Source organism: Mesocricetus auratus, unplaced genomic scaffold (assembly GCF_017639785.1).
Source record: "Mesocricetus auratus isolate SY011 unplaced genomic scaffold, BCM_Maur_2.0 Super-Scaffold_100004, whole genome shotgun sequence".
Classification (NCBI taxonomy): Eukaryota; Metazoa; Chordata; class Mammalia; order Rodentia; family Cricetidae; genus Mesocricetus; species Mesocricetus auratus.
This window is the reverse complement of record NW_024429189.1, coordinates 70,148,241-70,220,329: the sequence shown is the minus strand read 5'-3', so window position 1 is coordinate 70,220,329 and position 72,089 is coordinate 70,148,241. Positions and strand designations below refer to the sequence as shown.

The window sequence follows — 72,089 nt, the reverse complement described above, 5'->3', positions numbered from 1 at the left end:
ACTCGGGATAAAAATATGATATAGATGAGCCAGGTACAGTGGTGTTTGCATGTAGTACCAGCTACTGAGGATGGAAATGCAGGAAGATCACCAGAGTATATACATTAGAGACAAAACTGGGCAACAAGATGAGAGTAAAAGCGAGAACTTAGCCAGGTGTAATAGCACACAGCACTTGGGAGATGGCAGCAAGAGGATCATGACTTGAAGGCCAACCTGGGCTCTATAGTACCATCCTGTTTTATATTCAAAAAGAAAAAATAATTTAAAAATAAATTGAATAAGAACATCTTAGTTTTTAATCTGGTCTGTGTTCAGAACCCAAAATAGTTGCTTTAGCTTCAACCCCATTTGCGCCTGTCTTCTACATGAATAACTGCCCATGGGCCTCCAATCAGTCAAAGGTTAATAGCTGATGACAGAGTTCATTGTCTCACCAAAACCAGATATGTGGATATCCACCAAATAAGCAAGCAATCCTCTAGTACACAAGTGAGGACAGGAGGCTTGGAGCACATAGTGTATGTACTGGGCAGAACATCAGTTGGTGATCACCAAGCCAAGCTAGGGCTGCCATTTTGAGCCCTGCAGAGCCAGGATCACTTTATTAATGAGCCATGTAGCAGCTGGATCCTGAAGCCATCCTTCTGATGTCTTCCCCTGAAGAACTTTAGCTTCAAGTTTATTGTAAAGGAAAAATGCCAGAAAATGTGCTTCAGAATCATGAAGCAGGCAGAATTCAAGAGTAAATTTGAGACTGAGTGGCATTGATATAGTAGCTGGCATAAGAGAGAAAAGTGAAATGTTATTCATTTGGAGTAGGATATAATGGTAAGACCATCCATTAATAATAATGAACTAAGCCTCTAAAACTGTAAGCAAGCCCCCAGTTCAATGCTTTCTTTCATACGAATTGCCTTGATCATGCTGTCTGTGGTGGACTGAATGTAACTGGCCCCCATAATCATAGGTAGTAGTACTATTAGGAGATATGGCTTTGTTGGAGTGAGTATGACCTTGTCGGAGGAAGTGTATCACTATGGGGGCGGGCTTTGAGGTTTCCTATGCTCAGGATACCACCCAGTGTCTCAGTTGACTTCCTGCTGTCTTCTGGTCAAGATGTAGCACTCTCAGCTGCATCTGTCTGCCTGTATGCTGTCATGCTCCCCATCATGTTGATAATGGACTGAACCTCTGAAACTGTAAGCAAGCCACCCCAGTTAAATGTTTTCTTCATAAGAGTTGCTATGGCCATGGTGTCTCTTCACAGCAATAGGGCACTAACTAAGACATCATCTTCAAAGCTCCCTCTGATGTGGCATTTCTGCCATGATGGACCTGGGATCATAGGCCAAATAACACTTTTTTCCCTTATATTGGTTTGGTCAGAGTATTTTATTATAGCAACAGGAAGAGAATAAAGTAACCTATTGGGGGCAAAGCAAATCAGTATCATTAATTTCAATACAGTGTGACCTGACATTTGTCAAATGATAAATAAAATGTGAATGCTGACATTCTTCATTCAGCACCTGTGAATATTTATGTGCCTGGCTAACAGCCCTTACCTTCAGTCAGCTTAAACAGTAAGTGGTATTTGTGCTCCTAGAGATAACCTAGCAAGTTCTATAATCAGAGCATGTGTGCAACTGAGAAGATTTTATAGAGGAAGTGACATTTGAGGCAGATTTTTAAATTACTGGTTGCAATAACCCTCATCCCTTCCTTTATTCTTATGTCTCTAATTTTAGTAATCAAGTATACCAGTTTGCTTTCCAAGACCTTAGTACCTATTCAATAACTTAAATTCCAGGGGAAAATGTTTCATGCCTTGCCAATTACAATGAAAATATTCTTGGTCAAATCAGGGGCCTAAAGAAAGGTAGCTTCGTTTAGGAATGAACACTTGTTCTTTGTCTAATTGAAATGTTCTTTTATTTTCTCCACACTTGTACCTTTTATCCAACCTCTAAACTATTTGGGGTATCTTGTGTGTGCAAATATGTTTTTAGGAATTGCTATTCCTCTTGTTTTCTTATCAAGGGTCAGTCTGATAAAGTTTTGTTCTTTGAGACTTATTCACCAAACAGGTCAGGGTGTCCTCCTCCTCTGGATGCTTGGGTTACAGTAACAACCCAGCTTACATTTGTTCCCAGGCAGTCATAACCACTCTGTCTTTGCATCTCAGCAAATTTGTGTAAGCAAATAAAAATTAAGGTTTGGGGGATTTTGGCTGGTTTTGTTCGTTGGTTTTTACATTTATTTATTTATTTATTTATTTATTTATTTATTTATTTATTTGGGGGTGGGTACATGAAAGCCTTGGCACTTGTATGGGGGAAAGGGACAAAGTAAGGATAAAGTTAGCGAGTCTTCTCCTTCCACCATATAGGTTCCAGGGATGAAACTCAGGTCTTTAGGCTTGGTGCCGATTGACTTTGTCTGCTGCAACACAGTCTCTTAAGTTTTAATCTTAGCCTGCACCATCTTTAATGCTAAATGCTGTGTTGGGGTTGTATCAGAATGAACTTTTGCAATGTGGAATGCAAGTTTATGCACTTGGCTCAAGTTACTTAGTTACATCTTACAAAATGACTGGACTTCGTCACAAAGTTCAGTATGCTGTACATGGGTAGTAAGTAATAAGACTGTATTTTGTCTTATTAAACACTAATCTAAATATCATGATTCATTCCAAGTATTTATGGTTTGCTACAACTTCAGAAGTTTGCTACAACTGAGAAGAGATCAAAGAGATCTTAAGTTGCATGGATATGCCTGTTTCTGGGAGTAAGCTGTAGTCCTTTCAGACGCTGCAGCTTAAGCCTTTTTTTTTTCAGCGACAGCCTAAGTCATCATTACTGTGTGCTGCAGATTCATGAACCTATGAACTAGGAAAAATGGAAACTCGGTATTGGGGATAAGGAGAAGCACAGCTTTTGGGTACTGCTTTTCTCATTTCCCAAGAGAATCATCAAAACTTTAGAAAATGTTGAGTAGGATAGTTTTCTAATAGTCGTAAGTGTAGAAAAACTGATAAATGTTAATTTTTTAAATACCATTTAGGGGAATTACAGGATATTTTTTTTGTCTTCTTAAGCAGTTGGTTCACTATAATTTTTCTAGCTGTCTAGTTGCTTAGTTTTCCTTAAGCAGAAGCAGATCACAACCAGTAACATAGATATTACCTACTACCAGCATGTCACAAAAGAAAATAACTTGTTCAAGATGACACAGCTTACTGCTGTGCCCAAAGTCTGAACCCCCATATCCACCAAGAGACCACACACCATGCAAAAGCAAAGAGTCTTTTTAATAACGAGTCCTCCTTCATCTGACACAGTGAGTGGAGTAGGAGGGGCTCCAAGCAGCAGTAGGGAAGGGCATATATTGGGGGTAAAACAAGGGGGGTGTCTGGGAGTCTGCTAGTTGCATAGTAACAGTCTCAGGATTGGTGCACCTCCATACTGGGGGAACCTGTCCTGAGTTGATTGGTCAGCTGCAGCTGCAGAAAGGTTACTATGCCTAGAGGCCCTCCCAGGGCCTTTGCTATCTGCTTCATTCCCCTGTTATCAGTAAAGCACATCCAAAACCCGCCGGCAAACTTCTGATTGGTTCCTTATCACTTGGAGGGTATCTGGCAGTTTCTTTCCAGTAATCAGGACAAGGTTGGGCAAGATCCAGGGGCTCAGCACATCCTGCTGAGTCAGGGGCCTACATCTTGCTGGTTTTTTCCTACAGCCTGTCATGACTGTGAAAGCAGAGGACTGGATGAGGGTCTATGTCCTTCATGACAACATCAGGATTTGAGGCCATAGCCTGGCCCTAGAACCTCAAAACGTATTCCTCTTTTTAAAGCATAACACTGTTACAAAATTCTGGGGTTTAGACTAGCAGGTGAACAAGATTTTTTATGAGTAGGGCTATACTTCTCTCTTGATAAGGTGGTAGGTAACAGCACGTTGAATTTCTGTGGCAATCTCTAGATTCTATATTCATAAATGATGTGTTTCTTTAGCATTCTCATAATTGAAAGGCAGATAGCTGGTATGGGTTAATAATTGTTAAGTGGTTTGGAGAGATAGCTCTGGGTAAGAGCACTTTCTTATCCTACACAGGACGCTGGTTTGGTTCCTTGAGCCCACATGATAGCTCTAACCATCTATAATGCCAGTTCCAGGGAACCTAATTTCCTCCTCTGGCATTTAAGGTACATATGTGTAGCACATAATACATACATACATACATACATACATACGTACATACACGCATATAGGCAAAACACTCATAATTTTTAAAAATTTTTGAAGTTTAGGGTTGGGGATGGAGAGATGGTCCAGTGGTTAAGAGCTGCCCTTTCAGAGGACTCAAGTTCAATTCCCAGGACCCACGTGGCAGCTCATGCCTGTCTGTAGCTCCAGTTCCAGGGGATCCAACTCCCTCACACAGGTGTACATGCAGGCAAAACACCAATGTACATAAAAATAAAATAAAGGTTAGGGTCAAACAAAAAAACGCCATCTGTTTTTATTTAGGAGATAAGTTGCTGGGCAATGGCCAAAGAGATTTTTTTCAGTTTTGCTCAGGAAAAACATGTCACAGAAAAAGAAATACAACATTTAAAAACTAAGCTGGGCATTGTGTGTACCTCTTTAATCTCAGCACTTGGAAGGCAGAGGTAGAGATCTCTGTAAGTTTGAGACAAACCTGGTCTACATAGTGAGTTCCAGGACAGCTAGGGCTACACAGTAAGACCCAGTGTCAATGATGATGATGATGACAGCACAACAAACATCTTTGTGGTTGAAAGTATACACTTGAATGTAAATATCAGGCTTTCATAGATAGAAATTCATCTCCACTTTCTCAAATTGTTTGCAAGTTTCTTGATAGATTTTCATATAAGTGCAAGGTGTAAGTGCAAGGCTCATTCTTGGCAGTGTTCCAGGCTACTTAGATTGCTCTGACTCCCCCACCCCAGGACCCATGTTGTCAGACTGACCTTCAACAAACAGTCCTTTCCTAAGGACTGGGCGACTTCTGTTGGAGCAATTGTGTGAAACACTATTTGCTAACGTGAACCAAAACTATGCACCCAGATTTTTTGAGGCTGGTTTCTCTTTACTGTTGGATTGATATGTGGATATTTAAAGTGGTAACATCAGTTTGTATCTTCCTGGGAGGCTAGAAAATATTATTTAAAAAATCTGTAATATTATTTTAAAACTTTCACAGCAGACTCCTTCTATCTGTAGCAGTTTTGTTTTGTTTTTAATAAATGAAAATGTTTGCTTTCTTTGGCCAAAGGATGACTTTTTAGTCCGAGGCTTCTACCCTAATGCTCAGATATCCTGCAGACTTGTGTATGCAGGTACTCAGATATGCACATGCAAAGGTCAGAGGTCAACATCAAGCAGCTCCCTTTGCTGTTCTTTTTGAGACAGTCACTGCTCCTTGCTGTTTCAGCTGGAGGGTTTGACCAATGAACTCCAGGGGATCTGATGTCTCCCCGCCCCCTCCCAAGCCCCCAGTGCTGGGGGTTGCAGCCTTGCACCACACACCCCCAGATTTCACTTGAGTGCTGTGATCTGAAGGCAGGTCCTCATGCTTGCCCAGCAAGTTTACCCACGGAGCCATTTCCTCAGCGCCTACCTTTAAAGAGGAGGTTGCAGATTATAAAGGAGAAAGAAGGAAAGTGAGATCCCCAAAATGGATAAATGCAGCCGGGCGGTGGTGGTGCAAGCCTTTAATCCCAGCACTCGGGAGGCAGAGGGAGGTGGATCTCTGTGAGTTCGAGGCCAGGCTGGACGACAGCCTCCAAAACAATACAGAGAAACCCTGTCTCGTAAAACCAAAAAAAAAAAAAAAAAAAGAAACAAAATGGATAAATGCTCATGAAAAATATAAACAATTGAGCAGGCACATGGATAAGGACTAAGAGCAATGTGGTTCGGTCAGCAATGGATTAGAGGCAGCACTAGCTATCAAAAAGCGAAAGTTCACTTCCATTCTTTTCCCTCTGCCGAAGGAAACTCTTCTGTAGTTGTGGGTGGTCATTGGCATTTGCCTAAAGTTAGCAAACAGGTAACAGGATTTTTAAAGTTTCTAAACTTCTTTGCTGGTTGCATTTTATTTTACCTTTGCAAAAAATATCTTCAAATCACAAGTAATAAAGATTTTAGAATAAATGTGGGCTGGAGAGATGCTCAGTAGTGGAGAATGCATCCTACTCTTTCTGAAGACCTGAGTTCAGTTCCTGTCACCCACACTGGGCATTTTGCAGCCACCTGTGACTCCAGTTCAGGGGATCGGATGCTCTGTTCTGGCCCCAAAGGTTACCTGCGCTCAGAGACATAAACATATACACAGAGATAAAGACATATACATATAAATTAAAATATTTTTAAATAAAAACATAATGTGTTGGAAACTACGATACTTATCTGCACTTCATCCATTGGGAGATGGAGAGCTCACTTTTCTGAATCAGAAACAAGTTGAAGATTTGACAGGGATATTCCAATGCCTTCGTTCTCTTTGTGGGTTCCTCTACTCCACAGTCCTCAAGCAGCCAGCATCAGTGTTCCGTAGTAGTTGCTCTTCTCATTGCTGCAACAAAACACCTGACGAAGCCCCCTAGGACTAGAATGCTTTGTTTTGGCTCATGGTTTTAAGGCTATGGTGAGAAGGCACAGTCACAGGAGCAGGGAGCAGTTGCTCACATGGCATCTGTTGTCAGGAAGCAGAATGCTGGATGCTCAGCTTCCTTCTCTGTGTTCAGCCCAGGACCCCAGCCTGTAGAGTGGTTCTACCCACAAATGGGGCCACATTCACGCGAGGGTATTCATTACACTATGACACCAAGGCTGCCATCTCTTAGGATTAACTATCCATTCCTTTTTTCCACATGGTGGGTGTGGTCAGATCAACCCAAAGCCATCCTTGCTTGACAGACAGTCTCAGTAAAGAGGACTGGATTAGCAGATTAAGTTGTCTACTTTGAGTCTTAAGGAAAACTTAGCCTTTTGATGTAAACTTTTGTGTTTTTCTTGGTGGAGAGTTGAGGTGAGGGTGTAGATCTAGAGGATAGAGGCAACCAGAGACCTCTTTCACTTTTTGGTTTAGTAGTCTGGTGCCAAGTGTGTAGCAAGCAGCTTTCTAGGGAAGAAAAATGCTGACAATAGAATTTGCAAATAGCAAAGTGAGCAATTCTCTTCATTGGGCATTTTACACTGGTCACCCTCACAGGCTGCATCCCTGGTTTTTTAGAATTCATGTTCAGAACTCAGCTGAACTAGGGTTCTATCTGCTGAGTGACTGTGGCTCCTGGCAGGATTATCTGCTGGTGTTTGCCTTCGTGGCAAGGATGTCAGCTCATTAGTGCCTTTATATGAAGCAGGAAAGATCGATAGACTTCTCCTCATCAATGAAGAGAGTACTCTTCCAAAGTACACAATGAAGAAAATTTCCTCAGATGTTGTCATCTTCAAGTTTAAGCTGTAGCGTTTAGTTGACTTGCCATGTTTCCTTTTTAATATTTTATTTTATTCATTCATTTTACATATCAACCATATTTCCCCTCCCTCCCTTTCCCCCCCAACCCATCCCCACTCACTGCTCAAAAAGGGTACAGCCTCCCATAGGGAGTCAACAAAGCCTGGCACATTAAGGTGAGGCAGGACTAAACCTTCACCCCCATGTGGAATAGGCTTCAAAATGCCAGCTCACGCACTAGAAATAGGTTCTGGTTCCACTGCTATTATTTTCACAAACAGACTAGGCGACACATGCAGAGGGCCTGGTTCAGTCCCATACAGGCTCCCCAGCTGTCAGTCTTGAGTCCATGGGCTCCTACAAACTCAGCTGTCTCAGTGAGTTTCCCTGTCATGATCTTGCTCATATAGCCTCTCCTCCCTCTCTTCAACTAGACTCCAGGAGTTTGGCCTGGTGTTCAGACAGCCTCACCATTTTCTTAAGTCCAGAAATCAACTTTTCAAGCCCTCCATTGGCTCATTCCCATAGTATAAATGTCTGACTTCAAGCTTCCAACATGACATTATTGAATGTATAACTGGACAAATAAATTGAGAAATCAGCACACAAGCAAAGATCCAACAGATACAAAACTGCTCAAGAACACAGGTAAATGATTAAAATATGAACTTTGAGTATTTATTTTTGTGTGCTTTGCTTAATCCTAAATTCATATCATTTCACTTTTAGTAATAAATTTGTCTAACCACCAGCTTGTCCATGGTGCTAGGGAAAAGAGAACACAGCATTTGCTTCTGTGTAGTTCTCTTTTACAAAGGGCTTCAGAACCTCACCTCTGGAGGTGAGTAAGTCTGAGGTGAGACATGGCTACCTTTCAAAACAAAAACCAAACTCCTCAGGGAGTCTTGTTGGACAACCACATTTAGGAACAGAGTTCGTCTAGCCACATCGGATCACCATGGTGCACTGAGAGGATTTGAGGGAGGAGCCCTATTCATGGTAGGCTCTTTCTTCTTCTGGTCTTGTTTGCACATATTAGCTCCTTTGGGGCACCATGGTATAGAGAATGGAAAGAGGCTGACATTGAAAAGGGTTCTTTATAGCACACCCTGAGACTCAGCTGCCTATTTCTATTACAGTCGGCACAGGGTGTGTTTGTTAACACCACTATTATCCAACAGAAGTTAAAACAAAAAAATCAATCCAATTTCAGTTCCTAACCAGAAGTTAGGGGCAGAGGCCACCAAGCAAGCAGAACCGAATGTGAAGGGCTTCGGGCTACTTAGCTGGAACTGTGAGATTGTTGGCTGAGGCTGGTTAATGACTCATGGGGAAAGTTTTCTCTATCAGCAGCCCACATTTTTATGACATTGTTTAATAATGCTCAAGGGCAAAGCATGATTGGCTTTTGTGTTGGTGCGGTGCTTGTTCAACGAATGAAAAGAATGGTGGCTCCCTTATTTGTTTAAAATCAATACATGGCCACCTAAAGTCAGAAGACATGAAATAAGGATAACGTTTGTCTTTGTTTTTTCAAGAAAGTATTTTTATTATGAAAATATTCGAAGAAAGTTACTTAGAGACTACCCTTTAGATAGTTTTCAGTTTTGCTTAAAAAAAATCCTGTTGCATATGGTTGGCCTTGATGACACAAGCCTTTGATCCAAGCATTTGAGAGGGAGGCAGGGAGATGTCTTTTAATTTGAGACAACTGTTCTACATAGAGAGTTCTAGGACAGCCAGGGCTAACTACATGGATCCTGTCTCAAAAAAGAAATATTCTTGGATGTTTTCAGAAATGTTCCTGCTACACTAGACCTATATTCAACACATAACATCCTGAGTCTGTCTCCTTACCATAATATAGAAACTGTGGTTCCATGGGAGAGTTAGGGCTAGATGATAGCCTGAGGGTGTATTCATGGTCTGGGCAAACGATTCAGTTAGTTATGCGAAGACTTGATTTCAATTTTCTAGCACTCATGTAAAAAAGCTGGACATAACTGTACACACACCTGTGATTCAAGAGCTGGGACATGGAGACCAGAGGGTTCTGAGGGCTCATTGGAGTCATTGGAGCTGAACTGAGCTCCAAGTTCAATAAGAGACTATCTCAAAAAGTATGGTGAAAAGTAACACAGGAGGACAGCCAATGTTGAGCTTTGGCCACAAGTGCACACCCACTCACTCTACACATTTGCAAACAAAAGCGGGGAGAAGTATATGCTAAATAGTAGCAAAGAAAGAAACTTCTTAGTCTCACAGGTACCCAGATGTGTGACTGAGCTGGCAATTTTGGAATTGCTTTTGTGGTTCCTTCACTACATTCTGGCTAGTGAAGTCACTAATGAAACTTAATCATCCTAACTGGACTGAAAGCTTTAAATTCATTTTAAATACCTGAAAAGTCCATTATGAAATACATATGTAAGGGGAAACAGTACAGGTTGCTGGAGGAGCAGAGAGGCTACCGCTGTGACATCAGATGAAAGGACAACACAACCCTAAATTGTGTTACTCTTGATTAATTTGACAGTTATCTTTTATTTTATTTATTTGACATTTGCTTTATTTACTTATATAAATGTTAATTAGCATTTCTCAGGGAAAAATAAAGGGACTAATAGTTAGAGAAGCACATGAAAAGAATATATGGGGAACTGCTAGGGATCTAGCTGTCTGCCCAAGTGATTGCTATGGCCTATAATAAGCCTTAGGCACTCAGGTGCCCCTGAGCTCTGCTGCAGTTACAAGTCACAATCAGATGTGATTAGAGCATGACTTGAGGTTTTTGGGGTTTCATTTACTTTCCTTTTGTAGTGAATTTCCATTTAAAAGCATCTCTAACTCAATGACTTCAGGATCTAAAAGGGAGAATGTCTAATGACGACTCTTGGGCATAAAAAAAGGGGTAGGAAGAAAAAGCCGGCTATTGATTTTATGAAGTTGCCACTGTGTTCATGCTTAGGCAGTTGAATCTATTTCTTTTTATTTCAACTTCTTCAGTTTAGAAATACTGTAATAATCTGCACACTGACGCTGTCATGGAACAGGTATGGTGATCCTTGTATCATCCCTAGTATCTTATATTTGGCCTGTCCCATCAACAAGTACAAGTTACAATGTTCGCCATCTGAGTCCTTCATTACATGACCTTGTACAAATGATCTTGTCTCAGGAAACTTCCAGGGTGGACACTGCCCTTTGACTGCCTGTAGATGACAGGATAGAACAAGAACAGATCTTGTTGTTTTTCCTTGTGACAGGGTCTCATGGAGCTCTCCAGTCTGGCTTCAGACTTGCTACAAAATTGACCCTGGTCTTCTGATTCTCTGGCCTCTTTCTCCCAAGTCCTGTGATTGCAGCCGTACACCACCATGCCAAGTTAGTTCTCCTTGAGAGCCCGAAGGCCAGTGCTGTCTCCTGAGTTTCTCAATGAATTGGCATCAAGTTTCAACCCATCTGCTCAGACTGTCCCTGTACTGGGCTGCTGTGTCTAAGGCCAAGAAGAAATGTAAGATAGTGCTAACAGGGGCTTGCAATCTTCCTTTAGTGTGTGGATTTGGTCCTTTTCAACCACATACCATGCATTCTAGTGTGCTTTCTGTTGTTATGATAAACACCATGACCAAAAGCAACTTGGGAAAGGAAAGGTATTCTTTACAGTTTACTGTCCATCATGAGGAACTCAAGGCAAGAACAGAAGCAGACTTGCTTCTTGAGTTCTTTGTAAATTTTGGAGATCAGCCCTTTGTCAGATGTGGAGTTAGTGAATACCTTCTCCCATTCTGTGGGTCTGTGGGTTGCCTTTTTGCCTTGCTGACTGTGCCCTTTGCCTTACAGAAGCTTCTCAGTTTCAGGAGGCCCCATTTGTTAATTGTCGATCAGTGCCTGTGCTACTGGTGTTATGTTCAGAAAGCGGTCTCCTGTACCAATTCGTTCAAGGGTACCTCCCACTTTCTCTTCTAACAGGTTCAGTGTGGCAAGATTTGTGTTGATGTCTTTAATCCATTTGGACTTAATTTTGGGCATGGTGATAGACATGGATCTATCTGCAGTCTTCTATATGTCAGCTTCCAGTTATGACAGCACCATTTGTTGAAGATGATTTCTTTTTTCCATTGTATAATTTTAGCTTCTTTGTTGAAAATCTGGTGTTCATAGGTGTGTGGGTTAGGATCAGAGTGTTCAATTTAATTCCATTGGTCTACCTGTCTATTTTTGTGCTAATACTAAGCTGTTTTCAGGACTATAGCTCTATAATAGAGCTTGAAGTCAGGGATGGTGATGCCTCCCAATTTTGCTTTGTTGAACAGGGTTGTTTTTGGCTATCCTGGGTCTTTTGTATTTTCATATAAAGTTGAGAAGTGTTCTTTCAAGGTCTGTGAAGAATTGTGCTGGAATTTTGATGGGGGTTGCATTGAGGCTGTAGATTGCTTTTGGCAAAATTGCCATTTTTACTACATTGATCCTACCTCTCCAAGAGCATGGGAGATTTTTCCATTTTCTGGTGTCTTCTTTAATTTCTTTCTTTGAAGACTCAAAGTTCTTGCAATATAGGTCTTTCACTTGTTTGGTTAGTGTTACCCCAAGGTATGAGAATTCTCAATAGAGGAGTCTAAAATGGCTGAGAGACACTAAAGAAAGTATTCAACATCCTTAGCCATTAGGGAAATGCAAATCAAAACAACTCTGAGATATCATCTTACTCCAGTCAGAATGGCTAAAATCAAAAACACCAATGACAGTTTATGCTGGAGAGGATGTAGAGAAGGGAACACTCCTCCACTGCTGGTGGGAGTGCCAACTTGTACAGCCACTTTGGAAATCAGTATGGAGATTCCTCAGGAAAATAGGAATCAGGTTACCACAAGACCCAGCAATTCCACTCTTAAGCACATACCCAAAAGATGCACATTCATACAACAAGGATGTCTGTTCCACTATACTCTTAGCAGCATTATTTGTTATAGTCAGAACTTGGAAGCAACCTAGATGTCCCACAACTGAAGAGTGGATAGAGATAATGTGGTACACAATGGAGTACTACTTGGGGGGGGGGACAATGGAATCTTGAAATTTACAGGCAAATGGATGGCACTAGAAGAAACCACCCTGAGTGAGGTAACCCAGTCACAAAAAGACAAACATGGTGTGTACTCACTCATACATGGATTTTAGACATGGATCAGGGGAGCGCCAGCCTACAATCCCACTGCCAGAGAATCTGGGAAACAGGGAGGATCCCAAGAGAGATATGTAGGATACCCCAGAGAAGGGGAATGAGGCAAGATTTCCTGAGGGAAATGGAAACATGGAGGGAGGGGAGAGGGAGCTGGGAAAAAGAGAGGGGGAGAACAGGAGGGGACAGGAGGACATGGGGGAGCCGGAAGGTTGAGTTTGGAGAAGAATAGAGGAGAGCAGGATGAGAGATACCATAGTAGAGGGAGTCATTATAGGTTTGACGAAAAAGTTGACACTAGTGGGATTTCCAGAGATCTACAAGGATCACATCAACTGGCAAACTAAGCAATAGTGGAGAGACTACCTTAAATGTCCCTCCCTGATAATGAGTTTGACGACTACCTTATATACCATCCTAGAACCTTCATCCAGTGACTGATGGAAGCAGAGGCAGCTAAATACTGAACTGAACTCCAGGAACCCAGTGACAGAGAGGGAGGAGTGATGAGCAAAGGGCTCAGGACTGGGCAGGTGAAACCAAGATAAACAGCTGACCTGACAAGGGGGAGATCTTGGACCCCAGACTGATGGCTGAGAGGCCAACATGGGACTGATCCCAACCCCCTGAATGTGGTGTCAATGAGGAGGCCTCAGCAATCTCTGGAGCCTTGGGTAGTAGATCAATATTTACCATGGCGTATGAATGAACTTTGGGAGCCCATTTCACATGGAGAGATGCTCTCTCAGCCTGGACTTTTAGGGGAGGACCTAGGCCCTGCCCTGGATGAAATGATAGACTCTGGAGATCCCAAATGGAGGGCCTTACCCTCCCTGGGGAATGGTGTAGGGGTTGGGTGGGGGACTGTGGGATTGGTGAAGGGGCTAGAGAGGAGGGCAGGGAGAGGGAGCTGGGATTGACATGTGAAGCAAGCTTGTTTCTAATTTAAATAAAAAATATATTAGAAAAAAAGTGACTTGAATGGAACTAGTTAAAAAAAGAACTGAAGCAGAATCCATGGAGAAGAGCTGTCCACTGACCTCATGTCTTGCTCAGCCTGCTTTCTTTCTTTCCTTCTTTCTTTCTTTCTTTCTTTTTTCTTTTTTCTTTTCTTTTCTTTTCTTTTTTTTTTTTTTTTTTGGTTTTATGAGACAGGGTTTCTCTGTATTGTTTTGGAGGCTGTCGGACCATCCCGGCCTCGAACTCACAGAGATCCGCCTGCCTCTGCCTCCCGAGTGCTGGGATTAAAGGCTCAGCCTGCTTTCTTATACCTTCCAGGACTACCTGTCTAAGGATGGTACTGTCCTGCAGTAACTGGGTCCTCCCACATCAATCAATAAACAAGATACACCCTACACATATACATATATTCATAGGTAGGATAATGAAGGAGGTGCCCACTTCCCAGATGACTGTAGTTTGTATCAAGTTGACGAAAATTAGCCAGCACGCCATGCTATGATAGAACTCTGGAGTTTCTCCCGTTAGCTAGCTCCTTTCTACTTCAGATAAACTTCAGATTTCTTTGGTCCAAGGGTAAAACCCTTCATGACCTGGCTTTGACTCCTCTTATGCCTCTTGTCTGCACTCACATTAGCCCATCCATTGTTTGCACCTATGCCCCAGCCCCAGGACTTCTACCTTTAGGTCCAGGCCAATTATGACCCCTTTTGGCTTCCAGGTTTTGTTTTTCAGGCATCTTCCTGGTGAGGCCAGACTCTCCTCTGCTCCTATAACTAATTGCCTTTCTCACTTTTCTTTAGAGCACTTCTAGCTATATTTAAGCATAACTCCTGTGTGTGTGTGTGTGTGTGTGTGTGTGTGTGTGTGTGTGTGTGTGTGTTACCCCTGTGGATGCACACTTTCATGTGTGCACATATCATACAGGTGCATGTTTGTGGATGTGGAGGTCAGAGGTCAATGTCAGATGACTTCCTAAGTTGCTTTCATTATTTTTTTTAGGCCACCTTATTTATTTAAACAGGGTCTTACTGAACCTGGAACTTACCCATTTGGTGGCTGACTGACCAGTGAACTCAGTAGTCTAACTGTCTCCACCTCCAGTGGAGTAGCACTGTGACTACAGATATGTGTTGTCATGCCTGGCTTGTATATGGGTGCTGGGATTCAGACCCAGGTCCTTATGCTTGCATGCCGAGCTCTTTCTAACTGAGTCATTTTCCCACCCTGATAACCTCTTTTCTGTGCCACTTTGTGAGCTTCCTGAGAGTGCATCATGGTTGTTCATTCAGCTCCTCTACCACCCAGTGAGGTGCCCAGAGTGTGGCAGCTCTTGACCTGGGGTTTAAGTGAAACCAAAGACATTACTCAGTATTAAAATTAATGGCCAAGAACTGGGGTGGGCATTGTCTTTAAACCCCACTGCAAAAGAAAGCAGAACATTAGGAGTGCCGGCTGGTCCATGAGAGAGGAGACAGGCAAGAAAATAGGCTTCTTGTTTCCTGTGAAGACTGAGTGCTAGGAATCTGACCAGGAGTGACTCAGCTGTGGTCAACACTTTGAAAAAGGACAGCAGACAGGAAGTGTTCAAAAGAAAAAGCTAGCATCAAACAAACAGCAAGGGAATGCAGTCTTCAGAGAGAAACCATGGCCTGCCAATACATCTGACTCCAGCATGAATAAATCCATATAAAGAGGAAATTCTATGAAAAAAGGATCTGTTTTTTTAGTCTCAGAAGTTAGGAGGGATGATTCATAAGTTTTGGATTCTAAAACAAAGTCAGAAAACCACCGATATAGTGGCAAACAATACACAGTTTATGGGGTACTTTTAACTCAAGGAGCATGGTGTTTCAGTCAGTATAGTAGTATATGGGTTGGTAGCATCAAAGAAAAAGTAATATCTGCAATTCCTTCTAAGTTACCAACAGTACATGTCAGTGCCTACCAGCAGCCTGGGCTGTATCAGGTAGCACTGCCTTGCTGTGTTGTTGACTTAGAGGTGTGCTAGGTTGCATAAGAGCAGCAACAACCAGAGTTTATATGGTGTTGTGCCCAGCAGCTCCACCCTGATGCCAAAGGATTAGGGATGAAAAAAACCAAGGCTGCAGAACTGAATGACACTGAGCATTGTTTTTACAAAACTCCTCAATGGTAATGTGAGAATGGCGAAAAAAAAAGTGTCATTCAGGATGTGCTCCTCATTGTCATGGACTAAGAATCCAGACATCATTACAACTTCTTATCATTACCCTTCTGAAGGGCCTAGCAAGTCACTTTCCAAGCAGAGTTGTGTTTGATTTGCAGATTCTTGATGGGGCTGGTTTCACAATGAGCAAGGATGCTATTCTTCCTCTGCCAAGATCCTGCTCTGCTGGGACCAGGCTCAGTGAAAGGTGTTTGCTTCTAGGAGATCCAGGTTGGCAGTCAGAACAGTGACTTCTCTGAGAACCCCTTGGAAATCACTCTTTTTTCCCAATATCTTCTGGATCATTCTCCCTTCCTGGTCTGGTAGATTCCCTCATCCAGTATTATTTGAGTATGTCCCACCTCAGTACACAGATCGGTCAGTCGGGTGACAAAGACATCCCAAACTGATCCTGTTACTTTTGAACACAAGCCATCCCAGTCTGTACCATTTTTCCAAAGAACTTGTGTGTCTCCATGGTTCTGTTGTGTTCTGGATACTAGGAGGAGATATGCTAAGAGGGGAGAGGGCAACTGAAGCCTTGGTTGTGACTCATGGCGGATACTGTTCTCTGGTTGATAAACTGAGTCTCACACAGCTCTTTTGCCTTCTAAGTATGCAAATGTCAAGAGCTTAATCCTGGAATATTCTAATTACCCTGCCTATTTAGTGGTTACATGTACATAGTCCAATTCCAGCTACATATGACACAGGTCATTACTCAGTGTCTGTGCCTTTTTCCTCATCTAAAATGAGGTCATAACTATAATATCTGCTTCCTGGAGCTATTGAGGGCATTAAAGGAATCAATGCAGGTAAAGTGCTTAAGTGTTAAATAGTATTGTTTTTAAGCATCTTTGGCATCCACAAGTTCTCAGAATGTCAAACTTACAGTTAGATGAAGAGCCTAGAGACACAGCTAGAAGAGGCTCGGTTGATCAGCTTCTCATTTTTTTTTTTTTTTGGTTTTTACGAGACAGGGTTTCTCTGTATTGTTTTGGAGGCTATCGGTCCAGCCCAGCCTCGAACTCACAGAGATCTGCCTGCCTCTGCCTCCCGAGTGCTGGGACTAAAGGCGTGCGCCACCACCGCCCGGCAGCTTCTCATTTTTGAAGACAAGAAAACTTAAGTACATTGAAGAGAAGTCTTTTCTCAAAGTCGTTTGGCTGATAGGAATGGAGGAAAACTATCTCACAGAGGCAACTTACCACCTGAGGCAACTTTTCAGAGGTGCATGGTTGTTGGGCAATGAAGAGATGGCTTCTATAGACAAACTTCTGTACTTCTAAGTTAGTCCAGCTTGCTTATGCTTTATCAGTGGATATAAATTGAAGTATTTTAAGAATATAATATGTCAGTCATGGTGGCTTGCATCTACAGTATCAGCACTTGAGAAACTGAGACATGAGAATCACTGAGAGATCAAGACCAGCATGGGCTACATGGTAAGTTCTAGTCCAGTCTGAAATACATAGTGACCAGTCTGGGCTACAGAATTAGATCCTTTCTCAAAATAAGACAAAGAAAAGCAAAATAAAACTCTATTACCAAATATGAAAGGATTCAGTAGACTGAGGTACAAGGATCATGAGTTCAGACAGATCCAGAGAGACTCTATCTCACAAACAACAGTAACTCTATATTACTGTGGTAATTTGAATATAATTGACCCCCTATACACTCATAGGCACTATTAGGAGGTGTGGTTCTATTGTAATAAATATGGACTTGTTGGAGGAAGTGTGTCACTGCGGGGGGGGGGGGAGGCTTTGAGATCTCCTATGTAGAACTCTCAGCTCCTTCACCAGCACCATGTCTGCCTGCCCACTGCCATATCCCATCATGATGATAATGAACTAAACCTCTGAAACTGTAAGCCACACAATTAAAAGTTTCCTTTATATGAGTTGCTGTAGTTGTGCTGTCTCTCCACAGCAATAGAAACAGCAGTTGGTACCAGGGACTGGGATGTTGCTGTGATAGGCTGGGCCATGTTTTTGTTTAGAAGAATAGGGACTGTAGGACTGTGGATTAGGAAAGCAGTTGAATGCCTTAAGGAAGGCACAATGGGTACCCTACTAGGAACATGAAAGACAGTGAAGGTGAGGGTTATTTGAACTGTGGGGGCCTGGCTTTCAGAGAAGAAAGCTAGTATGTGGTGAAGAATGTGGCTGCTCTCTGCCCTTATCCAAAAAGTTTGCCTGAGGCTAAAGTGCAGCGTTTGAAATTAATTCCATTGACAGAGGAATTATCAAAATAGCCTGTTACCAACTCTGTTATGTGGTTATTAGTGGTAACTCTAATGAAGATTTATAATAAAAAGGAGTAAGCCAAGAAAGTAAAAATGCAAAATGTACAGTTTGAAAAGAAAGGGAGCATCAGGGAGTGAAATGGAGCTAAATCCTGTGTTCAAGGATATAAACATATTAAGAAATGGAATAAAGGGAGTGTGACCTCAGGGCAAGAATTTCCCTAGCTAAAATTCCACCTTGTGAAATGGGATTTAAAAAAAACTCAGAGCCAACTATGGTGGTGCACACTTTTAATCCCAGCACTCCAGAGACAGAGGCAGGCAGATCTCTGAATTTGAGGCCAGGTTAGGCAGTAAAGGAAACTGCCAAAAACAAAAAGCTGATCAAGATGTAATTGAAAGATCTCTAAGTTCAAGGCAAGTTCAGTCTAAAGATCCAGTTTCAGGACAACCAAGCTTAGACAGTGAAGGAAACCATTGATAACTGAAAGTTAGTGAAGATGTAATTGAACAAGGGAGCCATGTTACAGCCCCAGCATGCAGCAGAATTTGGCAGTTTTGGTCATGTGGTTCTGGCTTTAGAGTCAAGGAGAGAAGAAAGGGGCCATGATATTTGTCCACAATTAAGAAAACCCACCGAGGCCAGGCATGTATCAGGGGTGCCCCTGAATGGAGACCCAGAGAACCCATTGTATGAAGGAGAACCCTGGATTGCCTTGGAGGCCTCAAGGTGTTAGAGATGCTAAAGAAAGACGTTAGCAGGGAGTGGAACCAGATCAAGAGAAAGAAGTATTTTGCAGTCAACAAAACGAAAAGGAGTTGGAGATCTGAAAAGTGTTTTGACATCAGACATGGAGATGCAGTGTTTGGAGTTTACCCAGCTGGTTTTCAGTCTTTGTTTGGTCCTGTATTTCCTAACTATGTTCTTTCCCCTACATTTTGTAATGGTGATGTGCATCCTGTGTTTCATATGTTGGAATTATGTGACTTTTTTATTTTGGGGATTACATTTAAGAGATTACATATGTCTCAGAAGAGACTTTGAACTTTAAAACATTTTTGAATTTGAGAGAAAGAGAAGAAATCAGTGTTAACTCAACGAATGAATAAAATTAGCAATGATTTACTGTGATGTTCATTTTTATAAAAAATCACTTTTATAATTCTAAAAAGAAAAAACATTGTTGAGACTGTGATAGACTGTGGGAACTGTGAAAGTTGGACTAAATGCATTTTGCATTATGATATTGTTACAATATCTTAGGGGACCAGGGAGTGGAATGTGGTAGTTTGAATTTAATTGGCCCCCATAGGCTCATTAAGAGATGTGGCTTTGTTGCAATATGTATGGCCTTATTGGAGGAAGTATGTCATAATAAGGATGGGCTTCGGGATCTCCTATGCTCAAACTCTGCCCAGTGTCACAGTCCACACCCTGTTGCCTGTGGATCAAGATGTAGAACTCTCAGTTCCTTCTCTAGCCCCATGTCTGCCTGCCCACTGTCATGTCCCATCATGATGATAATGGACTAAACCTCTGAAACTGTAAGCCACCCAATTAAATGCTTTCTTTTATAAGAACTTCTGTTGTGTATTGTGGAATATTTGTTTAACTCTGCAAAGATGTGTTGTGTTGCATTTGTTCATGTAAAAATATATTGTGTTTATTTAATTATGTAAAGATATGCTACTGTTTTACCTTGCCTGCCTAAGGCATCTCATTGGTCTAATAAAAAGTGGAACAGTAAGGGAATAGGTATAGGCAGAACTTACAGGTAGGGAGATGTCAGGGCCAGCAAGCCAGACACGGAGGAATCAGGAATGTAGGATGTACAGACTGAAAGAAAGGTTAAAAGCCCCAGGCATAACATGAGTAGAAATGATTGACTTAAAAGAGCTAGTGGAACAAGCCTAATCTAAGGCTGAGCATTCATGGTTAATCAGAGGTCTCTCTGTCTTTATTTGGAAACTGGTTGGCTGCCCAAAGTAATGTCCATAATGTCTCTTCACAGCAATAGAAACCCTAGCTAAGGCAACTACCATATTGTAAGTCCATGAATTCCAAAGTAAATAAGAATCACAAGGGATAAAATTTTAGATAGCCAATGGCCAGCACTGCCATGCTACCTCCTCTCCTTCTGAAATGCCCTTGAGTCCATTAAATGTACCTTAATCTCCATGTAAAGAAGGGTGGTGGAGGTGGGAAGTGTCATTGTATGAACTATCAGGACAGGGATGAAGGAATTAAAATCACCCTTAGGATAAAATCCATCCACAGGACCAAATTTAGGCAAAGAATAGCTGGACTTTTTTCTGAGTAATTGTTTATCTTACTGATTAGGTAGTTCCCAGGACAACTGCCCATCCCCACCCTCCTGGGAAAGTCTGCAGAATGTATCTTTTTCTTTAGTTTGTCCTATCAAAAGTTTCTTCTGGGCTGGCAAGGTGTCTCAGTGGTTAATGGTGCTTGCTACCAAGTTTGATCACTTGAGTTTAATCCCTGAAACAACATAGTGGAAGAAGCAAAGTAATGCAAGTTTCTTCTAAGACACATACACACACACACACACACACACCACACATACACCACACACATACACCACACACACACACCACACACACACACCACACACACACCACACACCATACACACACACACACACCACACACATACACACACACACACACACACCACACATACACCACACACATACACCACACACACACACCACACACACACACCACACACACACCACACACCATACACATACACACACACCACACATACACCACACACATACACCACACACACACACCACACACACACACACACACACACACACACCACACACACACAAACAAACACACACTTTCTTTTAGAGAGTCTCCTTTTTCCCTTGACAGTATCTTCTGCTTCTTGGTTCTCAGGGACTGGAAGTTACAAGAATTTTTATCAATTAGTTACCCTTTCTACATTACTGAGCCTAGAAAGACTGGGAAATAAATGGTGCTTTCTTCCAACTGGTCTGTCTGCCCCTTTCCTTTGAATTAGGATGTGGCTTTAAGCATGAGTCACCTAAGAAAGCATTCGGAGATGTGAGTGAGTTAAAGCATCAGGGGCTTTCCCTCCACGTTTTAGACAGAGAGGAATCTACCGCTATAAAAAGTTGTGTGAAAAATACCACCATCAAGAATGAAGGGCGAGTCTAGTGTCAAGACCATTTTAGTGTTAGGTAAGTCCACTGAGGGAATTCCCTCCCTTAAAAAATAAAATGAAACAAATTGCTAGAAACCACTGCTCTTGCTGTTCTTCCCACATTCAGGTCTCCGGGGCCTTGAGAGCAGGGTACAGTCAGAGGTTGACCCAGAAGACAACCACCCTTGTGTCAGACGGTGGTGAGAATGTGCCACTTGGGACTTGGTGTCTTTATAAAGAGGGAAATAAAAAAAGTCTATGATTGACATGAGCCAAGGCACAAGAATGCAAGGTGACAAAATAAGGCCTGGGGAAGTACACTGCTATTTCAGTATTGAAAGGTGGTACCCCAGATTTCTCAGAGTGCGAGTGGCCCAGCTTTGAAGTTGTCTGCCACATGCACGAGACAACCCAACTATCCAGGCTGTTTTAGAGTATGACCTGTGACTCCCACCTAAAGGACAGAGCCAGCATTGTCTCTTGGTTGTCCAAATCCCAGGTACCTGTTTAACGAAAGCAATCAACCAGGCTTATGGCCTGGGCTAGGACCTGATTATTAAATTGAGTAGGCCTGAAGTCCTTGCTTAGTTGTCTGATTTCTTGAGGCCCATTGAATGGAAAACTTGGCAACAAAAGCCAAAAAGAAAGTCCAAGTTCCCACTCAGCCTCTCCTAGGGGTAGCTTTTGGTCATGAGTTACATCTACACATTGCCAGAGTCATCATCTGGTTGGTGCAAGTTACACAGCATTATCCACAAAGGGAAAGCTAGCCTACACCCCACTGTTGTCTGCCTGAGATCTGTGGCTCCTTTATTGTCTTTGCTGTTAAACACAGTTTCCTTTTATTTTCTTCTCACCATGGAAACCACAATAAATAAAGAGAAGTGTGATTTTTCAAAAGATCTCTAGCTGCAGATGTGCGTGTCTTGTGAGATCAGTCAGTAAACATGTGCCTACCCCATGCCCAAGATAAGGTATCACTCCTGGGGATAAAGAAGGAGAAGGGGGAGAAAAATGGAAACAATGATCAAGTAAAATAGGGTTTTTGTGTAACATCTTCAGGCTCCTTCAGGTTCCAGTTTCTAATACATGGTAGTGTTTGTTCAGGCTTTGTAGTATGTGCACTATATAATTTTTTTTCTGGAAAATTGAGTTAAATCCAATTGAAGTCTGTGTTGTTGATGTTTGATTGGGCTGTTGGCTCCCCTTCATCTAATTTCTTTAGGGATATTGTTTACTATTATGTTGGCATGGTTTCACACAGACTCATTCCAATGGAATCCAGCTAAGTGGTCCTAATGCTCTTGTCCCAGCTGTGGACATGTGTTTTGATTTATATAGTGCTTGAGTGGACCATGGTGTGCTTCATTCCTACGGAAGATGTAGTTTTCAGCAGAAGACTTGAACTAGCATCATACCACCTACAAAGTTACTCCTTTTGAACAGAAGGCTTCCCACTTAATCCCCAAGTATAAATCCTTAGATATTAGGATCCCATCTCAAGTGGTTTTTCCAGTGTGTTTCTCAATCCTAGGTTTATAAACCTGCCTTGGTAAAACATTAGCCACCCCCTTCCACCTCCATACTGCCTACCCTATCACTGTCAGAGATCTAGAATGCCTTGGATAAATGAGGTCATGTGGTTTATGTGTGTGTGGGGGGGTTGTGCATGCGCATGTGTTCATATGCATCTGTAAACACCACATGTGATTTTTGAAGTTTAACTATTGTTGAGAGCTATGAAATTAAAAAAAAAGATATTTTAAAAGTAATTTGCTTTGATGATGAATAATAGATGATCCTAAGGCTTGGAGGGAGAGAAGATACAGAAATAAAGATAGTCAGATAGTCTGTGTTCCTGGAGGCTTTTCTTTATGGTTATGGCCACCCGTTCTCTTATCTCATGGATTAATTAGACTTTACATAAACTTGACTGTTTTAAAACTATACAGTTCTGGGGATAAGAGCTCAGCAGATAAGTGTCTGCCTTGCAAACATAAAAACTTGATTTTGATCTCCAGGGCCCACATAAATAAGCTGGGCATGGTGGTGTGTGCTTGTAATCTCAGCCCTGGAAAGACAGAAACAGACATAATGAGTGAGATCCGGGCCAATAGAGACTTTGTCTCAAAGATAAAGGGGACAGCTCCTCAGTTACAATAGTCAAGGCTGACTTCTAGCCTTACTGGTGAATACACAATGACTGAACATGTTAACACACATTACCACCACCACCACCACCACCAACAACAACAATAAGAAATAATAATGATAATAATGATAATAATAATAATAATAATAAAGTAACAGACTGCTATTTAACTAGGACAATATATTGGTGAATTTCCATGTAAGGGAACTGGTTCTTGGCCAGCAGAGCTCCAGTTGGGCTGGCTAGCACTTTATGAGGAATATTCAACTCATATAACAGATACACATACTGCTAATGACGACTCATCCTGTGCTTACACTGTCTAAGGCTTTGCTTACCTCATCCCTTAACATAAGAAACTAGACATAGACACTTGTCTGCATTTTCTCAGTTAGGAAGCAGGCATTGGAGCTTGGATCTGTGTTGCTCAAAGCCATACTGCAACTATATAAGCTTCAGCTTTAGGTCCTGCCCTATGGAGTGGGCCATACTGGAACAGTAAAGACCATTATCTGACTGATAGCGTAATTGCTTCAGGGAAATATCTAACACACATACAAGAATATGTACAGAAGACCACATATTCTGGTAACTGTGCCAGAGGCAACTGGGGAGCTTTATTAACACCGTATTAAGCAACTATGAAAGAAGGCTGAGCTTTGTTAAATCTGGGTGGTTTTGTTTACCTCTCTGTCATTCTGTGGGTTTGAAATGTTTCATCACTAATTATTCTTGAGCAATGGGATGTAGAAGAAAGATGATAAACTGCCTGGTATAATGAATTATTCAGGTGATTTTAAATAAACTAGAGGGCAGATAGTAGCTGATATGACCTCAACAGAGAGATAAGGTGGAGAAGGGGGTGTTGTCTAATTAACTATAAAGGAGAGGGGAATGTGAGAAATAATTAAATCACTGGCTCTCTGTGTTCGGTTGTAGTATTTTCCCCAAAGCATTCTCCCAGTGTAACTCTTCCTACTTAATGACTAAAAGCAATTAGTCAGTCATATGCTCAAGAAAAGAGACTTTAGCTTTATGTTTGATGTGGGTTTTTTTTACCCAGCAAAATATTAGTGTTCATAAACCAGAGTCACTCCACTCCACAAACTCAAACACTGTAAGACCAGATACAACCAACACTGGTCTATATTTGTTGCTGTTATTTAGTGTGTAGGCACATGTGTACATGTTTGCGCTTGAGTGTAGAAGCCAGAAATCCATGTTGGATGTCTTCCTCTATTGCCCTCAATCTTAGGTTTTGAGACAGAGTCTCTTGCTGAACCTGGACCTTGATGATATAGGTAGACTAGCTAGCCAGCAAGCCCCGGGGATCCCTCTACCATCAGCTCCCCAGCACTGGGGTGCACATTGGCATACATGGCTTTTCGCATGGGTGCTGGGGATGTAGGCTCAGTTCCTCATGTTTACACAGCAAGCTTTTCACTAGCTGAGTCATCTTCTCAACCCCAGGTTGTCCAGTTTTTGAAAGAATCTCACAGGCAACCCATGACTCTAAGAAGAATCTTCTAGAAGCCAGCAACTTTTGTTCAAAAGAAGGTGAGTCTTGTTGACTCCTTACTTCCAAGTTCATTATGACCCAGAAGATTGTCCTCTGGTTTTGACGGTTGGTTCTTGAAATGAATAAATCACGTTTATTTCTCTAACCTTGTACTTAAGCACAGTTGATGCCTCTCAGCCAGCATTTTTGTGTATATTAAAGAAGGGGAACCATTTATCTCTTGTTCTTGCTGTGGGCCATGAATGTATTGTCTTGTTAGCAAGAGTCATTGACTATAGTGAACGTCTATAAATAAGTCTTAACCCGAGTCTCAGCCACCTTTTAATGAGACATTACTCTCTCTCTACTAATTTAAAGCAGCTATTTGACACTTAATTTCCAATACAAGTGACAATAGGAAGAGCAGTTGAAAACAGAACTAGTTTTTAAGAATTCATACAAATGGAATCCCATTTTAGAGATGTACATAGCTAAATAAATGAGGGTGGGAGGATATTCACAGTTGCTAACTTTCCCTTAAAGGAACAGTTTATGTTTTATTTAATCTCCCCCCTTTTTTCCTATGTTACATTTCTCTGTATCAAGCCTGTATAGCTTGTTCAACAGGTGAAAATGTAGCAAATATCTCAAGGTCAGAGGAAAACTTTTAAAAACACAGAGAGCTTACTTGAATACACATGCACTTGGTACACCAGGCCAGTTCTGGACTCAAATTCAATCATAGGGCCATTGGTAATACCAACAAGTCAAATTGCTACCATAAACATTGGCCTCCTGGTTCTTAGGATATTTAGCTGGAGAAGACCAACAGTGCCTATGATAGTGCCTTTTCTTCTCCAGCCAGAGCCACTCAACACCCTCCTGTGTTTTTAATCTTTTACATTTCCTTCCTTCCTTCCTTCTTTCCTTTCTTCCTCCCTCCCCCCTCTCTCGCTGAAAAGTATAGGATCCCCAGTTATTGGGTTCTTCTGCCAATGTAATAAGCCAAATCAAACTGAATTAATAAACCCAGATTTAATAAACAGAGCAAAGCAAAGCAGAGTTCTCCCAGGAGACTCTGGGGAAGGCAGAAGGGAGACCACATGGCAGATCTGGTCTTAAATGTCCTGTACATTGTCTTGAGCACCTGAGGAGGAGGAGCAGGCTTTCTCGGGGCCAGGGTCTGGAATGGGAGGAGTGGGGATGGATGGAGCTTCCCACAGTTTCTTTTACATTTCCTTCCTTCCTTCCTTCCTTCCTTCCTTCCTCCCTCCCTTCCTCCCTCCCTCTCTCCCTCCCTCCCTCCCTCCCTCCCTCCCTCCCTCCCTCCCTCCCTCCCTCCGTTCCTTTCTTCCTTTTTAAGACAGGGTCTTTTACTGGAATCTGCAGCTTATTAACTAAGCTAGCCTGGCAGCCCCTTATCTCCATCTCCCTAGCTTTTGGATCACAAGCATGCGCCACTCTGCCTGGATTTCTGTGTGTCCTAGAATTAGAAATCAGGTTCTCACACGTGTGAAAAAACACTTCACTGAGTGAGCTTCTTCCCAGCCCCTAAAAACAAGCAAACATCGGAAGTCATAAATAAGGGGACTAAGGTTTAGAAAGTTTGACAGACTTGGAGCTGAGATTTGAAAGGCCATAATCTTCCTGAATCCAGACCTGGGAAACTATAGAATAAACCCAAAATTTTAGTTCTCTGTTGGAAAAGCATTTAAAGGGCCTAAATAAGGAATCATGAGAAAAATTACAGAGAAAGTATTTGTGGTGAAAGGAAAGTTTTTCTTCTTCTGATTTTATCTTTCAGTTTGAACTTCTTGTGCCAGACCGAGGTATCTTCATGGTGAGCATGGATGCCCATGGGCTTGGTAACTTCCTCCTCTAGCAAATACCCAGAGTCCTTGTAAAAGGTAGATTCCAACTTCTGAGATGAGGCTAGGTGTGGCAAGTGAGTTCCTGAGCTAGCTCTCGAGCTTCCTCACTGGCTGTCTCACTCACTGTAACCTGTCTTCGTTGTTCATATCTCATTCAGTGACTTCATTGACAGATTAGATTGGTCCTGTACTCTGTTTAGCAAATGTGTGTCTCTGCCATGGGACTATGGAGGAGCCTGACACACAGTCTTGAATTTGAGTGGTGTCTCTTTAGGACTTTTCACAGCTACCTTGCATCCCCAAAGCGAGTGCCATGGGTCCTGGTTACTGTGGCAGTTTGCCTATCCTGCTTCTGGCTTTAGTCTGGGGTGTATACATTCCTACAAAGCACCTTGATACCATGAAGATGTTGTTGTCATGTGGCTGAGGATGGGGAAGGGAAGGTGGAGAAAGATATTAGACCCACTGACTGAACTCTCCCGGGCCCCCAGTAGCAGTGGGCAAAATAGGAAACTGAGGCACAAAGGGGATGATAGATGTCATTTAATGCGTGGAAACTGAAGATACCTCAGTCATTCCCTGTGTGGCACTGCCAGTGACTGCTAGAGTGCAGATATGGACAGGGTTCCTCAAGAGTGAACTTGACCAATAACATTGGGACTGTTGGGCACTGAGAAGTCTTACATTAAGGGTATCTTTCAGAGGTCAACCATAGCTCAGGGAGACCACGTGACATCCCACCTCTACACTGTCATTAACACCTTCTGTTCTCAATCCCCCAGCCTATCATCTTCATTACATGACCAGTATCTGTTTCTCTTTCAAAATTAGAAGAATTTCTGTGTTGCAAATTCAGCTGGATGAAATGGAGGTGTCCTTTGTTTTCTCCCATTTTAAGAGAAATCTTCAGTATCATTAGGTAGTGTGTTTCCATCCAAGGTCTTCAGAATGTGAGAGGCCATGTCTGAAGTTCTGCTGCTACACAGCCCACACAGAAGATTTCACTGATAGCTCACAGCTTAGGACTCTTGAGATGAAATGCTACCAAGCCCTCATGTCATTGCCTTCCCACTTTTCCTCAACTATCTATTGACACTAGATCACTGAGCTGGCTCATGATAAGGAAGGATGGATGAGGAGAAAACTGGGAAAAGGGAAAGGGGAATCTGGAGCTGAGTTTCAGCCTATATTGAACTTGCAATAGATCAAGATGTTCTTCCCAGTGTAGAAGGCCAGAATCAAAATTGAACTGGTCTCTGTAATTGAGCAGAGACATGGTTCACAGAGATCAGAGAAAAGGAAATGAAAGTCTCCGGTGTGAACAGCAGTGAGACTGGTGTTGTTTATCACAGCAATAGAAACCTCACTGGTACAGGATCTTATATCCCCCCATGTTTGCTCCCTTCCGTGTTTTAGTGACTGATAACAATCAACTGGTTCATAACGTAGATGCCACTGATCAAAAGTGACTTAATAAAGCAGAATCCTCAACAGTAAATGGGATTTTTGTGGCATTCTGGGAGGCTGGAAAGATGTAGATGTTTAATGCTCACTTTTATTCCAGTCTCCTCAGCTCTTACAGAGCATCCTGTGACTGTGACCTGTGTGTCTCCTTGGCATTTAGTTACCAGTGACTGACCCTTTTGTAATTCCACACACAAGCTCTGACAATGATGTAGTCATTTCTTGAAGTAGAAATGTCATGAAATCAGAGCAGCTTGGACTGATGGCACGCCATGTGGATGATAGGTGTAATAGTTATTCCTCCATGCTGCTCCACTCCCCAGATCATCTCCCCATATTGTGGCCACATCACTCTGATGCATCACCTCTGAAATGCAGATGTAGAGGCCACTCTCTCTGGTATCTTACCCTTCTTCTCACCTTCTCTGTCACTCTAACACAAGACAGATCCCTTGATTCCCTGCCACTCTCCCTTGCATATCTGGCCTGTATTCACATCTCATCTTAGATTCCATGGCCCACTGTTATAAGAACTGTTTTTGCAAACACCTTCAGACTTATTGTGTTACCCTGTGTCCTATTGACATGACATAACTCCAATTCCTCAATGAGTCCAATGAGAATTCTTATTTCTGAACAATTAATCATTGTAGGAGAAAACCAGAGACAAATTACCCTGATCTAATCACTACACTTTTTATACATTTTTATACACGTATTACAATGTCACACGTGTTCTATATATATATATACTATGTGACAATTTAATTGAAAATAAAAAGGAATGAACTTCATGGTTTCCCTTAAAATTCATAATTAGAAGTAGCAAAATACATCTAGCAATTCTACCATTTATAACTAGCATACCCAGTTTCCAAGGTGTATGTCTGTATTTAAACACATAAATGCATTCTTCTTTTTACCTCCAATAGTACCTCACTCCACACTTCATTATGAAAATAATATTGGAAAAACACACCCTCCTGTGGCTTTTTAAAGACAAAAACTACAAGTCTATGTGGACAACTTTGCTGTCTACTAGCCTCCTATTTTGAAGGACAGTCACATGTGTTATATATATGTAAGTATATATATATATATACTTACTATGTGACAATTTAATTGAAAATAAAAAGGAATGAGCTTCATGGTTTCCCTTAAAATTCATAATTAGAAGTAGCAAAATACATCTAGCAATTCTAAGAGAATTGAACTCATGTCATTGGGCTTTCATGGCAAGTACTTGTACCCGATGCTCCATCTTACCAGCCTCTACATCAGATTTTTAAAGTTCTATCCCTGTTTTATGGATGAGGAATTGGAGTCATAGAAGGATTCTCCTTTCCCATCCCCTCAATGGTCTTTCTAAGTAGCATAGTCTAGCCTCAGTCTTGTGATTCTCCTGCCTCAGCATCAGCCTGGCTTTTGTGGTACTCTGCCTTGAAATGCACAACTGAAAAATAGATCTAGATTTTGAGACTAAGTGATTGGCTAAGCAACAGATTCTGTGTATCAGATGGCAAATGAGGGTGTGGTCCTGCTTTCCTGCCATTTCTCAAAACAGAAATCAGAACATCAGCCTTTGTTTGTCCCCCTACCCTACTGTTCTCACTTAAGCTCTCTGCATTTCCTGACCATTTCAGCCTCCCAGTGCATTTGAATTCACTGTTCCTTCCATTTCTTCTGTCATTCTTCAGTCCAGATTGCTTCAACCTTAACATGATGGCATTTTGGTTAGTTAATTATTTGGGAGTCTCTCCATAGTAAATGCCAATAGCACCTGCCAGCTATGTCCCTCAATTTTTGTTTATTATTATTAATTATTATTATTATTATTTGCCTCCAGACATTGTCAAGCTCTCCTGGAAAACTGAGACTCACTAACTGTGGTGGTTTGTGTGGTGATATCTTGCTTGTACAAATAAAGCCTGTCTGAAGGTCAGAGCATATCTGACAGACATTTCTGTGAACCAGGATATTCTAAGGGACTAGACCGCCTTGTCTTGGGGATATGTGGTGACAGGCCTCTATGGTTAGCTAGTGGCAAACTCCATTCTTTGACCTTCAGACAGGTTTTTTTTTTGTACAAGCAAGATATCATCATAGATTTGAATAACAATGACTTCCATAAGATTATGTATTTGCATGCTTAGTCATCAAGGTTTAGGAGGTGTGGCCTTGCTGGCTCTCTTCTGTTGCCTGGGGATCCAGATGTAGAACTCTCAGCTACTTGTCCAGCAGCATGTCTGCCTGTGTGTTGCCATGCTCCCCACCATTACCATTTCAATGAACTAAATCTCTGAAAGTGTAAGCAAGGCCCCATTATCACTGTCATAAGAGTAGCCTTTGTCATGGTGTCTCTTCACAGCAATAGAACACTAAGACATCAACCTGTCCAAGCCTCCACCAAATTTTCCCTGACTTACACACTAATTCTCTACCCAAACTTTTTGTTTCCACACTTATTCCAATTTTTAGTTTATTGTCCATAAAATAAATCGAAAATAAAAATAAGATTATGTTGCTCCCATGTTTGAAATGCTTAATGCTTTCCTATTGAATGCAGGAGGAAAATGTTTACTGGAGAACACTAGGTTTCCACTACTCTTTGTGTGATCTTAGGTTCGTCAGGTTTGCCTCTCTCATTCCCCTCTTTCGTTTCACTGAGAGAGGACTTTGTTCAGCTCCTGGATTCTCTTGCACTTCCTACAAACCTGTCTTCCCTCATCTAGGAAACCGGCTGCCTCCTCTTCTCCACAAACAGGCACTCTGGATGCTGCAACTGCCCCAGCCTCATTTGTAAAGCCGGCTCCTGGCCATCCTCAGGTCTCAGCTTCAGTGTCAGGGACCATGGGCAAACTTTTTCTAATCACCACACAAGAATGTTTCCCTTTGCACCTACCTTTTTATTCTCTATCAACAGCGTGTCTTATTTCTTTTTATATCCTCTCCATTAGAGTTAATAGTTGCATTTGCTTCTATTTGTATGTTTTTAGTCTCCAATATTAGACTGAATTTCTTTAGGGGTTGATCATTTTCAGTCTTGTTTAGCATGGGGTTTCTTTTCTTTTCTTTCTTTTTTTTTAGGTTATAAGATTGTGTCATCTTTTTAATACATTTTTATTTAAATTAGAAACTTTCTTATTTTGCATATCAATCCCAGTTCCCTCTCTCTCCCAGCCTCCCATGCCCCCCCCACTGACCTCCACATCTCACCCCCATCCACTCCCCAGGGAGGGTGAGTCCTCTCATGGGGATCATCAAAGTCTGTCACATCATTTGGGGCAGGGCCTACGCCCTCCCCCATGTATCTAGGCTGAGAGAGTGTTCCTCCATAGGGAACGGGCTCCCAAAGCCCATTTGTACACTAAGAATAAATACTGGTTCCACTGCCAGAGGCCCCATAGACTGTCCAGGCCTCCTAACTGACACCCATGTTCAATGGGCCTGGTTCAGTCCTATGCTGATTTCCCAGCTATCAGACTAGGGTCCTTGAGCTCCCACCTGCTCAGGTCAGCTGTTTCTGTGGGTTTCTCCAGCATGGTCTTGGCCCCTTTGCTCATCACTCCTTCCTCTCTACAACTGAATTCCAAGAATTTGATTCAGTGCTTAGCTGTGGATCTCTGCTTCTGCTTCCACCAGCTACTGGATGAATTCTCTAGGATGGCATTTAAGGTAGTCATCATTATAGAGGAAGAACATTTAAGGTAGCCTCTCCACTATTGCTTAGATTCTTACTTGGGGTCATCCTTGTGGATCTCTAGACATTTTCCTAGTGCTGGATTTCTCTTTAAACCTATAATGGCTCCCTCTATTAAGGTGTCTCTTTTCTTGCTCTTCTCTATTTTCCTGACTCAATATTCCTGATCCCTCATGTTCTTCTCCTGCATCTCTTAGCATGGGGTTCAAGCCTATTGCACATAACCTGGTACATAGATGCCCAGAGGGTCACTCAGCAAAGGATTTGAAAATTGTATGGCACTTAGAACTTAGATTGGGAAATTTTTTAAGTGATTTATGAAAAGCTCACTTGTTGATGGAATGTAGTCTTGGGAAGAAGGGTGTGAACAGAAGGGAAGCTAGCCACAGCCAAGATTTCATCAGAGCTAGTGTGGTTTATCCTGGGAAAATTGGAAATCCTTGCTGGGCAACCCCACACATCCCCAAGCCAGAACTGAGAACCCACCAGCCACAGGCAGGCTTCTTGTTTCTGGCCACAGTTACCTTCTGCTTCAGAGGTCTTGAGTAGTGTGGTTTTCCCCTTTTCAGTTTGTGGTTGGAATCTTGGGGAAGTACCCCCATTATCTGTTCTGCTGGACTCCATAGGCAGGAGTTTAGGAAATAAGAATTAGGCGTCAGCTCCTTGGAGTAGTTTCAACAGTTGTGGTTTCTGGGGAGGTGTTCCCTTCTCAGAGATAGCTTAAGAAGAAGACAGAGGCTGTGGCCATTGTTTCTGTAACTTTTCTCTTACTGTAGATGCAGCATCATCTGATGTGTGTACATGCAAATATTCCTGTGTGCTCATGATCTGAGCATTTACAAAGCTCAAAATCCTCCAGAAATATGTAACCCCACCTTCTCAGTTTTTGGAAGGACATTGAGGCCTGAGAAATTTGGCTTGTCCACTGACACACCACTAGTTAATGGAAGAGTTGGATTCACACAAAACTCAGCCTTCTCCCCCCCCCCACCTTATTGTTTTAAAGGCTCACTTTAAAACATAGCTTCTGCCTGAGTTTTATTTGTGGGTGAGGACTCAGAGCTTTAAAAATTGGGTGTTCTGGGTTCTATGAAATGTAGAAAGACCATTCTTGTTTCCCTATCAAAAGGTCACTGTCAGCAGAAGTCATAGCTCCAGGCGAAAGCCCAGCTTGGTCCTCTGACCTCAGCCCAATGCTTGCATCATCATCTGTGTGGTTTCTTTGATGGTGTTTTGAACTTACTAACCAGCAGACAGCTGCTGGGACTTTTCCTGGTATCTACCTATTGTGCTCCTTTCTCAACCACCTGTCAACCTCCCCTTTGACTACAGACCCCTTCCTGACCTGGTTCTTGCTTATTAGAAATACACATTTGCTGTACTTAAGGCCTGGGCATCAGATAACCCATTGGAGTGTTCACTTGTTAGGAGAAGACTCAGTTGACTCACCAAGAAAATACAAGATGTCAGGTTGATTTATCTTGCTTGTCTGCCTCCCTTACCCTTGATGTTCTGAGAGTTTTGACCATCCAATAGAGCAGGGAATTTCAACTGTTTTCCACTTGTGACATCTTTTAGCCCAAGCAATTTTTGTGTAAGCTGAGGTGTACAGGTATATAAATAATTTATTGACAGTAAATCATAAAGAAATTTATTTTAAAAGCAATTATTTCATAGGTCTAAAATTTTTCCATTTACTAAAGATGAATGAAAATTTGCATGCTAATGAGATGGACATGTTTGCTTATTTTTGCGTAAAGAATTACATCTTGGATGAAATTTGATGCTGCAGGATATAGAACAGTATCAATGTTCTTCATAGCTGATTGATATTTTGATTGTATAACCACAGATGCTGAGAATGTAGCTCTGTAAATGTGTAGTATAAACTGGCAGAAAAATGCACAAAAGTCATTTTAGAAATTGTTGAAGATCTTATCCTAGTCCCAATCAAAATTAATGATTCTTTTTATTTTATTTAAATTTTTTGGTATAATCCAATAATTTTGCTAGTTTTTATTAGATAATTACAATTAGGACATTAAATTATAAATTGAGGTGGTATATTTAGAAATTAAATTACAAAACAACACAAATCTTTTTAAGGTGTGATGTGCCAACCAAGTCTAATTGTTATCATTAACCAGGGTTCAGTTTTAGATTCTGCAGAATCTATGATGTGTACAAAGGTTGAAAGGGGCAAGGGAGAAGGAAAGATGTTTGCAGAGAAAATATTCCACAGAAAAAATGTAAATAAAAAGATAAGCTTTCCGCGAATTAAATTAATGTTCTAATCTGTTGGCACAGTATACAGAAAATACATGATAATTTCTTAAGCAAACAGCAGCTTTACAAGCAGTAGTACTTTATACATATATTAAAGTAACAATGTGTATGATTCAAAATGAATACAAGGATCACTTTATTTGCACATTGTAATTCCCACCCCACCCCAGGTTATTAGGAAAATCACACAAGTATGTTATTTGGATATTAATTTGTCGATATTTAAATTATTTGAATTCCTTTTGACTAATTCTTTTCCAAACACTGGAGGCACATAAAATACCATCTCTTCAAAAATGATTACAGCCAAAGCTGTAAAAATTTTTCAATGAGTCACTTTTCCATGTTTGGTCAAAAGATATTATATTACCTCATTTACAAATATTAAAACCAAAAAAATAAGCTATTATGAACATCTCTCTGTCTTTGAGGAGTATTCTTCCCAATAAACAAGCCCACCAAGGAGGGAATCAAACTGGGGAGTGGAATTTATACTGTAATTCACGTACTGATAGAAACCTAACACTAATTATTGCCAGTAAAACTATATCTGCACACTAAGGAAAAAATCAGTTATTTCTTGTGCCGATAAATTTGTATTCTTACCATTAGATTTATTTCTATGTCTCAAAGAGTGAATGGTACCCATTTTCAAAAATAAGACTTTCCTATTTCTCATGCCTCCTCTAGAGCCTGGAACTCAATATACACGGACACCCCAAATTTACCCAAAGGAAACAGATTATAAGACATCAATGAAGCATACTGAAGGGTATTCAGCGTGGAAGAACTTCCTTTGATCAATTCTGGACTGTTCTCTAGAAGGGACCAGTTTCCCATATAAAGTCTGTGGTGGCTGGGATTTACAGCAGGAAAGCCACTGCCCTTCAGGGGTCACCAGCTGAGCTTCTGACAGCTACAGCAAAATAAGTTATTGCTGTTTCCAAGATTTCCTCAACCCCTGTTTGGGTACAAACATCAAAACTCTAAAATGATAATTCACACCCAAAGAGAATAAAATATAAGAAATCTTTGAGAAGCCACCACCTCAAGATCAAGAGCATCTGAACCACTGACATCAAGCAGGGAATAGCATCATGAAGACTAAGAAAAGTTTTCAAATCCACTTTCAAGACTGTCGGTCATTCAAAACCTCTATCATTTCTTTAAACAAGTTAAGGATTCCAAATATGCAGACAGTAAGAATCCACCCATATAAATCACACTATGTCAGCATCATTCCTTACGTCTAACTGAAGTATCAGATAATTAGTGCCTAAAGTCTACACTGGACAGTATACTACTGTCCCCTTTGGCACATTAATCAGGCTTTTTAAATATACAAAGCAATGCTCCTAATCTTTCACAATTTACAAATACCATACCATCAGCGAAGAATCTCATCTCTTCAGCATTAAATGCCAGCATTATAAAACCTCGAAACTCTCACAGTAGGTCCCAATTATTTCTCTAACTTGTCTCTTCTGCCTCTGGGAGGCAAAGTCCTGCCTCACATAACCAGGGGGAGAAGTATACCTAGCTGCTGCCTGTTTCTGGGAGCTCACACCAAGAAAGCTCTTGTGTCCATCTGTGTACTGGTAGCTGGGCGTGAAGCAAAGGAGATGAAGACAAAAGACAGGTGATGTTTGATTCTCTCATCTTATAAAAACTTGCTGAAGATTGCAGAATCCAAGTGATGGCTGGACAGCCAACAAAACAGCTCATTAAGTTAATATTCTCCCAAACACACACACACACACACACACACACACACACACACACACACACACACACACACCCCTAGTTAAGGGTAGAGATAAATAACCATGAGTAAAATTAACTTCCACATACAGACAAATCTGATAAATCATCTGAAGGATCTGCATAACCAGAATAATCTTCTCTTCTCTTCTACAGTAATGATTCTTTTTTATAAAATAAGTCTCAAGTCAAAGACTCAAACCAAACTTCTTAAGAAACCAAACATCCAAATTCAATTATATGGATCTGGTATTATATGCTGAGGAATAATGGCAGGACAGTATGAAGTCTTTGTTTTTCATAACTAAACCATTACATTTCTATAAGAGCAGAGACTGATACTAGAAGAAGCCTGCATTCATCACATACTAACATCTTGAATCTGTGCCAGAGCTCTTCAGGCTGTGCTTGTTGACATTATGTGATGGGATGGCCTACACATTGTAAGGTGTGCACGTTGGATGTTCAGAACCAAGAGAAGTCACAGGATGCACCATGGGTCAGCAGTGTCAGAAACACCATGAATTCACAGTGTGTTTAGTCTCAAATTAACTTTTGTTTGTAACATGTTCAGAAACCTTTGACTCTTGCCAGATTTTTCACAACCTCCTACATTCCGTTACATAGCCCCATATAAGATCCTAATCCACGGTTTAAGAAGAGTGACATAGAAAACTAGGGCATTTCAGGCGGGCAAAATTCTTTTTTATTGTAGCTTTAATTTTTTCTTGGAAGAAATATACAAACATGTATTTATTGAGAAAAAGATAGATGTAAAAAGAAAAGGTATGTTTACTGTGACAGAATTAGCCGAAGAAGGTCAAATCATGGCTAAATCGTGAACTATACAACTGAAAACCACACCCTTTGGGCTAAGGCTTTTTCTTATGTGCAATACTTGCCTTTTAAAAAGAGGGTAGGAGTTAGACACGTTATACAGGGAAGAATGGAGCTGTGTTTGGAGAGCAAGACTGTAATATGTCATGGCTACTTTCATGTTTTGGCTCTTCATCATCTTGACTGTTGTCCCCACATCTCTGAATTGCTCTGCATGTTCACACATCTGCTTCACTCATCTGGTTTAGTGTTGACTCTGTGAGTTCCCCTAAATTATTCCAATAATTTTTTTCAAATATTATATTTATTTGTATGTGTGTGTGTGTGTCTGTGCGTGTCTGTGTGTGTTCCATGACCCATGTGTTGAAGTCAGAGGATAACTTGTGGGAGTCATTTCTCTCCTTCATCCGTTTATGTCCTATGGGTCCCCAGGCTTGTCAGCAAGTGCCTTTACCTGCTGAACCATCTCTCTGGCCTTTTTATTTAATTTTTATTTACTTTAGCTGCTGTTTATTTCTCTGGATGGTGCTTACCCATACTGGGCGAATGAGGTGAATTAATCCTCTCTAGAATTCTACTTGAATCACTAGATATGCTCAGTGGTATATGGTATGCAAGTTACTTTTTTGTGTGTTGTGGAGGAGTGGGTTAGAGAAGAGCTCTGTGATCTATGCTCCCTAAGGAGGGGAGGAGAGTATGGATCTCAATGAATGTGTATCTACAGATTTGCATGGCCACAGAATAATGCTAATTGAGTAAATGAATGAAATTCTTCACCCCTTCCTTCCTCCCCTTGATGCAGGTTCTCACTCTGTAGCTCAGAGTAGCCTCTATTAACTATGTAGCCCAGGGTGACTCCAAAGTTTTACTGATTCTCCTGTTGCCTGCTTTACCTCTTGAATGCTGGTATGATAGATGTGCCCTCATAACTTACCAGGAAATGCTTTTGATTCATTTTTGAGTTTCCTGCCCAGCTAGATACATATATTGGTAATGATGATAGACATTAATTTGTCTATTTATTAATCCGTTTGAGTAAGAGCCTACAATCTTATTTAACATGAACATTTTGTATTATCTGATATATGCCTTGCTACATGGAGGGGAATAGGATCCTGGATATTTTGATTTTCTAAGCTCTGTCTCATTTGTGTGCTCTAGAAGGAAGGCATCAGAAGAAGGATTTGTCTCTGGTTACCCAATCATCGTGATTGTCTAGACAGGGCTTACACAATATGTAAGGGTTACTCTTGGAATGCCCCTATACCTCTGAGAAACTGTCTAGAATCAGGAGCTCATTTTCATATGAGATTGGATGTTTGGGAAGACCTGAGGTGACCCACAGGGCACCATTCAGAAACCATGTGGAAGGCAAATTCTTTGAGACCTGGGTGACATCTATATAAGCATTGTTTCAGATGAACCTGTTCTATTTTGTTCACAATAGACTGCTCCATGTGCTCTTGTTCTGCTTATTCTAGTTCAGTGGCCTTGTGATAGGCATAGATAAGAATCCTTTACTAAATCCTACAGAGAACATCTTCTCTAAAAACCAAACTGTCACACCTGCTGTGCGGCCTGCATCCGAGAATGTAGCGAGGTGGTCGGGATAGATGACACAGAGACCGGTCGGTTGCTTTAAGAAAAACTTTATGCTTCCCAAGTCAGCTTTAGGAGGAGATTCCAAGTCCGCTTAGGACAGAGAAGTCTCTCCAGGAAAAAAAGAGCTTCCCTTTTTAAGGACTTCTGTCATCCATCTACATACAATTCTTTCCAGACTTCTCACCCTCCTGGCTGGTGATTTAGTCTCCGGCCCCAGAATCCGGGGAGACACAGCAGGGGAACAGGAAGAGGCATCTAGCCGTAGGGGGTGTGAAAGTCATGGTATCTCAGTGAGCCCTTATCTGAGCCCTATCAAGAGCTTTATAGCACTGAATTGTTTTCAGTAAACATTATACAGCTGCCTGCTCCCAGGCTGAAGGGGAAGTGGGTTTCTGCTCAAGGTCTGGTGTCCCCACACCAAACCTCACCATGGATTGGCTCCAGAAGAGTAGAAAGCATTAACTCCTCTGAGACGTGAGGTGTGGTCAACTGAAGACGTTTCCAATGTGCTCCTTGTGGGAGGCTGTGGTAGAACTGATAGCCACCTTGATAGAGTTGAAGACATAGTGTGCTCCCTGCTGCATTCATGTTCAGGGGCCACTTAGTACACAAGGCTCACAGTAGATGTGGAAACTGAGAGCATGCAGGGGTTATCACTGGAAATCACTGGCAGCAGGCTGGGTCGTGGACAGAGACACATGGATACAATGAGAGGATTCCAAGCTCATTGAGTTACCAGGAAATCGATTTACCAGCCCAGGAGGTCACTGAAGATTCAGCCCAGAGAAAAGAGTATCTGGGGGATTCCAGACCCAACTAAGACAAACACAGGTAAGGATTTAGGAAAATTTAAGGAAATAACCTGATTGATCTTACTGGATAGCATCCTCCTCATTTACAAGGAACCATCATCAAATTGGTGACCCTTACTTTGTCGGATCTTAAAGTTTAGATCTTGAATGGATTTGATGAGAGAAGGCATGCATCTATTTACATTTATCATGATGGTTTGACTATCTCCATGTTCTCTCCATTCAAAATATGAATTTCCTCCCTCCCTTTACACTATTCACATTCAAGTCTCTTCTCTTTTCACAGGGAAAGGAATGGAACTCAGCTACCTGACCTAAGAGAAAGTCTCAGCTCGTCTTTCAGATATATTTCCCCTGCCTACATGGTAAAGAGAAGATGGAATTCATGGTACGCTATCTTTTTTGATGCCATTTCTCTAAGGAACTTGGAGCTTGAGTGGCAAAAGTGAGTTTTCCTTTGCTGGCCAAAAGTTTAAGATGCAAGAAAGAACAAAAGGGCTCCTTAAGCTCTGCTTTTTGCAGAGGATTAGAAAAGGAATGGTCACCGGTCCTGGTGTGTAGCATGCAGCAGCCATGGCTAAGTCATCTGGAGCTCACCAACGGTGCCAAGTTGCCCACCCTGGGCCTGGGCAGGTGCCCAAGGTCGTGAAGGCTGCCTTTGACATTGGGTACCCAATGTCCCAGGTGTACCAGAATAAGGAGGTGGGAGTGGCCCTTTGGGAGAAGCTCAAGGAGCAGGCGATGAAGGGCCAGGAGCTCTTCATCGTCAGCAAGCTGTGGTCCACGTGCCACAACAAGAGCGTGGTGAAAGGAGTTTGCCAGAAGACACTCAGCGACCTGCAGCTGGACTACCTGGACCTCTGCCTTATTCCTTGGCCAACAGGTTTCAAGCCTGGGCCTGATTATTTCCCACTGGATGCATCAGGAAATGTGATTCCCAGTGACACTGATTTTGTGGACACTTGGACGGCCTTGGAACAGTTGGTGGATGAAGGTTTGGTGAAATCGATTGATGTCTCCAACTTCAACCCTCTTCAGGTTGAGAGAATCTTAAACAAACCCGGTTTAAAATACAAGGCCGTGATTAATCAGATTGAGTGCCACCCGTACCTAACTCAGGAGAAGCTGACTGAGTATTACCATTCCAAAGACATCATGGTAACTGCATATAGTCAGTCCCCTTGGCTCTCCTGACAGGGCCTGGGCCAAGCCTGAAGACCCTTCTCTCCTGGAAGATCCCAAGATTAAGGCAATTGCAACCAAGTACAATAAAACTACAGCTCAGGTGCTGATCTTGTTCCCCCATGTCTGTGACACCAGCACAAATTGTTGAGAACATGAAGGTCTTTGACTTTGAGCTGAGCAAGGAGGATATGACCACTCTACGCAGCTACAACAGCCTTGATGGGCTGTGTTAAACGCAAGGATTACTCCATCCACGCAGAAGTCTGAAGCTTCAGGTGCCTGCTCTACCCCAAGAGGCTTGTACCTGTCCTTGCGGGTGTAGTGTGGCGTGTGTCCCTCTGCACTGGGTGGAACCTTGAAGATCAGACAAGGATTTGTTAGTTTGATGTCGTCTCTGGAGAGCAATGTCAGTACCTGAGGGGTTTTCTTCAGCCTTTCTTGGTCTTTCTTCCTACCCACCAGTAAAATGTTTAACACAAGTATCTTTTCCAACCAAAGAGAAGCAAGATTTATAGTCCAAGTAGTGCCACTAACAATTATGTTTTGAGTGCTTGGAACTGTAGTCCTTTGGGTCAGACTTCTCTTTGCTTCAAATAAAATCTGCTTTTGTGAAAAAAATAGAATTAGAAGAGTGCCATCAAAAGTCAATGGCTAGGAAGGTCCTAGGGAGCATATACTTCTGATGTTCTATTAAGTGGACACATCCTCAAATTGTCTTCTAAATGTGTGTGTTTATACCCATACACTAATGCTGATGCTGCTTCAGCCACAATGACACTGCTCCCTCTTCCAGTGGACAATAGTTAATTCAGAGACTCATCTGGTTAAAGTGCTGATAACAATACCTGTTGAGTACTCAGCTCTGAATGCAACTTCCATGTCATCCCCTCCAGGGCCCAGAGAATGTTGCAGAATTTGCCATGGGAAATTCGTAAGAGCCAGAGGATGGGAAGGAGTGCTATAAAGTGGTCTTCTGGGTGTGGCATGACCACTGTCCATCATACAGCAGTATGGCCACCTCCATGAGACCTGCACGAACAAGCAAAGATGAGCAAGTAAGGATGGGACTGGTTGGGAAGATGAGAGTCAGCTGGAGTGGGAAAGAGATGAGAGGATAGTGTGTGTGGGGAGAATATGGTCATGCTGCATTATATACATGTATACATGTATGAAATTCTCAATTAAAAAACAAGAGAGTGTTTGGAAGACAAGGAGGGACTTCCCAGTCAGAGCTGTTTGCATACATGGTGGCCCAGACCGACTGAGATCTGCATAGAGACAAGGGTGCAATAACTGTTTTGGAAACTGCGGTAGGAAGGAGGTAGTGAGTCAGTGCTTACTGCCCCCAGAAAAAGATATTGCTCACAGGGAGGCTTTGGACCAAGTCTGTACATGCATGCGGGGTGGCGTTGGAAAGACAGATTGGCCTGTGGGAACGTAGAAGAAGAATGCCGGGGAGAAAGATGTGAGTGGAGGGAAGATGGGAAACACATTGGAGAAATAGTACTGACGCGGGTCTCTTGAGGCAGGAATCGTGTTGAAATAGAAGTACTCTGTCGCACTGAGAGCAAAGGGGCATTTGTGAGCTGTGTGGGAAGCCCATGGGTGTTCATCCCCTATTGTCATGCTTCCAACTCATTTCTTTTTCTTTCTTTCCAATACATGTGAAATGATTGTGGCTTAGCGAGATACTGTTTTGGTAACCTTAGGGCTATACTTAATGTCCGAGTTTAGGGCTTAACCAAACATAGCTTACCTGGAAACTGTTCTTTATTTATCAGCATTCAGAATAGAAGCTGAGTCACAGCAGACACCAACACATCTGCTTTCTGTCTCATACTTCCTTCTTTCCTGGATATTGGCGATCTTCACTTTCGTTGGGAACTTGAAATGCCCGTCTCAATAACCATTCATCCTGCTTAAGAGTGATGCCCTTGGACAGGTCCTTCACTGTTCCTTCTCCCAGACAGCTTTAATTTTATTTTTTCAACATTGAACTGTATAGTATTTTTTCAATTAACTGTCAGCCAGATAATATCACCTGGTTAATTTCAAACACTGGCAAGTAACTTGGATTTAGTTTAGAAATTCACCCATCTGTAAACTGGATTTCATGTGTGTTTAAAAGGAAGTTGGGGAAAGAACCCATATGCTTTGGGGAAAGGTCTTTATTCCTTATCTTTCTAGCTTAGTAATCAACGATAATCTATTCACTCCATCTCTATGCTCCATCCCCCACCCCCGGTTCACAGGTAAGGGTGGGGAGTACCACCATCTTAGAGGTGAAGCTGGAAAAAGGTGGTGAGATGGATTCATACTGTACATGATGTGAGGAATCCCTTCATTACTAACATCCTTTTTATCACAAGATAGGCTATGAGAATTCACCAATGGAGGAGTGGCTATTCACAAAGGATAAGTCAAGATTTTCCTTTGATAGAAGAAAAAGAACCAGAGCTTTTTATTATGCTTAGTTTTCATCTTATCCTTTTCTATATGTATAGATGTTATAATGTCCATCGTATATTAGTATGTTGCTAAATGTATATTTATCCTCTCTCTCTCTCTCTCTCCCTCTCTCTCTCTCTCTCTCTCTCTCTCTCTCTCTCTCCCATCTATCTGTCTCTATACTGAGTAGCTTTCCTAGAAGCATAAACTCTTGTGAGATTCTTATTCGGGTCCAGATGTGAATTGGAACTGTATTTATTTGTTCATCTGGTCTCACCAAAGAAGCTTTCTTCAGTGTAGTTTTACGTAAACTTCTGATACGGAAGACAAATGAAGAGGGCTGAGTGCAGGGCGAGGGATGGGCCTGCCTTCTGTGTTTCCTTTAGTTTGTTCTCGCCTCTGCTGTTTGGAAACCACTGTGGTAGCTTCCCAAAGATGCATCTTTGGAGAATGACTGGTTCAGTGTTTGAAATCAGAAAATAAGACATGACCTGGTTTGGCTTGGCAGTGGTCATACATGCTTTTAATCCCAGCACTTTAGAGGCAGAGGCAGGAGGATCTCTGAGTTCAAGGCCATCTTGATCTACAGAGTGAATTCCAGGATGGCCACGGCTATACAGAGAAACACTGTCTCGAAAAGCAACAAAATCAAAACAAAAGCAGCAACAAAAACACAACAACAACAACAAAAAAGATATGGCCTGGCTCTCAGATTAGATTTCCCAGACATCCCTCACCAGCTAGACTCATCCCAGCTTCTTACGTGTGCCATGTGCTTAACATACCCTCTCTGCCTAGGCTAAGAGAAGGGACTCCGGCTGGGGTAGGTAGCTCGTCTCCCTCCATGCCATCTTCTCTGGGTCTTTTCTTGCCTTTTACTGCTTCGTTTCCTTCAGCATAGTTGACTCCACCATAGTGAGTCATCAGTATCCAAGACTATATGGTATAGATTATAGATTGTTACCAGACCCCTGCAGCAAGCTCTTCTCTAATCTTATTTCAGAAGTGCTCTTGGCTCCCTCTGCAGAAGGGGTTCTACTCAAACTAAACACAGTCTCATAGCCTGGGAGCCCCTTCCCATTATATGTTTCCATCTGGATCAGAGATAGCCTATTTCTCAAGGAAACTTCATAGTGTCATTTGTAGAGTATAATATTGCCTTCATAACCTTTGTGGGCCAAATTGCCTTATGGGCCTTATGGAATTAGGAGGAAATGCAGGGTGTGGCAAATGGAAACATTACTCAGCCCCTCCTCCAGTTACTGTGTAACTGTGATGAGGTAGTCAGGGAGCCTCCTCTGTTACCAGCTCTAGATCCTAAGACACCACACTCAGAAAGGCCCTAGTCAATGACTGGGTCAGGCCATGGGACAAAGACCTGGTGGCTTATGTCTGTTGAAGACTTAGCTCCAGTATTGGGCTAACAGACTATATCATGATTGCCCCACTCCTCCACACACAATCCTGCAGGTAGTTTTTCACAGTTGTTTCTTTACTCCAATATTTTTTTGAGCTCCTAATTGCGTTTTATCATCTGCTTTCCAGAAATCAAGAGTTTGGTTATAAAGGAGAAAGAGATGGGGACCAAACATAGAATTCAGTGGGTTTTCATTTTGTTTTTTAATTAGATTTCTTAAGTTTGCTCTCCTAACTGATGGTTATGAATAGGCTGTGGGGATACCTAAGGGTTACTGTTAAGATATATGCATATGTGTGTGTACATGCATATGGATACACACACGTGTATATCCCCAATATTGCCTACAGCCTGCATACATAACATGCTTCAACACAGTGAATAATTTATGTACCATTTAAAAATACATGAAACACAATTCAGATAGTTTTTAAGAAGTGTATCTTTAAACAGTAGACTCTCAGTTTAGAAGAACTATAAATCACTGATTTAGATGATGCTACCTTCTTGTCTTCATACAGCAGCTGGGGATTTCCCCCCAAAAAACCATAATAAGTAAGGAAGTAAATAAATAATCAACAACTTTGAGAAAGACTGCCTGATTCTGAAACTGAGTAGCTCTCATTTGACCATTTCAAAGCTGGGAGGTACTAGAATGACCAGTTATAATACAATGAGATGTCATATGACTCTTTAATACAGTCTCAAACCTAAAATGTATGCATATTAACTGGGAATGTGCAATCTTGACCCTTCTGTGCAGAGGGAGAATTAGGTAATTAATTCTACTTAATTAGGTAATTAGGTAATGTGCCAAATAGACTCATTGTTGGGAGGAAATGCTTAGTCTAAGCATATAATAACTCTCTTTTGAAAGCAGGTACCCTATAGGTTTGGGTTGTTGCTATATAGAATCTCACACATGGAAGAGATCAGTGACCTTGTCCAACAGAGGAAGACAGTGAGACTCATTCTGGAAAAGCCTAAAAACTTATTCAAAGCCATGTAACAAATACATGGAACATTTCATTATGGTTTGATGTGGTCAAAAGTTGCTAGGTGCTTCTGTTGCTGTGATAAATATGATCAAAAGCAAGTAGGGGAGGAAAGGATTTGTTTGACTTACACTTCCAGGTAAATAGTCCATCACTAAGAGATGTCAGGGCAGAAAATCAAGCAGGAACCTGGAGACAGGAACTGATGCAGAGACCACAGAAGAGTGCTGCTTACTGGATTGCTCCCTTTGGGTTGCTCAGCCTGTTTCCTTCTTTGCCCAAGATCATTTGCCCAGGAGTTGCACTGCCATCAGTGGGCTGGGCTCACCCACATCAATAATTAATCAATAAAATGTGCCCCACAGGCCAATCTGAGGGAAGCATTGCCACTACTGAGTTTCTGTCTCCCCAGATGGTGCTAACTTGTGTCAAGTTGACAAATAGGAGCCAGCACACTAGGTTTATGTGTCAGGATATGCTATACTGTGTTACTATGAGAAACATCACAGATGTTTGTGGGTTAATGTAAAGAAATTTTATTACTGTGTCACCCAGATTTCACTGAGGCTCTGGGTGATCCACTTGGTGCACCATCAGTCCAAGCTGCTCTGATTTCATGGCATTTCTACTTCAAGAAATGACTACATCATTGTCAGAGCTTGTATGTGGAACTACAAAAGGGTCACTCAGTAGTAGCTAAATGCCAAGGAGACACACAGGTCACAGTCACAGGATGCTCTGTAAGAGCTGAGGAGACTGGAATAAAAGTGAGCATTAAACATCTACATCTTTCCAGCCTCCCAGAATGCCACAAAATACCATTTACTGTTGAGGATTCTGCTTTATTAAGTCACTTTTGATCAGTAGCGTCTAAGTTATGAACCAGTTGATTGTTATCAGTCACTAAAACACGGAAGGGAGCAAACATGGGGAAAATATAAGATCCTGTACCAGTGAGCTTTCTATCGCTGTGATAAACACGATGACCAAAAGCAATCTGGGGAGGAAAGGGTTTATTTCAGCTTACAGTTACAGTCCTTAATGAAGGGAAGTGAAGGCAGGAACCTGGAGATAGGAACTGAAGCAGCGGCCACAAAAGAACACTGCTTATTGGTTTGCTCCTCATGCCCTGCTCTTCAACCAGCTCTTTTGTACGACATGGGACAGTCAGCCCAGTGGTGGCACACCCCACAGTGGGCTGGGCCTTCAAAATCAATCTTAATTTAAAAAATGCCCCACAAACTTGCCTACAGACCAATCTGATGAAGGCATCCTCGCAACTGAGTTCCCTCTTCCCCGATGAGCCTAGCTTATGTCTAGTTGACAAAAAACTAAACAGCAGAGATCCCTTTTAAAAAATAGCTCAGTGACTTGGTCAGGCAGGACAGAGTTTTACATGGGGCTCCTGGAAGACCCAGAAGTACAGATGTGTAATGGCTGAGGCCTGTGCACGTGAAGGGGATGGGGCGTGCTGAAGAAGGTAAGGCTGCCCTTGACCATGGTCTTTGAATTCACCACCCAGTCTCATGTTCTTCATGAGTAAGGCCCTTTTCAGGTGTCTGTGGTGTCACTTAAATAATGTCAAGCTTTATCAGAACCTGGATCTCCTGTTTGTCTGCCTTCCCTCACCAGCTGTCTCACAGTGCTTTGGAAATAAGTTGCAAGACTCAACTCTTGGGTTTCCTGTCACATTTTCATCTCTGCAGTGTGTGGGGGGATGGGGGGGGCGGGGGGGGGCGAGGGCGGGCTGTGATGGCATGATGAACAGGGCAGGAGGAAGTTGGGCCTAGTTTCAGCTGATTTATCAACTCCTTGACATTTCTCAGGCTACTGCTTTTGCTGTCTCCCAGGAGAGGTCACCCACCCAGCCTGGGGTTTCTGTTAGTCTTTCAGGGCTGGGTGTTTACTCAAGTCCTTAAGCCATCTGGACCTGTGGGCTGGACTTGGACACCCTCTTCCTTGGAGCTCTTCCCCCTTTCCCTTTCAAGCTGGAAAGGTAAGTGAGGAACCACTTTCACTCCTAGTGGAACTGAGATATTTACTCTCAGATGAAAACAAGGTGTCAGTAGGGAGTCAGATGAGAACCAGAACAAGGCCTAAGAATTTTGTCAATTTATTCTAGTGAAGTTTTTCTTCCAAATGTTCTAATGGGATAGAGCTTATTAGTCTAGGACAAGACTGGATTCACAACATGGCTCTACCACTTACCATTTTATGAGGTGAAGTTCCTTAAACATTTTGATACCCAAATATTTTCTTTTGAACTTTAAAATGTGCACAGTTGCATCTACTTCAGTAAATTTGATGCTCTTAATGGAAGGTGCAGTAAACATTATTACTGTTTCTATCTGATGGCATTCTGGGAGAGAGAGACACCTGGTAAGTTCACACCCAGGATTATCATTGTTACTCAGAGAACCATGCTGTAGGACTTAAGATGCTCCTACTGACATGTGTGACTGTTTCCACATCCACAAGTAGAGCTAATGTGATCAGGCCTTTCTGCCTTTCTAGATTCTGGTATGTATCAAAATAAGTAAGTGATGTCTTGAAAAATAAATTTATATTATGAAGATAAGACATACTATCCTTCATATATATTGGGCTACTATAATGTGACATCACAGAATGGACAGCTTATGAATAACAGAAACTTAGTTCTCTCAGTCATGGGGGTTGGAAAGTTCAAGACCAAGGCATCAACTGGTTCAGTATCTGGTGAGAGCCCACTTTCTCATAGACAGTACCTTTTCACTATATTCTCACATGATAGAAACAGCAAGGCAGCTCTCTGGAGCTTCTTTTATAAGGACACTGCTGCCATTTCATTTCTACTGCTGTGACAAACATCCTGACCAAAACCAATGTAGGAGAGGGAAAAATTTATTTAGTTTGCAATTCCAGGTCCATTGTCCTGTTTAGCTTTCTGTCAACTTGACACATGTTGAAGTCATCTGAGAGGAGGGAACCTTAATTAAGAAAATGGCCCCCATAAGATGAGGCTGTAGCCATTGGGTGGTGGTGGCACACACCTCTAAGTACCAGCACTCAGGAGGCAGAGGCAGGCAGATCTTTGTGAGTTTGAGGCCAGCCTGGCCTACAGAGTGAGTTCTAGGACAGTCAGGGCTCTTCAGAGGAACTCTGTCTCAAAAAAACAAACAAAAAAGTATGGGGCTGTAGGCAAGCCCACAGGGTATTTTCTTAATTACTTTTTGATGGGGGAGAGCCCAACTCATTATGGGTTATGCTATCCCTGGGCTGGTAGTCCGCGGTTCTATAAAAATGCTGGCTGAGCAATCCAGGGGGAGCAAGCCAGTAAGCAGCACCCTTTAAGCCCTCTGTATCAGCTCCTGCCTCTAGGTTCTTGCCCTACCTGAGTTCCTGTTCTCACTGCTTTTGATGACGAACTGTTATATAGAACTGTAGGTGAAATAAACCCAAGTTGCTTTGGTCATGATGTTTCATCAAAGCAATCTTAACCCTAACTAAGACATCCATCTTTGATGGGAAATCAACACAATAATTCAAGTGGCAAGTCATGTCACAGCTACAGTCAAGAGCAGAAAGAAACACACACTCATGCTGACTGCTTACTTGTTTGGTTATGCTTTGTCTACCTGCACAGGGAATGGTGTCAGGCACAATGCATCGAACCCTCCCAAATCAGTCAACTGTCAGGATAATCCTCCACAAACATGTTCACAGGCCAACTTGATCTAGGCAGTTCCTCAGTTGAGGCTCTCTTCTCACATTATTCCAGGCTGTGGCAAATTGACAATCAAAACCAATCAGCATGTTCACTAATTTCATTCACTAAGACAAGCACTCAAGGCTTAATCACATTTCCAAAGTTACCACATCTAATGCCATAACCTTATTAGGTTATAAAATATGAATCTGGTGAGGATTCAAGCATAGCATTTTATGAAGCAGCAGCAACAGTGACGGTGGGCACAATAATGTCATACTCCAACCTCTTAGAATTTAGGTTTCTGCTATCTCTGTGTGACTGGCATAAGGGGTATGTTGTGTTGTATGCAGCTAGCTCTTACAGTACTGACTTGGACAAAACTTAGTCCCATTGAGAATGTTGCTTTTTATGTGGATTACCTCTTAAAGTCTGGGGCTCCTCTCTTAGGGGTTGTGAGTCTCTGAGAGGCCCTTGACAGAGTCTAGGGGAAACCTTGGGATGAGCAGATCCTGGAGTCACAGGGACTTGAGGTAGTGGAGTAGCATTTGATCCTTCTGGGGTGTGTCTCTGAGGTTGGTACTGCCTGGATACTTCTAGTTAGTAAATAGTCTGCATTCGTGGAAAAGAGAAGGAAAAAAATCAATGATTTCATCCAACCCACTATGCCACAGTTCCTGTTTCAGAAAGAAAACTCTATTTCCCCTTAGGTGAAAATGTCTGGGGAGGAGAGAGCCTATCTGTCTAGAGCAGGCAACTATTGAATTACATAGTGAAATATGTTGACTCATTTTAGGTGGTGTCTGTTACTGTTGAATTGGTGTGAAGAGACACCCTGACCAAAGCAACTCTTATAAAAGAATGCATTTTTAATTCGGAGGTTGCTTACAGTTTTAGAAACTTAGTCCATGATCATCATGGCAGAAAGTAGGCCAGCGTGGCACTAGAGCAGGAGCTGAAAGCTTTACATACTGATCCCAGTCAGCAAGCTGAAAGAAAGAGAGAGACAGAAACAGAGACAGAGAGACAGAGACCTATACACACACACACACACACACACACACAGAGAGAGAGAGAGAGAGAGAGAGAGAGAGAGAGAAGGGAGAGAGAGAGAAGGGAGAGAGACAGAGACAGAGACAGAGAGAAGGGGCTGGGTCTGGCATGGGCTTCTGAAACCTTACAACCATCCCCAGTGACACACCCCCTCCAACATGTCCACACCTACTCCAACAAGGCCACACCTACTAATTCTCTCCAAACAGTTCCACTAACTAGGGGTCAAGCATTCAAATATTTAAGTCTGTGAGGGGTATGGTCATTCAAACTACCACATATGGGTTCTTAGATTCTAAGTAAAGCTTTGGTGAATTTTTGCAAACAAATAAAAATTGCACGTACCATATAGGTGCTCATATAGTCAAATAAGAACTCAAAGACCCTGGTTTTGCACAGCACATGAATTAGGAGACCTTGGCAGGTGAACCCTATCAGACTCCATGGGTCAAGTCACTCAGGATTGCATTAGTTGATGTGATGCCAAGGATCTGAGGAGCAGAAGGCAACATGCTTGCTTGGTAACCCATGTATGGCAAGGAAAAGAGTAGAACTATACAGGCTGTGCCAGCTGAAGAGCAGCAGGCTGCTGAACAGGCCTTGGTAGCAGACATCTGCCCCAGTTGCTGTGTATGTCATAGGCCTCAATGTTACAGTTTCTTCTCTGTGGCTGCCAGGGCCCACATATATCCAAATGGACTCAGCATGCCTCTGTTTGTAGGGCGTGTGTGTGAGAACATGAAGCTGTGTAAAGGGAGCACTGCAGTCTTCTCACTCAACCTCAGAGCTCCATGTCTGTGGCTGTTCTGGTGAAAGGCTGGCAGTCACCCCCAGAGACCTCTCTGTTAGCCACCTTCCTTTGAAAGGGGTGTCAGTCTTCCCAAGGTCCTTGAACACACAGTCTGGCATTTGCTTAGACCGTAAACTAAAAATAAGTGTTGCCAGGACTGTTCCTGTTGGCAGTGATGGTTGAACCATCACCTCACCACAAAGACACTCGTCATTTGGGGGTTTAGAAAAGGGAAACACTTAAGTGCTAGTTTATCAGACTAAAAGAGTTACAACAACAACCCCAAGGACAGCACCCAGTCCACCCACAGCCTTCTGGTCAGAGATGACAGTCTCAGTTTACAGAGGAAAGTTGAGCTTCTGACCCACGCAAGGCATGAAGGCCATGATGACTGAGGCCACAGCAGCTGCCTTTGAAAAGTTCCCAGGGAAACTTTAGAAGAAAACAACAGTGCTATTTAAAAGGCACCAGAAGCATAGTCTGAAATCTAGATGATCAGAGAGAGAGCCTGCGGTTCTGTGCATTATTAATATTTTGGGGTGTTTCTCATCCTGACTTTTTTGATCAATAGGAAGACCTTAGGGTTCAGTGGCATTGTGCTGTAGATCAGAGCTTTGCCTAGACCTTCTCCTATCCCTCAATTGGGAATGATGCTGGCCTGAAGCAAGAGTTTAATGAGTACTAGTGTGAGGGACATTTTAATGCATGTCATTCATAAAATTCCTTGACCCTCTTTCTAACTTTCTAACCTAAGACTTTAACATTGTTAAACGTGTTTTAACATTTCTTAGCTCGTTTTATTTTAATGACTTATGATATTCCATAAAGATGGCTGTCATATAACATAGGGAATCAGAACCATGGCATTGGACAAGAAATTCTGTGATGTATCTCTCTAGCTACCATTTTTCAAAGAGGAGTCCAACCTTGAACCCTGTTGGGCCTGAAGTCTTGAGGGTGACACTTGTGAAAAGGCAGATTTAATGGGATCCAGTCTAATGATCCAGTTCCTGATCATTAATCCAGTGATTAATTTATCATTATCTTCTTATCATATCTTTGGGAGCTATTCTCCACTGGGTTAGCACAGAGATTTGAAAATTTAAATAAAACCAACTACTTTTAAATACTTGTTGCTAAGTTGTAGAAAAATATGTGAAAAATGTGTTTTGTACTGTTATTGTAATGTTTATTTCCATTTGGCATTTAGCCTGTTATAGTAATAGTAATATAATAGTAATAGTAATAACTTAGACAGTGATAGTAATAACATTTACTTTTAAGGCAGAAAAGCTCATATTATTTTTCCTCTGAAAACTTCCTTTCTAGAAGTTTCTTGGGATCCACACATTGATATGAGACCTCTTTTCTATCCCATTTACCTAATCAGAAGCCTTACATTTTTAGAATATTGGCTGGAGCAAGTGCAATGAAGAATACAATGAGGACTAACTCCAAGACACTGTGCATAATGTGTGCCAGGTACTTTTCTAAGACCCTGAAGGGATGAACTACTATATCTAATTTTAACAGAGGGGGATATCTTGAGATCTAGTGAGCCACTTGAAGAGGTTGACAAATGCAGGAATAGTCACTGAGATGATTGTGTATGGAAGGGTGTGACCTGTTCTTCTGTTTCTTGGAATAAGTGACAGAGTTGGAGCATGGCACCAATTCCATCCAGAAGACTCTTGACTAACACAGAAACAAGATGAAAATCATGTCTTAACATCGCCTATACCTTCTAAATGGAGCTGGATGGTGGCATGAGGTAGAAGACATATGGGAGGGCACTGTCTCTGTAGCCAGGACAACAGAGGACACCTGTCTAGACGTAGGAGCTTCAGATGGGAAGGGACAGAAGTAAATGTCTCATGATGCATTTCAGAGGTAGAATTTGCAAGACTTAGCAAATTACAAAAAAAAAGATACGAGATAATTAAACGAAGTGTTAAATCTTAGGTTATTAATCAGGGTACTTAGGCAAAACATGGCCCCACACAGTTGAAGATGATAAAGTCTTAGGGACTAGTTGACCCATGGGTGAGGAAATGGAGGATTCTTTTCTTATTTTGCCATTTGAAGAACTGATGCTCTGGCCCAGAATAAAGAAGACAAAACTAGAAGCAGTGACCTTTATCCAATGTTGTTAGGCAGGAAGAGAGTAAATGTTGGATTAAGAGCAGGCTGGGGCTTGACTGTTTTCAAGTCATCTGACTTAAAATCTGTTTAGTCATCTTCCACTGATGCTTTATTTTCCTACTCTCTAAAGGAGAGTTAATATGGCCTGGTCTACAGGATTTTTGACAAGATGTATGACTAGCCCTTCACACAGCAGGCAGAGTAACTCCTTTACCTAAGAATTACTTGTGATCCTTTGGATGGTCCTCTCAAGTTAGAGATGGTGTCACTCTATCCTTGCTTGTGTGGTCTGCTGCATCCTTTTCCACGGTGACAGAGTCTGGCGTAGATAGAGAACCAGCAGAAGGCTGTAGTGCTCCCACCGTATGTGCCACCTGTCACCTGAATTACCGTGGGTGAGGGTTCTGTTCCTTCACCCGAAGGCGTTGTTTCTTCCTAAAATCCTCAGAACCCTGTGGATCCTAAATGTTTAAGGCGTGTTTGTCAGTGACGCACAGTTACAGTGTGATGACTGAGAGCACTGATTCTCCGTGGCTGCCTGAGTTGGACTCTTATGAGCTGCATAACCTTGGAGAAGTAACCCACTGGGCTGTGATCAAGTTTCTACAACTCTGAGATGGAGACCTTGGAAACTCGTGCATGATAGGATTTTCTGTGAGTGTTAATGGAACACATACGTACACACAAACTCCCACGCACATGCTCGCACGCAGACAGACAGACAGACAGACAGACAGGCACACACACACACACACACACACACACACACACACACACACACACACACCACACCTGGGAACTAGTAACCACTGTAAAAGCATGTGTCCAATAAAACAAAAATACCTAAAGTGTTGGAAAGAGATGGCTCTGAGGTTAGCAAAGGGCTACGGAGGAGGAGGAGAGACGGTAGGAGTCTGGAGTTCTGGGTGGAGGGGAAGCAGACACAGGACAATGGTCAGTAATGAAAGGAGCCTAGGACAGTTTTGCACTTTCTCTCTTTTGTTCAGTTCCCAGGGAACAAAGATTCCAGGAACAAACATTGAAACCAGGTTGGTTTTTCCTCTTAGACGCAGCTTTTAGTTTAGTGTAGGCTCAAGAAACACACTGTTTTGTTTTGTTTTACATATGTTACAACATGTGTCTGTGCTGGAGCCGCATTTAACTGCAGAATAATCCCTCCAGCTGAGGATCACGTGGGCATGGTGAAGGCACCTCCGCCTACCTGCTTTGACCTGAGTGTAGGTGTTCTCAATCAACATACCCAAAACAAGGAAGAAAAGGGGGAGGTAAGAGTATCAGAGGAGGGGTGACTTTTGACAGAGAAGTCAGGGAAAGCCTTTCTTAGCAGACAACTAAATGATGGACAGAGTCACGGAGTTATGGAAAGACCATTTTTATACTTCCCCTGTTGCATGAAGAATACATCAAAGGAAGCCAAACTTGGGAGCAAGGGAACCAGTTTACAGGCTATCACACTGGCTTTCTTGGCTAAGGTTTAGCACTGGCAACAACGGTGCCATTTCCTTAGACGAGGCAGTCTTTGGTGACAGTGGTGGGGCAGATCAGGTTGGTTGGGAGAAAGGAGTGGAGAGTTCTGCTTGCCGTACTCATTTTCACAGACAAAGGGACCCCTGCCCGGGCCCGCAGACATCAGCCGGCTCCATTTTCACAATCTCATTAGGCCCCTGCTGTGGCTGCTCCAGACTACGCTTGCATGTTCAGATTTCATTGAAACATTGCCACAAGGTGGCTCCCTGAGAGACGCCACAGGGTTGGTTATACATATAGAAAGTACAAAGTTAGCTCCCAGCATGAGTCCTGAACAAGGAAAACGAGAGCTGAAGCAGAGCCAGGCACGTACGTTCTTTGCTTCCCCTCTCCCAAAGACTACTCTAAGGTCTAATGTCTCAAAAAAAAACAAAACAAAAAACAAAACAAAACAAAAAAACCCTCCAAACTTTTCGGTGCCCTTCTGATTCTCTTAGCAGCTGGAAGGTGATGTAGGTGACGGTGGTGAAGGGTTAACTCGATGGTGATGTAGCTTAATGCCTTCTCCCTCACTTCCTGTCCTTAATACTTTGGACTTCATTCTTCCATACTATCAGTGTTTCAACCAACCGCTCCGACTCTGTTTTGTAGAGAATTCAAAAAGAAAACATCCAAAAAGAAGGGTCAAGGAGGAAGCTAAAAGTCTATAGCTGAGTGGAGAGGTCAGATTCAGAACTATTAATTTGGGAGACTTCAGAAACATGAGATGCAAGATCATGTGATTGTGTCATCACTTCAAGATGTGTGGGTAGAGGGAAATACAGGTCAAGGAGCAAACCTTAGGTTGTACAACACCTCCTGTTCAGATAGAAGGGTTAATGCCTACAGAGAGGAATTAAAACAGAGTTGTCAAAGATGTAGAAGAAAATTCAAAGGAGTGTAAGGACAGACACAAAAGAAGGAGTGACTAAAAACATGGGAACCCCTCAGAGGTGGGGTAGAAGCTATCTGAGATGGCAGAGAGGAGAAACAGGAAAACTATAGGTGTGCTACATTTTATATTAGCTTTTTGGTGACACAAAACTGAGACTACCAAGTTATGCATTTGTTTTGATTCACAGTTGCAGAGGTTGCAGTGTACGGTTACACATCCTCATCTCTTTACCAGTACAATGTGGCAGTAAGTGCAGAATCATAGCAGAGGGAACTGTTCACCTTAGGGCAGTCTAAGGGCACGAAAACAGGGCAGGAGTCCCAGTGCTTTCTGCAAGATCATGCCCTAATTTTCTCCTGTTAGACCTCTGTCTCCTAAAGATTCCAGCACCTTCCGGTGTTGCCATAGGCTGGCTACCAACCCTTTAGCAGGCAAGTCTTTAGGTGACATTTAGGAATGAAGCCATCAGAAATGGCAAGGTGCAGAGTGTTTAGGTGGCTTGTAGAGAGCCATTTCAGGGAGGAAGTAAGACTGGGTTGGAGCAGGGAGGGGAGGAGAAGGGGAAGTAGAAGCAGCTAGCATCATAGACGAGTCTGTGAAGAAAGTTAAATGGAAACAGGAAGGAAACATATTTAGCAATAGGGGGACCAGCATTTACTGGGTACTACAACTGAAGTGTGTGCAGGAGAAGCATGGACTTTAAGTGATGTCAGTTATTATCTTTTCTCTGCTATTCACCAGTGCAGGGGGGAAATCACTTCCCTCTCTAGGCATTCCCTCTTGTTAAGTGCGTCTTAAGTTTAGTTAGAGAACTGCTGGTTACCAATACAGTATGTGTGCCACTACTGCATCTTAGAATTATCTTTCCATGCTGGTTGTTGTAGTTCATAGGAATCATAGCTGGATAAAAGTATTGGCTGCTTCCCTTTCCTGGAAGCTTGCATATCATCATCTGGTACATGAAATCAGTCTTTAGGGAAGAGACTTTCAGGTCAGACCCAGTTTGGATCCTCCAAGTCCTGTGCAAAAATGTGTCAGTCTTAAGGTTAATAAACGGTGCCTGCCTCTTAGTGTACTGGCAGTATTAAGTAAGGCAGTGCATGCAAAGAACTTGACACAGTACCTAAAGAAATATTAAGATTACATATACTTTATCCACTGGCATAATAGAGATTATTAGTGAGAAGCACTTGCAGGATATTGTGGTTTGCTCTTCACAGAAAGTGACATCTTGAGACAAAGAAGGAAGGCTGAGAAGGACTGTGGGTGGGCCACATGCAGGCAGCGCTTAGTGTGGTTATGAGGACCACACTCAGGCATTTTAGAGAAAGACATGTAGGAAAGATGCCATGATGTCAGCCAGAGCTGGGTGGTATAAAATCACACTCAAATAGGAAGACGTTAGATTTTTCAGATTTTATTCTGTGGACATCATGTATCACAGTGTGCATGTGGAGGTCAGAGGACAATTTGTGGGAACCATTTCTCTCCTTCCACTGTATGGTTCCTAGGGAATCAAACTCAGGTCCTTAGGCTTGGCAGCAAGTGTCCTTACCTACTGAGCCATCTTGCTGGCCCAAAATATCCAAACTCACCTTAAAACAGAACAAAGTTGTAGAATTAATTCAACCAGATATCGATATATGCCATAAAGCCACAGTAATAAGACAGTGTGGCATCAGTACAACAAGGAAACCAATGGAGGACACTAAAATCCAGAAACAGACTTGTGCATTGTAAGTGCTTTATTTATGACAAATACAGTGTCTCAGAGATGTTCAGAAAAGATAATCATATCAGTAAATGGTGATGAGCTAAATGGATATCTGCTTTAGCAAAACTCAACCCTTGCCTTACACAGGAACCAAAGCAAAACTTCTGTGTGGTTTGTAGATTTAAATACAAAAGCTTTTTAAATATAACCACCTGAAAGTTCCAGATCTCAGAAACTGAGCAAGTCAGGCCCGCATGGCAACGGAGGCCCGCATGGCAACGGATGCTTGGGATAAGAGGCCTCCTAGGGCACCAGGTGCCATCGCCTCTTAAAATGAGGAAGAAATGAAAAGAAAAGGGAAGCGGGGAAGGGAGAGGAGAGGGTTCTTGCTCTTCAGGTAGACAAAGACTAAATCAGACACAAAAATTACTAAAATAAAGAATGTAAGTTCCATTTCATCAAAATGAAAACCTTTAGTCCATCAAAAGATTAAGATTAAATAAAAAGGACAGGTACGGTGCATTGTCAGCCTCTGCAGTGTGTCCATGAGGGTGTTTCCTGAAAGGCTTCACTGAGGTGAGAAGTGCTGTCCTGAATGAGGGCAGTGCCAGGCCAGAGGCTGGAGGACAGGCTGAGTGAAAAGAGGAAACAGCATTCACCTTCTGCTTCTCCACTGCCCTCACCGTGACCACACATTCCACGCTCCTGTGGCCACGCCTTCCTTGCCACGATGATTGCGCTCCTCACTGTGAGCCAAAGCAAATACTCCTTCCCCGAAGTTGCTTTTGTCACAACTGTGAGAAAAGTAAGGAATACACAAAGTAGATTCAAAGCACATATAACTGTAAAGGGACCTATTCTGGAGATACAAAGAATTACACAAGGAAAAACAGGGAGCCCAAATGAAAAACAAAACAAAACAAAAAACACAAGCACAATCCTGAAGAGGCAAGTTCCTTGTGATTTTAGTATTTCTGTGATAAACCACCACCAAAAGCAGGGTGGTGGAGGAAAGGGTTATTTCAGCTTACAGCTACTGTCCGTCACAAATAGGCAGGAATTAGGAGGCAGGTACTGAAGCAGAGGCCATAGAAAATCCACATAGCAGATGGCTTATGTTTTTCTCACCTGGTTTTCTTTTACACCCAGGACCAACTTCCCAGGCATGGCACCACCCACAGGGACTGGGCCCTCTCACATCAGTCATAGGTCAAGGAGACATCACCACAGATTTGCCTACAAGCTACTCTGATGGAGGCGTCTTCTCAATTAAGGTTCCTTCTTCCCTTGACAAAAACTAACCAACACAAATGATCAGTGAACATATAAAAAGTTGTTCATTCCTGTCAGTCATCAAGGACACAAATGGAGATCAAAATGAGGTTCAACTTAGTTCTCTCAAGAACAAGATGATGTCAGGCCATACCTAGTATTGGTGAGCATGTGGAAGCCAGACCTATTACATAGACACTGCTGATGGGAATGAAAGTGGAGCACCCATGGGGAAGGAGGGATGACTGCCACATCTACTGGACTTAAACAGAGTCTGTACGAAGTCCATTCCTGGTAGAAATGAGGACATGAGTTCACTGAAGACAAACACAAAACACATCCATTGTAGTACTATTCATTTGTGACAATTCCAGATGAAAACAGCTCAGCTGGCCCTCAAAAGTGGAGCAGTTATAAATGGTTGTTTGCTCATAGAATGGAATGCTCTACTCCTTGGAAATAAACTAACCACGAGTATACACGACATTGGTGATTCTCTCAAATATAATGTAAAATGAATGGATTCAATTACCAAAAAAGTACATGTTGATCTTTGTACTGGCTGGTTTTGTGTGTCAACTTGACAAAAGCTAGAGTTGTCAGAGAGGAAAGAGCCTCAGTGAGGGAAATGTCTCCGTGAGACCCAGCTGTAAGGCATTTTCTCAATTAGTGGTCCATGGGGGAAGGCCCAGGCCATGGTGGGTGGTACTATCCCTGGGTGGTAATCCTGGCTTTTAAAAGAAAACAGGCTGAGAAAGCTGTGTGAAGCAGCACCCCTTCATGACCGCTGTATCAGCTTCTGTCTGCAGGATCCTGCCCTGTGCTGACTTCCTGTAGTGAAGAACAGCAATGTGGAAGTGTAAGCTAAATTAAACCCCTTCCTCCCCAACTTGCTTTTTGGCCATGGTGTTTTGTTGCAGCGATAGAAACCCTAACTAAGACTATTTGATACCATGCATATGAAGTTCAAAGCCCAGCAAAACTGATCTGTGGTGTTCTATTTCACAGTGGTGACCCCTTTAAGGAGGAAGGAGGAAGCAGATGCCTGGAAGGAAAGCAAGAGAGCAGTGGCTGCTGCCATGTTTTACTTCTTGACCTGGTAATGCACACATAGCTGTGTTAACTTAGCAAGTGTTAATCAATACTTTGCTTAAAGTTTCTGCACATTTCTGTGTATCTTCTCTGCTCAAGAAATTTGATGAGTGCTGGTGGTAGTGTGAAGTTGTACAAACACTATGGAAATAAATCAGTGTGGTCGTTCCTTGGGAAGATGGGAATTGATCTACCTCAAGATTCAGCTATACCACTCTTGGGCACATACCCAAAATATGTTTCACCCAACGACAGAGACACTTGCCCAACCATGTTCATTGCTGCTCTATTAATAATAGCTGAATGTTGGAAACAATATAGACATCAATCAATAGATGAATAAAGAAAATGTGGCATATTTATACAATGGACTATAACTCAGTCATTAAAAAAATTAAGTCATGAAATTTACAGGTGATGGATGGAACTAGGAAAAAAATCATTCTAAATGAGGTAACTCAGACCCATAAAAACAAATACAGTATGTATTCACATTCATGTGTAGATTCTACTTATAAAGTCATTGATAAGTTATAATCCATATAACTACAGAGGTTAGGTAGACAGTAAGGGACTGGGGGAAGGGACGGATCTCCTTAGCAAGGCAACATAGAAGAGATAGTTGTGCTTGGATGAGGAGAGGGACTGAAACGGGAGGATCAAGCAGAGAAGGGCAGGGAAGAGGGAGTGAGGAAGGTAATAAGGGAGAGACAGCTAAATCTAAGGGCTGTTTGAGGGGTCATATGGAAACCTAATACACTAGAAGCTTCCTATAATATATACTTATATGAAGGTAATCTGAATGAAATCACCAAATAACGGGAGACAGAGCGTCAACTGGACATCTCTTGTCACCAAATGAAGCTTCTTCTATCAGGAATGGGTTACATCTAATCAAGTTCTCAGACAAAGGAGTCCCATGGGGAATCCTCAAACAACCCAGGCTATTGTCAAGGCTATTGGTGGCTCTTCACAAACTGATGGAAAAGTTATTGCTGAAGACAACACCTACTGAACTTAATGAACACAGAGAGATCTAGCTAGTACCTACCTACAGCTTTCACCCTTGTGGACTAGTATTCACAGTACTAAAACACTACCAAAGGAGAAAGTTCAACCCAGTGACAATCCTTTCATTCCACAAGAATGACCTGCCTACAAGATATGTTGGTACAATAGTGGCAGCAAAGCTTTGGGAGTAAGCATCCAATATCTGGTTTGAGTTAAAGCCCACTCTGTGACATGGAACTCATATCTAACACTGCTTGGTTGACCAACAACCTGAAACTAGATCACTCAGGGACCTACTGTCTGGTAAAGGAACAGCAATAAACTGACTCCTAATGACATTTTGCTGTACCCGTAGATCTATGCCTCGCCCAGCCACCATCAGAGAAGCTTCCTCCTGTAGCAGATGGAAAGAAATACAGAGACCCACAACCAGATCATATGCAGAGAGTGAGAGACCTTGGAACACTCAGCTCTAAAAGGGATGTCTCCATCAAATCCCTCCCCTCAGAGCTCAAGGAAATCTGCTGGAAAAGGAGGCAGATGGAGTGTAAGATCCAGCGGGAACAGAGGACAAAAAGAAATCAATCAACAAAGCCTTCTACACACAAGACTGATGCACATATGAACTTCCAGAGACTGGCAACACCCACAGGGTCTACAGAGATCTGCACTAAACAGGATTGTAGAGTTGACAGGAAAAGCGGACACACAAACACTCCACCCCTAACTGAGAAGCCATCTCTAGTTAATGATCACTTACAAATGAAAATTAGTTTTCTTCAAGGAAGTCTCACTGGGGAAAACAAACCACTGTTAAGGGTAGGCCCCATTCTCAGCACTAGATGGCCAGCCTAAAACGAGTTCAGTGGTGTCTTTGGAGGTTCTTTGTCTCATTGTGTTTTGTTTTGTTTTCCATCATATGGTTCCTTTGAGTATATAGTATGGCTTCTGCTTTGGGTTTTTTATGGGATTTCTGAGTGTGTAAATGTGTATGACTCTGCATCTATATTCTATATGCATTTCTTGTGCTTTTTCTTTGGCTCTTTTTTCTTGTTTGGTTGTTTTATCATATTCTGAGTTGATTTGTTTGTTTTTTATTTATGTTCTTATTTTATTTTATTAATATTCCTTAGATCTCTGTTTGTTTTCTAAGTAGAGACAGAAAGGGTGTGGATGCTGATAGAAGGGGAGATTGGGAAGAGTAGGGGAAGGAAAAATTGTAATCAGAATATATTACATGAAAAATAACTATTTTCACTAAAAAACTAAAAACACAAATTTGATGAGTTGTTGCTCCAAATGACGCTGTAACAATAAGCGACACTTACTGAAAGTAAAACTAAGTATTTATTGTAGAAATTACTCACAAGGTACCAAACAAGTAACCCAGATGAGCCAAATAGTTTTCCCGCTGCCGAACCGGAAGCCGAACTCCGGGAAAAGAGACCGAGACTTCCTGTGTGCTATCTTTTATACCTTCCCCCGTAACGCCCCCTAGCCATGCCCAAAAGTGGGCCTGGCTAGTGACGTAGTTCACCGCCTACATACGTATACGTCCTTACATCTGGCCGTAAAAGTCTTTAGTCATGCCTAAAGTGGGTGTGGTTAGCGGTGTGGTAAACCGCCCTTTTATTACCTCATCTGTATGCGCCTCTAGTAAGTCACATGGTTAATGGCGGCATACAGACTTCCTCCTACAATTCCCCTTTTAGTCTAAAAAAGGACAACTAACTTGTGTCCATGAACAAAATGTATCAAGCATCTATTCTATCTAAACCTAAACTTATCTGAAAGAAACACCCAAATATGAGTGACTCATATTTAAATAAATGATAAAACGTTCCATCTTCCTTTCTTTGACACAATTCCTCCACTTAAATTCTCTACTGTATGTGAACTTGTTCTCACTAAATGAGTCAGTCAATATGGGGTGGGGTTAAAACTGGGATTACGAGAAACTTTTTTTTAGTTTAAAATAATCCTAGCAACAGTACTAAAATAAACAAAAACAAAAGAAAACAAACAAACAAAACCCCAGCCAGGGGTGGTGACCCATACCTTTAATCCTGGCACTCAGGGGGCTGAGGCGGGTGACTCTTTGTGAGCTTGAGGCCTGCCTGATCTACATACTAAGTTCCAGGCCAGTCAGAGCTACACAGTGAGACACTGTCTCAGGAAATATAATAAAAAGGAAAAGAAAAAGTGAAACAAGTTTTTCTTTTCAGATAAAATCACCAGACCTCACTCCCTCTTTATCGCTGATGGAAGTGAAAAAGCGGCTCAGCAGTAATCCTGGGATCAGAGGGTGGGGAGATTGAAGCTCATTCCGTCATTCACCTGTCAAATGTTTGTTCACCACCCTCTGTGCCTCCGGCTCCGTTCAAGGTATCACATCTAGAGCAGTGGAGAGGGACAAGACTCCTCTTCTCATGGTGTTTACGTTTTGGTAGAAAATACAGATACTGTAAATATTTAAAACTGTCTTGACATTTCAAAAAGCCTCTCCAGGCTGGAAGATAGCTAACCTAGAGCCACACTTCCTCAGTTTGGCCTGAGCACCCCCAAAAACAGAATGTTTAATCATCCAGTGTCAGACACCAGGCCAAAGAGGAACAATCTAGCAACTTAGATGTTGATGAATTAAGCAGACTAGTACGTCTTGAACTCTTCACCCTGCCAGCCACCCTGCCTTTTCTCATATGAATGCCCCTAAAGTGTGGTTCCCTAAGGCTTTTCCAGGCTCTTGTCTTCTGCCACCTGACCATCCACAGACCCCAGGTAGTGTGCTGAGCCTCAGTATAGTAAATCTATTTTTCTGAACTTGATGCGTGTTACTTCTTGTGGCTGAACCTGACTGACCATCACCGAGAATATGCATTGTCTTAACATACACCAAGGAAGAAGTATACACACTAAGAGACTCATCACACTAGGAGTGTGGCACAGAGGGTTCAGGAGCAATATTTTGTGCTGTACAGATGTCGGTTGGGGAATATGTCACCCAAAGGTGAAGCCTGAAGGGAAAGATGAATAAACAGGAGAGTATCTGGGAGGACAGCCAGGATGCAGGTGTGGCAGGAGGGTTAGCCAAGAAGACATTGGTGATAAGTAAAGTCAGAGGGAATGGCCCAGGCAGGTCACCAGAGGCTGTGAGGCTTGCTTGACTTTTCCTCTGAGTGCCGTGGAAGGCTCTGGGGGCACAGGGGTTAATGGAAAGAGTGACATGCTCTGACTTCAGTTTAAGTCATACAGGCCTCATGGAGAGAATTCACCAGAGGGTAGATGAAGATGGGAGAGGTCTAGTTAGGAAGTCAAAATGATGAGAGACTTTAATGTCTTGACAACTGTATTGGAGATGGTGAGAACCGGATGTGTCTTAAGTCAGTGAAAAAAACAGGGTTTACTGTTTGGAAGTGACCTGTGAATCAAAGTGAGGCAGCAAGGCTTGGCCTGAGTAGCTGGGAGAATGGAGTCCTCGTCAACCATGACGCGGGAGAGCAGGTGCTGTAGAAGCTTCTCAAATGTTTGCACAGGTTAGGATGGATGTCTATCAGATATCCACATGGGAACGATAAGGAGGCAGAGGAGATAATGGAGCTGGAGTGTGAAAGAAGGAAGCTGAAGATAGAAATTAGGGGCTGGTGTAGAGTGTCTTGAGACTGGATGAGGTCACCTTGGGAGAAGATAAATGCAGATAAGGGAAGTGTTCTAATGAACGATCCTCTGAGATCAGCCCTGCCCTGGATCCTGCTTCCACAGTAGGAAGGGGACAGGTTGATGGTGGAAGCGCTTTCCCTAAGGATAGCTTCGTTCCAGATGCCCAATTTGTTACATGTGTGAACATGACTGAAGCAGTTTCCTGTCCCCAAAGTCTGACCTCAATGGAGGCCAACTCTTCTGTGAATATAATAAGCAAACCTTCTTAGTCCTTATCTACTCCCCAGCTTAGTTGGGGTTTGAACTAGGGACCAGCAAGGTGCCACCCTAGGACTGGCTTTGCTGGTGTTATAGCTTTCTTCTATAGTTTGTCTTCTACTTTTGGTCCATTGCAGGGCATTCTGCTTTTCCTGAAGAACACTCCGTCTCTGGACAGGCAAGGCATCCTTCTCACAGTGAGCAGTGGCTGAGAACTGGAACCTGAAGAGGCATAGTCTCACACATTTTATTCATTAGCTGAAACTCTCTCAGTGTTTTCCATCCTCCTTTAATGGTCATCGATGAATAGGGTCCCTGCTCAAAAGTTAATCAGAATCACACTAGCTTTTCTGGTTTGAACAGAGAAGAAATGTAAGGATGGCCTCCAAGTTGATCTTTATCTCCACAGCTAAATGACAAAGGGAGAACAAAGACCTTGAAAGACTTCCCAAGTTTTCCTCTTCTTCAGCTTTTCTGACAGTACCCACACACACACACACACACACACAGAGAGAGAGAGAGAGAGAGAGAGAGAGAGAGAGAGAGAGAGAGAGAGAGAGAGAGAGAGAGAAAGAGAGACCAGGAAAATGGCAGCAGCAGAGATGGGGCTACTTACCCTAAACTATCTAGTTCCTCAGCCCACTTTTAGGGACTCCATCATTTTCCCACCTAAGTGGTCATGGTTTTCATTCTTTCACATGAGCTTTCCATACCCACTCTCAGTTCCATCCCATTCCCTTTGTGGAATGGGAGCTGTCAGACATACCTCTCCCATGACCTTCAATCCTGGAACCCATCTGAAGGTCTTCAGTTTCCCCCTACCCACCCTTAGGAATCTACTATGATTTTCCTCCTAGATGTGAAAGTGGTCCAAGAATCTCACACTGAAAGGCAGTATTTATTCATTTGCTTCAAGACAGGACTCCTGCCAAGTTACCAATGGGAACATGTCACATAGTGAGAGAAGTAGGGAGTTTGAGGCCAGAGAGATGTTTTAATTGGTTAAGTGCCTGATGCACAAGAATGAAGATCTGAATTCAGATCCCTAACTCCCACATAAAAGCTAGTCATTGTGGCCCTTGTGTGCTGGATCTATAACCCTAGTGCTTGGTGGGGGCCAGAAGCAGATAGATCTCTAGTACTTGCTGGCCAGCCAGTCTAGCCTACTGAGTTTAATGAGAGAGCCAATCTCAACAAATAAGACGGAAAGATATTGAAGAAAATACCTGTAGCTGTTCTCTCTATCTTGTACACGCACGAACGCGCGCACACGCACAGACACACACACACACACACACACACACACACGAATTTAAGATCCCTGGAGAGACGGAAAAAAGAAAACTTTCCTTTCAACCAAGATTCTAGAGCACTGGAAAACAAATTATAATTCAGTCTTTGCTTCTTGTGGCTGACATGACAGCTACTGTAGTTGCCGATAGCACATACAAACAGTGAGAGGAATGAATAGAAATGGTGCCTTTCTTGCCCTCCCCATAATGATGTCATCAAAAAACTTCAGTAAGACTCTTCACAGGCAATTATTAACAGGAGCTTTTCCTCTTGACAAATATTTAATGATGACATTGCCAGCTCTAGGTGTCTTTTGTATGCTAGATATTTGTTTCATCTGCTTAAGATAGGAAGCTTACTCATTCAAGATTTTAATTCATTCACTCATTCATTTATTTATTAAATACCTCTATTAGTTATTTTTCTCATTGCTGGGACAAAATGCCTGACAAAAGCAACTTGATCAGGCTCTGGCCCGCCCTGGCAAGGAAAGCTTGGACTGCTGATGCCCACCTCGCTTTCTCCTTTTTATTCAGCCTCGGACCCCAGCCCACTAAGTGGTGCAGATCACAGTCAGGGTGGCTCTTCTCTATTCAGCTAACGTAATCTTGAAGCTGCCTCACAAACATGCCCTGAAGTCTGTTGCCATAGTGACTCTATATCCTGCCAAGTTGACAATTATTAGTCATCGCAACACCTTTTCATCAAATAACTCCTAGATCCCAGGTCTGGTGTTGCGAACTTCAGATAAAACGGTGAACAAGCACACGAGTCTTACAGTAGCAGCAGTGGGAAGGGCAAACAGGCAAGATCTATCAGATCATGGGAAACTTATTAAGTGCTGTGAGGTATTGTTGGGCTGCCAGCCCAGAGGATGAGTCTCCATGAAGTGCAGGCTAAACATAGAAATAAAAGCGAGTTGCGTTTTTTATGACTTACTTTTATTTGTGACTTAGGAAATGGTTTTTGGGGAGGCACAGCAGGAATTTTAAAAATGGGATTGCTTGCCCCTGAGTTAGGACATGAGCAACATCCATGACCTCATGAAGGCAGCTCACATCTTCTAAAGTGTTTTTCAAATGATGTAGCTTTGCCTCTCTAAAAAGAAATAAATCAAAGAAATATCCCAAACGCCCCAGCACTACTGGTTTTCTACCCAACAGCTGTTTTCACTTGTGCTGGCCCCTTTTCAGGGGCTGCAATAGCTTTGTGACATCAACTATGAGAAAATAGTTTAAAACTCACTATGAGGTCTTGTTGGTGGCACAAGTAGATCACACCATCTCTTCAAGAGGAATGATGTATGGAGGCCCACAGACAACGTGGACTGACACTTGTCCTTCAGCTGCTTCCATGAGCTGAGAGAATGCAGCCCACACCAGAATCCTAGGGCTTGATAGTTTGTCTTAATTGATCACAAGCCACAAGTCTTACATGGCAACTCAGACATGTGGTCATTTTCCTGTCTTTTGGTAATTTTCTTCTGATGTTCCTACAGCATGTACCCATGCATTTACACAGCTTCTCAGTCTGGCCTCACATGGTCAGTCAGAGTCTTATGTGTGACAAAAAGGCTCCTCTTCATTGTAGCTGTGCCAGTGGGCCCTCACATCCTATGGTCACTTATTCTCTGCATTTTGAACAGTTGTGCCTTCATATGCTTCAAAAAGAGCCAAAACACTTCTTTGATGAGGTGTGATAGCTACACTTACTTGTGTGTGCATAAAATAGGCTGTGATCACACACACACACACACACACACACATACATTCTCACATACATACATTTAATAATGATAGAAGTCACAAACTTAAGAAGTAGGGAGAACACAGGAAGAGTTGGAGGGAGAGGTAGATATGAAGTAAATAGAGTATTTAGACATGAAACTCTCAAAAAAATCTCTTCAAAGACCTTACCAAACTTAACCTCACCTACACTGACAGCAAGTGCATACATCCCTTCTGTGGAAACTTTAGGCTGATTTTACGGTAAACCAGTATAAGAATACCAAGAAACCCAAACAGAAGGTTTCCTCTGCTAGAGTAGGAGGCTGGTCTCTAAGTGCATCCCTCCCCACTTCTGTTCCTGGTCTTTTAAGTTGCCCTATATCTCTTTCTCCTTCTCCACAGACCAACAGCAGCACCTCCTGATGTGAATGATCTGATTGTGACCCAAATTTAGTGTTTTCAACTGGCCCCTATTTGAGTGGCATGTCTATCTGGTTCTACAGCCATGGGTTGTAGATGTCTTTGTTTCTTCCAGACTTGCTGTTCTACTCTGACTCATGTTACCACTCTTTGGCTTCTCACTTTCTCTTTCAGTGAAAGTTTGACCTTGACCTTGATCCTGCCTGACTCAGATCTCAGGGACTTGCTGACCTGTTGTAACTTTTTCTCTTCCTCTCAGTCACCTCTGGCAAATGTAGATTCACATAATAGTACTTCCTCATACAAATGCATCATTCAAAGTGTGATAGTGGTACTATGGTGTTTGTGTGATGTTTGTAAGGTGGGTCCTGCCTTATTGTGTTTTCTATTTTTTACCTTGGTGATTTCTGTGGACACCTGACAAAGGGAAGTCTCTAAGAAAAAGATATTTACTTATGACAGTTCCAGAGATTGAAAAACTTAATGCTGAGGGTCCATACCTGTTGAGAGCCTTCTTATTAGTAGGCAACCTCTACTGAATTCCAAAGTGATACAGGGTATTACATAGCAAGACAGAATAATCAACCAGAGAGATCGCTTTGACAACAAAGCCACTCCTGCAATAATCTGTTAATCTGCTAATCCAGTAATCCATGGATGGATTCATCTCCATGGTAGGGTCCTTGTGACTCATTCACCTCCCAAACACAATTAGCAAGGGAGATTGGGAATGGGCTTTCAGCAAACTGTCTTTCTTCCCAGAACCCACTTTGAGCAGCTCTAAACAACCTGTAACTGCAGTTCCAGGGGATCCAAAGCTCTCTCTGACCTCTGTGGACACCTGCATGAATGTGGTGCACATAAACTCATGCAGGCTCCCACACACCCACATAAATTAAAAAAGCTTTTTTTTTTTAAGGAACTCTCTTTTTGGACAAAGGTATGTGATTTCAAGAAAGCGTAGAAGATCTCTTCTGCCCGGGAGAAATGATAAGAAAACTGAGAAATAACTATCCAAAAGGATGAACTGTGTAATTACTTTAAACCTGACACAAACATCTTCTGGGACATGGTGTTTCTTACAATAGAGTCTCAAATAACTCCAGAGAACCAAATGTACAATTCCTCTTAGAAAGGCATAGCAGGCATACTTCTCTCCATTCATCCTATGTACAGCCCTGAACATTACCTGTAGAACAGAAAGCTGGAGATTCCAAAGGGAACAGACAGGTAGGGGACTTTGGAGTAAGATAGCAGTGCAGCTTCTCATTTTGCTTTTTGCCTCAAGACTTTTAAATTCTGGAAACCTCTAAGCAGAGACTAAAATTGCCACAGTGAAAGCCTCTTTCTCTAGCCAAGAAATCAGAAATTGAGTGGCCTAGTAAGTTGGGAGACTTTTAGATTATAGTGCCTTGACTCTCTCAAAAAACACATAAAGTTGTTGTGATCCCACGCCTAACCAACGCAAGGGAAGGACTAATAGGGAGAGAGCTAGAGGTAAATATACAAAGTTGTTTTAATAGTTGGCAGTCAGCCCATACAATCTATACCATCAATTAACCAGCGAAGAAAAACCATGTGTGGATATAATTGATGCAATAAAAAATTGGGAAAAAACTACTATTTACACATGGTCAACAGCTCTCAGAGAAAGAATAGCAGGGAACATCTCCAACTTGGTAAATGAGCATCTATGATGAGAATCTATAGCTAATATTGCAGTTATTGACAAAAGAGCAAATGCTTTACTTTTTAATTTGGGAACAAGGAATGGTGCCCCCTTTTATTCAACACTATTCACATTTAACATAAACACCATATATGCAGTAAAACAAGAAGAAAACCCTGGCACACTTTTTGGAGAGTGATATCTAGTCATTTTTATTTCTTATGACATAAATTTCTGTATAAATGTTAAGGAATCTACAAATGTTTCTTAGGATAGATGAATTCAAGCAACCCATAGAATGAAGAATCAATATAGAAAATAAATGTCTATGAAAGTCAAAATAAAGGAGGTTTTATCAGTACTGGTGGCTTGTATTAGTTACTTTTCATGACCAAGGCAACTTGTGGAAGGGAGATTTTAGTTGGAACTTAGGGTTCCAGAGAGATAAAAGTCCATCACCATCGTGGTGAATGATACAGGTGTGTCCAACTGTTTATAAGATTTATTTGCTTTTATTATGTGTATGAGTGCTTTGCCTGTATATATGTATCACATGCATGCAAGGTGCCTGCAGAGGTCAGAAGAGGGTGCCAGATACACTGGAACTGGAGTTACCTATAGTTGTGAGCCTCCATAGAGGTCCCAACCCAGGTCCTCCGCAAGAGCTGCCAAGTGTCCTGTAATTTTTCAGGTGTTTTCTTCTTAAGCAAGTACAGAGTTTCAATTTAGATCTGCAATGGCTACTGGAAATTATATTATAATGCAAAAAAAACCAAGTAAATTTCTAAACGGGAGTCTCTAAAATTAGAGTGAGCTGTATGTAAAGTAGTATGTAGCTCCTCAAACCTTGAATTGCACTCTTGAGAGATCTACTTCTCCCATTAAATAAAAAGATGTGTAAGATGTGCTGGTCAGGGTGACCCAGAGCAAAAGCCAGTGCCAGTCAACATTCTTAAAGGTTTGAACCGTGCAGTTTCCAAAATTGCTTTCCCTTTCTAATTTAAATTTTTATTTTGGAAATTTATTCATTAGGGTCCCAACTAAGCCTTGCGCTTGTGAATAAATGTATGTGTTCACACATTTTTTTCCGATTTTTATGTGTATGTGTGTGTGTGTAATCTGCTTTGCATTTTCCCACCATAACAAAATGTTTTCATATAATTACTGTTAAAAAGCAGTTTTTTCAATTCATGTTAATTTTCCTGCTGCTAAACACTTCAGTTGTAGCCTTGAAGCCTTGTCTTAGCTGCCTTTTTCTTGGTTCTGCACATTATTGTAGTCATCTAAGAAGGATTTTCTCTCAGTTCGTAGCTGTTACAAGGTAAACTATCCCTCACAGCTCTGATCTACTTTTCTGCAAAGTTGTGACAGAAGAAAGAGTCCCATGTACAGACATCCAAAGCAGAGGAAACTTCTGACCTGAGGATTAGCCATGGTAATAGACGCAAGGTAATGTTTGTGGAAAGAAATGGGGTGGATTCCAGTGACGACGATGGAGGCAAATGCACACATTACCTCATTTGGCTGTGATATGCTTCAAGCCATGATAGTCCTTCTACCTCAGAGGTTGGGGATAGCAAGCTCAAGTCCAAACTATCAAGACTGAGAAACAGAATTGGCCTCTGATGGCAGCACGAAGAGCCTGTCAGCATTATACCAAGTTAAAAAAAAAAAACAAAAAACAAAACAAACAAACAAAAAAAAACCGCATGGCTCCTATTTACTAAGAAGTCCTCATTTAAGTCTAAGTGAAATTGTTTGGCAGAAAGGGTTAGTTGCAGGATCATTTAGGACACAAGGCAACAAATTATGGCCTATTTTACTAAAGGAGGTTTTATCAGTACTGGTGGCTTGCATTAGTTACTTTTCATGACCAAGGCAACTTGTGGAAGGGAGATTTTAGTTGGAACTTAAGAGTTCCAGAGAGATGAAAGTCCATCACCATTGTGGTGGAGAGCATGGCGGCAGGTAGGCATGGCACTGGAACAGTAGCTGAAAGCACACATCTTGATCCAGGAATAGGAGGCAGAGGGCACACTGGAAATAGTGTGAACTTAGAATCAAAGAGAGAAGTAAGAAGATCCAGGACGGATGCCCATACTACGACTGGATAGCACAGAGTACAGAGTCCCAGGTATAGTCAGAGATCAAACAAAAGAGTAGCTGTGTTGAAAGGAAAAAGTTCTCACAGACTTAAGGAAGACAGAGACTCCATGGGAATTACACTCATCGTGTCATGGACAGTACTAAGACAAGGACAGCAAGTCCAATTTCAGTGATCTTTCTGGTGAGTTTGAGCCAGAGGTCAGTTTCAAGAATGCAGTGATATGCCGGTTCTCTACCAACAGAGTTCAGCTAACTTCTGTCTTTCTGTGAAATCAAAGGCAGATGGCTATACACACTTTAATTCCTATTTGAGGTTGTCACTTGTCATCCCCATCAACCACAGATGATGAGATTAAAATATCTCCTAGTAGGGAGATGCTATCAGATTTAACAAATAAAAATATGGGACACGTAGGAAAAGTTAAGTTTCAGGTCAACAAAGAAAGAAAAAATACCTCAAATGTTTCGTTGGATAT

The 72,089-nt window shown here is 42.1% G+C and overlaps 1 long non-coding RNA gene and 1 pseudogene across 1 annotated transcript; both read left to right on the top strand.

The window, feature by feature from the left end:
- Positions 1-39,827: 39,827 nt before the first annotated feature.
- LOC101838368 lies at positions 39,828-41,003 on the top strand (annotated as a pseudogene).
- Positions 41,004-47,125: 6,122 nt separating this feature from the next.
- LOC121140453 lies at positions 47,126-61,761 on the top strand. The gene is made up of 3 exons (XR_005877292.1): positions 47,126-47,295; positions 59,389-59,479; positions 60,839-61,761. It is a non-coding gene; the product is annotated as an uncharacterized LOC121140453 (long non-coding RNA).
- The last annotated feature ends 10,328 nt before the right edge of the window (positions 61,762-72,089 follow it).